At 48.0% G+C, this 53,051-nt stretch overlaps 2 protein-coding genes and 1 non-coding gene across 3 annotated transcripts; 2 read left to right on the forward strand and 1 right to left on the reverse strand.

Moving 5' to 3' along the window:
• Window positions 1-6,573: 6,573 nt before the first annotated feature.
• DKC1 (dyskerin pseudouridine synthase 1) lies at window positions 6,574-18,572 on the forward strand. Its single transcript, XM_006060860.4, has 15 exons — window positions 6,574-6,728; window positions 7,359-7,426; window positions 7,883-7,969; window positions 9,372-9,463; window positions 9,662-9,846; window positions 10,480-10,544; window positions 10,832-10,958; window positions 11,753-11,883; window positions 12,311-12,454; window positions 13,761-13,881; window positions 15,024-15,142; window positions 15,731-15,834; window positions 16,562-16,640; window positions 17,284-17,403; window positions 17,716-18,572. The coding sequence occupies exons 1-15, from the start codon at window positions 6,713-6,715 to the stop codon at window positions 17,776-17,778; spliced, it is 1,521 nt and encodes a 506-aa protein (XP_006060922.2). The 5' UTR covers window positions 6,574-6,712; the 3' UTR covers window positions 17,779-18,572.
• On the forward strand, window positions 12,001-12,132 carry LOC112582408. The gene has a single exon (XR_003106945.1). It is a non-coding gene; the product is annotated as a small nucleolar RNA SNORA36 family (small nucleolar RNA).
• Window positions 18,573-19,706: 1,134 nt separating the features above from the next.
• Window positions 19,707-52,654, reverse strand: MPP1 (MAGUK p55 scaffold protein 1). Its single transcript, XM_006060857.4, has 12 exons — window positions 52,397-52,654; window positions 37,033-37,176; window positions 36,578-36,656; window positions 35,600-35,685; window positions 29,891-29,959; window positions 28,103-28,299; window positions 25,710-25,816; window positions 24,873-24,953; window positions 24,011-24,091; window positions 22,699-22,901; window positions 22,372-22,446; window positions 19,707-20,362 (listed from the first exon to the last, which is right to left on the reverse strand). The coding sequence occupies exons 1-12, from the start codon at window positions 52,496-52,498 to the stop codon at window positions 20,186-20,188; spliced, it is 1,401 nt and encodes a 466-aa protein (XP_006060919.1). The 5' UTR covers window positions 52,499-52,654; the 3' UTR covers window positions 19,707-20,185.
• Between the last annotated feature and the right edge of the window lie 397 nt (window positions 52,655-53,051).

Raw genomic sequence — 53,051 nt, forward strand, 5'->3', positions numbered from 1 at the left:
TATTACAGGTAGGTGCTGCAGTCCATGGGGTTGAAGAGATGGACACGACTGAGCTGCTGAACAACAACTATATATATATGGGCTTTCCTGGTGGCTAAGATGGTAAGGAATCTGCCTGCACTGTGGGAGACTTGGGTTCAATCCGTTGGTCAGGAAGATCCCCTGGAGAAGGAAATGGCAACCCATTCCAGTATTCTGGCCTGGAGAATTCCAAGGACAGAGGAGCCTGGCGGGCTACAGTCCATAGGGTTGCAAAGAGTTGGACATGACTGAGTGACTAACACTTTCATTTTTCATCAGTTCAGTTCAGTCGCCCAGTCATGTCTGACTCTTTTCGACCCCATGAACTGCAGTACGCCAGGCCTCCCTGTCTATCACCAACTCCCAGGGCTTACTCATGACAGCATGATCAATCACCCCAGAGATCCTTGAGGGTGAACAATCTTAGTTCCAGCTTCCAGCCCTGCTGTGTGTTGTGTTACCTATCCTGTTTCTATGGGATTTAGTGCCACCACTTACACTCTGCTTCTCTGGGGTTCCATACCTCCCACTGAGAGCCCAAGCCTGTTTCCATGGCAAAACCTCCCACCTCCTTCCCGAGACTAGTTCTCCAGAATGTTCACCAAAGTATGTCTCAGTGTTTTGCTGAAAGGAATGTTACCCAAAGGGATGACATTAGTTAAGGGGCGAGGCAGTGGGTTGCACATGACAACTCATTCCAACATCGTCCTTCTCAAATCTTGGGATTGGAGACAACAAGGGATGGGAGGAGTAGGTTATAAGAACGGGCATCCCCTTGCTTGGTAACTGACTAGGTGATATCATTATAAGGTCTCCAAAGAAGGTAGAAGCAGCCTTATCAGACAGGGGAGGAGGAACCACTTCTGCTGGTAAGGGGGGATCTGGCAAGGTTTAGGGTTTGGCCACCTGATGCAAAGAGCTGACTCATTTGAAGAGATGCTGGAAAAGATTGAAGGTGGGAGGAGAAGGGGACGACAGAGAATGAGATGGTTGGATGGCATCACTGACTCAATGGACATGAGTTTCAGCAAGCTCCGGGAGTTGGTGATGGACAGGGAGGCCTGGTGTGTGGCAGTCCATAGGGTTGCAAAGAGTCAGACACGACTGAAAGACTGAACTGAACTGAAGGGTTCAGAAGTCACAGATTCATTCAACACATACTTCCAGAGCATCTTCTAGGAGATGCGTGGAGAGCCGTGGACAAAATAGACCAGACTTTCCTGGCTTCATAAGGCGAACATTCTGGTGAAGAGACAAACAATAAAAAAAGGTCCATTGAAGGCAGAGGGAACAGCAGATGGCAGAGCCCCAAGAGGAGCGCATGTGCTTGGGGAGTAGTCTTAACAGTTAGAGGCACTGTGGCCAGAGGGGTGAGTCTGGTTGTGAGCAGAAGCAAGTGGGCTCAGAAGAGGAAGTGATGGCAGACACTGACAGCTGTCATCAGCATTTTGACTCTTACTCTTAGAGAGATGGGTTATCCATTGGTTTGGGCTGCTGTAACAAATTACTCTGAACTGGGTGGCTTTATTCTTTAATAAATTAATCTTTAATTTAAAAAAAAAATTCACTTTGATTGGAGAGGAGAAGGAAATGGCCACCCACTCCAGTACTCTTGCCTGGAGAATCCCAATGGACAGAGAATCCTGGTGGGCTACAGTCTATGGGGTTGCAAAGAGTCAGACACGACTGAGTGACTAAGACTTTATTGGAGTAGAGTTGCTTTACAATGGTGTGTTGGTTTCTGCTGTACAGTGAAGTAATTCAGTTATACATATACATATCTCCACTCTTTTTTAGATTCTTTTCCTATGTAGGCCATTACAGACTATTGAATTCCCTATACTATACAACAGGTACTTGTTAGTTATCTATTTTATATATTATATATTTTTATTTATCTAGTTAACTATTATTAGTTATCTATTTTATATTTTATATATAGTAGTGTGTATATGTCAGTCCCAAACTCCCAATACATTCCTCCCCCTCCTTATCCCCTGGTTTATGTTTGACATCTGTGACTATTTCTGTTTTGAAAATGGGTTCATTTGTACTGGGTGGCTTTAAAGAACATTTATTCTCTTACTGATTTAGAGGCTGAAGTCTCAAATCACTCCAATCTCCGCCTCTATGTTTACACGGTCTTCTCTTCTGTCTGTGTCCTTTCTTCTCTTCGAAGGACACTTGTCATCGGATTTGGGGCCCACCTGAGTCATCCAGGATGACCTCATCCACAGATGCTTCACTGCAGGACCTCTGCAAACACCCTTTTTTCAAATAAGTTCATATTCATAGGGTTCAGGGGTTAGGATGTATCCTATGGGGGGCAATCTTCATCCCATTAGAGATGGGACGCAATCGAAGGGATTGGAGCAAAGGAGGAACATGGCCTGACTTATAGTCTCATGGTGTCTCCAGAGGCTGTGTTGAGAAGACAGTATAGTTGGAACAAGCAGAAAGAGGGAGGAACTACAGAGGAAGAAATCTAGGAGAGAGATAAGGATGGCATGAACTCCAATGACAGCATCGAGGGTGGGGTAAAACCATCAGGTTCTGGATCTGTTGAAAGCAAAGGTGCCAGACTTTGCTAACAGATCAGATGAGGAGTGTTGGAGAACCATTAGTGAATTCCTGAAATTTAGCTAAATATGTATCAATAAAGCATTATAAAATAATGGGGGGGTGTAATGGAATGCTGGTGGATTGGTTGACACTGTGGACTTTGTATTTATACAAAGTGTGTATGAACCATTAAGAACATGTAAAGAATATTTATTCTCTTACAGAGAATAAAACATTCTTATGTATAAAACATTAAGGCTTATGTATAAAACATTAAGTTAGAGTATTATTATGATTACCTTCAGTTCAGTTTAGTTCAGTCGCTCATTCGTGTCCGACTCTTTGCAACCCCATGAATCACAGCACGCCAGGCCTCCCTGTCCATCACCAACTCCCGGAGTTCACTCAGACTCACGTCCATCGAGTCAGTGATGCCATCCAGCCATCTCATCCTCTGTCGTCCCCTTCTCCTTCTGCCCCCAATCCCTCCTAGCATCAGAGTCTTTACCAATGAGTCAACTCTTCGCATGAGGTGGCCAAAGTACTGGAGCTTCAGCTTTAGCATCATTCCTTCCAAAGAAATCCCAGGGCTGATCTCCTCAGAATGGACTGGTTGGATCTCCTTGCAGTCCAAGGGACTCTCAAGAGTCTTCTCCAACACCATAGTTCAAAAGCATCAATTCTTCAGTGCTCAGCTTTCTTCACAATCCAACTCTCACATCCATACATGACCACTGGAAAAACCATAGCCTTGACTAGATGGACCTTTGTTGGCAAAGTAATGTCTCTGCTTTTGAATATGCTATCTAGGTTGGTCATAACTTTTCTTCCAAGGAGTACAACAAAATAAATTGTAGATAGAATAAAAGTTAAATGAGGAAAAACCAATTATATATGTGTATATATATGTGCATGCGCGCACACACACACACACATATATATATATATGAAAAATCCGGAAGTAGGTGATGGACAGGGAGACTTGGCGTGCTGCGATTCATGGGGTTGCAAAGAGTCGGACACGACTGAGCGACTGATGTGATCTGATGAAAAATCCAACCAATCCATCCTGGAGGAGATCAATCCTAAGTGTTCATTGGAAGGACTGATATTGAAGCTGAAACTCCAATACTTTGGCCACCTGATGTGAAGAGCTGATTCATTTGAAAAGACTCTGATGCTGGGAAAGATTGAAGGCGGGAGGAGAAGGAGAGAACAGAGGATGAGATGGTTGGATGGCATCACCAACTCAATGGACATGAGTTTGGGTAAACTCCGAGAGTTGGTGATGGACAGGGAGGCCTGGTGTGCTGCAGTTCATGGGGTCGCAAAGAGTCGGACATGACTGAGCAACAGTTCTGAACTGATGAAAAATGAAAGTGTACACCCGTGGTGGATTCATGTTGATGTATGGCAAAACCAATACAATATTTTAAAGTAATTAGCCTCTAATTAAAATAGATAAATTTTTTAAAAAAAGAAAAATGAAAGTGTTAGTCACTCAGTCATGTCCAACTCTTTGCAACGCTATGGACTGTAGCCCACCAGGCTCCTCTGTCCTTGGAATTCTCCAGGCCAGAATACTGGAGTGGGTTGCCATTTCCTCCTCCAGGGGATCTTCCTGAACAACGGATTGAACCAAGGTCTCCCACAATGCAGGCAGATTCCTTACCATCTGAGCAACAGCGAAGTTGTTGTTCAGTAGCCCAGTTGTGTCCGACTCTGCAACCCCATGGACTACAGCACACCAGGCCTCTCTGTCCCTCACCATCTCCCAAAGTTTGCCCAAGTTCATGTCCATTGCATTGGTTATGCCATCCAGCCATCTCATCCTCTGACACCCTCTTCTCCTTCTGCCCTCAATCTTTCCTAGCATCAGGGACTTTTCCAATGAGTCAGCTGTTTGCATCAGATGACCAAAATACTGGAGTTTCAGCTTCAGTATCAGTCCTTCCAAAGAGTATTCAAGGTTGCTGCTGCTGCTGCTGCTAAGTCGCTTCAGTCGTGTCTGACTCTGTGCGACCCCATAGACAGCAGCCCACCAGGCTCCCCCGTACCTGGAATTCTCCAGGCAAGAACAGTGGAGTGGGTTGCCATTTCCTTCTCCAATGCATGAAAGTGAAAAGTGAAAGTGAAGTCGCTCAGTCGTGTCCGACTCTTAGCAACCCCATGGACTGCAGCTGATTTCCCTTTAGACTGACTGGTTTGATCTCCTTGCTGTCCAAGGGACCCTCAGAAGTCTTCTCCAGCACCACAGTTTGAAGGCATCAATTCTTCAGCACTCCACTTTACCATCCAGCTCTCACAACCATATGTGACCACTGGGAAGACCATAGCCTTGACTATATGGACCTTTGCCAACAGAATAATGTCTCTGCTTTTCAACACTGTCTAGGTTTGTCATGGTTTTCCTGCCAAGGAGCAAACATCTTCTGATTTCATGGCTGCAGTCACCATCCACAGTGATTTTAGATACCAAAAAGAGGAAATCTGTCACTGTGTATATTTTAAGCCACAAATAAAATGGAAAAATTCCTAATCTTTGGATAGCACAGGAGGAAATGGAAGAAGAGCCATAGTTGTCTTCTTCTGTCAGTAGTAGCTTGTTAGAAAAGATGATGGTAAAAATTCCACTGACAACAGCAATAAAGAAATAACTCCAGATCAATCAAATCTATGGGGGCTAGGTGTAAGAATCCCCACTTGAGAGCGAGAAGAGAAGTGGATGAAAGGAAGAGGGAAAAGAGCTGGAACCTGGAGCCGCTAGTTGCTTGGCGGTCCAGTACCGCCACCACGAGTGACCTGTGAGTATTGATCACTTCACCTGGAGCCCAATTCAGTTCAGTCGCTCAGTCGTGTCCGACTCTTTACGACCCCATGGAAGTCTCCAGGCCAGAATACTGGAGTGGGTAGCTTTTCCCTTCTCCAGGGGATCTTCCCCACCCAGTGATCGAACTAAGGTACCCTGCATTGCAGGCGGATTCTTTACCAGCTGAGCCCCAAGGGAAGCTCAAGGAGACCCGTAGTGGAGCTGCAATCCAGCTGTGCTGTGACCGGAAAGCATCACCAGAAGACTTGGTACAGAAAAAAACCAACCAAACAAAAAAAAAACCAAAATATGTAATTCATAATATTGTGCATTGCTTATATGCTGAAACGATAATATTGCCGATCGTTGTGTTAAATACAGTCTGTTACTGAAACCGATGTAACCTATTTTTTTTTTTCAAGTGGATGTTGGAAATTTTAAAATTCCACAAGGGACTCGCACTCTGTTTCTATTGGGCAGTGCCGCTCTAGCAGGATGGAAATTAGAAGCTGCAAAGCTCTATGTGCCTCGACGTCTGTCTTCATTTCGGCATCAGGACGGATCCGACAGCCACCTTGAAGGGTTGGGGGGTGGGGAAGCTAAGAAAGCTGAGACACGTGCCCAGGTGCCCAGTTCAGTTCAGTTCAGTCGCTCAGTCGTGTCCGACTCTTTGCGACCCCATGAATCACAGCAGTCAGGCCTCCCTGTCCATCAACAACTCCCGGAGTTCACTCAGACTCACGTCCATCGAGTCGGTGATGCCATCCAGCCATCTCATCCTCTGTCGTCCCCTTCTCCTCCTGTCCCCAATCCCTCCCAGCATCAGAGTCTTTTCCAATGAGTCAACTCTTCGCATGAGGTGGCCAAAGTACTGGAGTTTCAGCTTTAGCATCATTCCTTCCAAAGAACAGCCAGGGCTGATCTCCTTTAGAATGGACTGGTGGGCCCAAGTTTCACGTAAAAAAAAAAAAACAAAAAACCGGTGAGAAAGACTAGACCTTCGCCCGGCCACGCCCACAGCTAAGCCCCGCCCAGGTGGGCTGCGCAGGCGCTCTCCGTCCGGGCCGCTGAAGGCTGGGCGAAGCCCAAGGCGCCCGCGCGGCGGTACCAGCGCGGGCCGCTGCGACCGCCAATGAGATGGTGCGGCCGGCAGGCGCGCGCTGGGGGCTCCGCGCCGCTTCGCCCCGCCTCTCTGCACGACACGCACGGGGCGGCGCACAGGTGGGCGGGGCTTAGCGGCGCAGCCTGACGGCGGCGGGAGCCTGCAGGCGCTTCCTCGGCGGCGGTGGCCCACGCGGCTCGCGAGCTCAGCGGGGCAACATGGCGGACGCGGAAGGTGAGGGCGGTTCTCCGGTGGTTGGCCGGCCGGGCCCGGGTCGCGACCTCCGACGGGGGCAGCCGGGGGTGGGGGGTGGCGGACATCGAGGTCAGAACTGTCCGCTGGCTCCAGCCGCCGCGCCTCCCGCCGACCTTGTCGCTTGGCCTTGGCTCCACGGGGTGAGGGCGAGAGATTGAGAGGCCCCCGCGGTGACGTGACCATGAGGCCCAGGCCTCCCGCCGACGGGGCCTGGGTCGCGCTCCCCCGTTCTGCCGCCGTGGTCAGCGCCGCACAAGGAAGGAAAGAGAAGGGGCCGAGGGGCTCGGGCGGGCGCGGAGCTCCTAGGCGAAAAAGAAGTTCTAGGGGCCCCAAGCCCTCGAGGACCGTCGGACGGTCCCTGACGGAACTTGCGGGCTGAGGGCCTTTCAGCCCCGCGCGGCCACGTGGTGAACCGGGCTGGAGGGGGACACGTGCGCCTGCTATCGCAAGCCCGCCCGGCCGCTCCGGGCACTGGCCTGACCCCCCTCGCTTTCCCCACGAGCCTATACCAGATGGCCGTTTTTCAGCTTCCCTGACGCGTCCTCTATTTTCAACTCGATCGCCTTGATTTTCGGGGAAAACTCCCAATTCTTGTGTGTGTTTTTTAAGTCCTTATTTTGCCGAAGAAACATAAGAAGAAAAAGGAGCGGAAGTCATTACCAGAGGAGGCTGTGGCGGTGAGTAGGAATATTTTTACTCTGCTCCGACTCAAAAGAAAGGTTTCTTAGAGGCCAGATTGCAGAAAAGAACTGTTTCTAAAGATTTTGAAGGAATGGGATGTCATCGCGTGCGGTCGTGAGATGGAAACTATAAAGCTCCATCCAGCCTAGGTCTCTGCTGTCAGGCACACTTTGCTAAATGGTGTTGCCCACAGTGACTGCTTTCCCTGAAATTGTCTTTCCTATCAGACCCACTATCCCTCTTTTCTCTTAAATTGGCTATTCCCATCTTGGTGCCACTTCTCTTATTTTTCTCAATTCTTCGTTTATTTTTTCTCTTTCCTATGGAGATCTCAGTGAACAGGCATAGACACCTTGTTTTTAATTGCACAGGCGTAGACTTTGGTGGTTGTAATAGAAGGGTTCAGATTCAAGTGGGGAGTCTTAACAAGTTGTGTTTCTGTCCTCTGGAAGGAAATACAACATGCTGAAGAATTTCTCATCAAACCTGAATCCAGAGTGGCTCAGTTGGACACGTCTCAGTGGCCCCTGTTGCTAAAGGTATGTGTTTTGCATCACCTCAACGTCTGGCTTTTACACTGTTGATTAAGAATGGATCCTGGACTTAGGCAAGGCTAGGTGAGGCTGCCTAAATCAGTGTTCCTCAAGGTAGTTCAGATGAAGACCCGAGTTGTTTTTTTTGTTTTTCTTAATTTCCAGTGTACCCAACACTTGTGGAATACAGGTAAATTTTGCAACAATGTGAGACTGCTATCAAATTTTATAAACAATTCTCAATTTCTGTACTTAGCTTCACTTTACAGACATTTACTGGTTTGTGGAGTAATACATGCTTTACAGCATAGGTTTCGATGCTAGACCCCTTTGGGTCAGGCACTGTGTGACCTTAGGCTAATCTTGACCTCTCTGAGGCTCCTGGCAGATAATACCTGCTCTTTCAGAAGGCCCACTGAGGGTTGCAGGAGATGATCCATGAAACGTGCCGAAGTGCCCAGCATGTGTCACGTACTCTAGAAGTTATTGACTATTGTGTTGGGTTTTTTATAAAGTAGTTCAGTAATGAATAGAGTTAAAATTTTGATACTGACATAATGGGTGCCAGCTATGAGATTAGGAGGTAAGTTTACTGAAAGACAGGATTCTCTGGTGGCTCAGACAGTAAAGTGTCTGCCCACTATGCGGGAGACCCGGGTTTGATCCTTGGGTCAGGAAGATCCCCTGAAGAAGGAAATGGCCACCCACTCCAGTATTCTTGCCTAGAAAATTTGAATCAACCACTAAATAGGAGATTAAATATGAGATTTGTTTATATAATTCAATGCAGTTGAATTTCTGCTTGGCCAGATGTGTCTGCCATTTAGATAGCATCTGGTTCTCTTATTTTTACCTGCCAGTAAATCATGTTGGCAATAGTCCTACCATCATGGAATGTAAAATCTAAAGGTGGGAGAAACATGCTGCTTGTTGGAAGTACCAACATGAAGCTAATGAACTTGCACTGAAGGGAGCGTTTTCAGACTGGTGGTGGAAGCTTGGAAAGAGCGAGGAGAAGCAAATATAAGGAGTGGAATGGGAGCGTCGAAGGCAGGAGTGAGCTGGTCAGGTGTTGCCAGTCATCCTCCAGCTGGCTACCTTTGGTCCCTGAAAAAAATCAAAACTAGTCTGTATTTTACGCATAAGCCTGTGCAGTGAAGCCACATTTGTTTGTAGGACCCCTGGAGGTCTTTCTGGAGGAGGGAGCAAATTTGTCTTCTTACTTGGGTAATTTCTCCAGCATGTGGTGGGGCTTAGCAGTCTGTCACAGCAGATAATGGAAATACAGGAGCAAGATCCAAAACAGGAACCCAAAGGGTCGCCTTATCATGGTTCGTAGTGGTCCTGACTTAATTTTCTACGTGTTAATGATTTATTGCTTATTTTGTGTTGTATCATTGCTTTCTAGAATTTTGATAAGCTAAATGTAAGGACAACACATTACACACCTCTTCCTTGTGGTTCAAATCCTCTGAAGAGGGAGATTGGGGACTACATCAGGTAAGTATGTTGGGAGCAAGCACTGTTCACACTTCTTTGCACAATGACCCTTTCACATCAGTTATTCAAGGAGGTGTGACATGCCCTCGATATATATGATAACCTGTGCCCATGGTCAACACTTGGTTTTTACTCTGCAAATTTAATTTTCATCCGAGGCCCAGAGATGATGATACAGTAATTTCTTTCCCAATCTAGGACAGGTTTTATTAACCTTGACAAGCCCTCCAACCCCTCTTCCCATGAGGTGGTAGCCTGGATCCGGCGAATACTTCGGGTCGAGAAGACGGGACACAGTGGAACCCTGGATCCCAAGGTGACTGGTTGTTTAATAGTGTGCATCGAACGAGCCACTCGCTTGGTGAAATCACAGCAGAGCGCAGGTAAATCAGAGTGGGAGGAAGGACGGGGCAACTTGAAGATGGGAAGGCTTTCTGTGTTTCCTTGCCCTTCTGCATGTGATTTTCAGAAGTGATTTCTTACGTTGGTAAAATCTTACAAACAAACAAAAAAAAAAAAACAGAAGCAAGGGATACTCTGGCTTGGTATGTGCCTTCTGTTTTCTGCCAGATCCTGATGAGGCTGCCTTGTTGGGAGTTCTGGGTGCTTTTGATAAACATGTGGAGCCAAGTGGATCTGCTTCTAGCCCTGAGGCAGAGCTGAGTCCAAGTCTGGCTGCAGGCCTGTCACTTCAGGCTCCTCGAAATACCCTGCAGCTTCTGCCTAAAATAATGCTTCCTTGTTGTCATCAGGGAAAATTCTATTTGGCCTTGCAAGGTGCCCTCCAGGCAGACTGTCCACAGGTGTTCTTGTCCTTCTCAGCATGTTGAGAATTGAACCTACGACATTAGGGTCTTTGTTCCTTTCCTACATCTGCACCCTGAAATCTGTCTTACTGCAAATTTGATAGAAATTTTCCTGCTTTCCGTGGCTGCACAAGATTACGAGTGATACAAGCATATAGGAAATAACAGCAAACTCGGCGGCCACACCTGACTACTCTTGTCATTTTACAGGCAAAGAGTATGTGGGGATTGTCCGGCTGCACAATGCTATCGAAGGGGGGACTCAGCTTTCCAGGGTGAGTCTGTCATTGGAGGGAACCCACCTGAGCCACTGGGCCAACCTGGGCAGGTGACTGCAGACGGCAGAGACACTTCTGCTCATGTCCCTTCTGAGGAGAGGCTTCTGATCAGTCCTGAGCCACCCGTGTGGAGTTGCAGAAGGAATCAAAAATTGAAAGGCCCTTTTAGTGATTGCAAGAGAACTTCTGTGTGTCACTTATGCCCTTAAACTCCTCAAATCTGCCCTTTGATCGTCTTTAAGAGTCCATGCAGTAAGAGCAATTTCGTTTGTGTTTCTTCCCAGGCCCTAGAAACCCTGACAGGTGCCTTATTCCAGCGACCCCCACTCATTGCTGCGGTAAAAAGGCAACTCCGAGTCAGAACCATCTACGAGAGCAAAATGATTGAGTATGACCCTGAAAGACGATTAGGTGGGTCCTCAGGCCTGTGGGGCGCCGAGCTGACACAGAGAACTCTGGTGTCAAATGAATTTTCCAGAATCAGAGTCTGGAAAAAGTAGCTGCCTTGAGCGTATGGGGTAGTTGTGGCCTGTGTCATCTCCAGTTTCGCTGCTGCAGGTAGAGAATAACTGGGTTTCTCACCTGGTCATGTGTTTACTTAAAGAAAGTGAAGTCGCTCAGTTGTGTCCAACTCTTTGCGACCCCATGGACTGTAGCCCACCAGGCTCCTCCATCCATGGAATTTTCTAGGCAAAGTACTGGAGTGGGTGGCCATTGCCTTCTCCAGGGGATCTTCCTGAGCCAGGGATCGAACCCAGGTCTCTCCCACATTGCAGGCAGACACTTTACCATCTGAGCCCCCACGGAAGCCCACCCTTTTATAATAAAAACTATTCAATGAGTTAAGCATAGAAGAATAATTCCTCAACCTGATACAGGTATCCATAAAGAAAGACTTAAAGCAAACATCATACTCAATACCTTTCTCCCTAAGGGATTCCCTGGTGGCTCAGACGGTAAAGTGTTCTGCCTGCAACATGGGAGACCCAGGTTCAATCCCTGGGTCTGGAAGATCCTCTGGAGAAGGAAATGGCCACCCACTCTAGTACTCTTGCCTAGAAAATTCTATGGATGGAGGAGCCTGGTGGGCTACAATCCATGGGGTCGCAGAGTTGGACACAACTGAGTGACTTCACTTTCTTTTCTTTCTTTCATGTGTTTACTTAGGAAAATATGTGCTACTTTTGTGTGTGCGTGTGTTTTAGGAATCTTCTGGGTGAGTTGTGAGGCTGGCACTTACATTCGGACGCTGTGTGTTCACCTTGGTTTGTTGTTGGGAGTTGGTGGTCAGATGCAGGAACTCCGGAGGGTTCGTTCTGGAGTCATGAGTGAAAAGGTATGTCATAGGTGGGAGTTTTTTGGTTTTTTGTTTTTTTTCCTTAAAGCCGGCTGATACTTAGATCTTCCAGTCCTTGGTGGAACTCTACCTACTTCCCATCTCAGAAAAGGCAGTTTCCAAAGTGTTGAGTTCAGTCCAGGGCAGCTTCCCTGTTCTGTTAATTAAACTTTGGGACATTAAAACACAGGCTGGGGTGTGTGTGGATGGAGACTGTTACTCTATTCGTTTGCTCCCTAGCCTACAGATATGCCTGCTTAGGTTTACTAGACCACCAGTTACAGAGGTGACTGAAAACAGACCAAAGATTAATGAGTTTGGACTAGCAGACGAGACAAAACTGATTCAGTGTTTGGAAGTGTGAGGTCCATTTCCTATTGGGAGTACAATGGCACTTGATTAATTTTCATGTGTGGCTACTTCCCAGGACCACATGGTGACGATGCATGACGTGCTTGATGCCCAATGGCTGTATGACAACCACAAGGATGAGAGTTACCTGCGGCGAGTTGTTTACCCTTTGGAAAAGCTGTTGACGTCTCATAAACGGCTAGTCATGAAAGACAGTGCAGTAAGTTCTGTTTGCACAAAATGGGAGCTCAGGAGAGGAGATGTGGTCCATGGCCTGAAAATTTCATTCTATTTAAAGAGATAAAATAGGATTTTGTGATCTTACAACCGCTATTTTCCTTGGGGTTTCTTTTCTTTTTCTCTGGTTTTGTATATTGGACACTGGATTAATTTATTTTTGTTAATGGAAGTATTTATGATTAACTTTATTAAGTGAAAACCAAATAAAAAGTAAAAGTTTAATATTGGGCCTAATTCCATTAAACATTTAGAGTAAGTAGCTTGGTTCAAGAAATAGACTGTTAGTGGTACATAAAATTTGCTCTTCCCGTAAACTGGTAGTTTTGCATGTGCCTAAGACACCTTGGGTTTTTTTTTAAACTATTGCTAGAAAAAGTTGTTTTGATGGGGATAAAAGATTGAGATCAGAGAGTTGGCTAGTTCTCCTTTCGGAATCTCCATTAAAAGCTTTGTTGAAATAAATCCCAATTTGAGGCCATAAAACCTAAAACATTGCGGAGATTATCAAGCCTTTTTTCTTAGTATGCATACTAAATAATCTCATAGAAAGTAATCATTTATATATTTAATAATTTGAGCTTGTTCATTCATACTCAGATCTTAAACTATATGCATGTTTGACTGTATAGATGTTAGAGTTTATAATAAAAGACAAAAAACTGAAGAGGCATACCACCATCTGCTCCTATAATGATAGAGAAAAAAGTACACAAGACAAACAACGAGAATGTGATTCCCTTTTGATAGGGTCAAATTAGTGGCTTCTGGGGGAATTTCAAGGGAGGGGAGAAATATGGCGAGTGAAGACAAGACCCTCAGGGTGGATTGGACACCTCAAGTGTGGGCAGACTCAGGGAGAGTTGGCCTTGACATGTATCTCTGGGTCCGTAAAGGACATGTCAAAACGTGTAGCATTGGTTCAGCATGCCTTGGCAGTGTTGCTTGTGCATTCCTTTGGCGATGTAATTATTACCTAGGAATATGACCTGGGAAGGTAGTTATTACCTAGCTCTGTTAGGGTGTTTTCCCTTCATGCTGAGAAATAGAGAACAGGTAAACTCTGGACAGGAGTAGCGACTTCAGCCCTGGTTACATTTCTGAATCAACCTGTGGTGGGTGGCGGCTGTGATCCAAGTTGCATGGCAGGCTGTGGATGCTGTTGGGCCTCTGGCACGGGTAGGGGGTGCTCGCTTGGCCCCCTGACCCACTCTGGCCCAGTGTGGGGTGGGGCAGAGGGCAGGGGCCGCCCTGTGACGGGGGCACTCACGGTGCTGCCATCCTGCCAGGTGAACGCCATCTGCTATGGGGCAAAGATCATGCTCCCAGGTGTCCTGCGCTACGAGGATGGCATTGAGGTCAATCAGGAGATCGTGGTCATCACCACCAAAGGGGAGGCAATCTGCATGGGTAAGAGGCAAGCAGCCCTTGTCCGCTCTGCACCATCACAGCCAGACTCCCTTGGAGGGGGTGCCCGAGGCCTGGCTTCCTCGGGGTGACCGAATAAATCCCTGTGTTCCTTGGGGTCTGTGGGGTGGTCACAGCACAAAGGTCCAGTTCGGACAGGCATGTGTGAGAAGGGGTCAGCGGGGTTTCCTCTTGTCCCGCCAGCTGCTGTTAGGAGCCTTGTCTCAGTGGTTTAGCTCTCCAGTGAGAGAAGAAATCATCAACAGATGGGGAATAAAGGTGGTAACTGTGGAGCCTTCAGTCTGCTCCCTCTCTGTGCAATGCTAACTTGCACAACTTTAGCTACTGTTGGATTGTCCCTGTCTGAGCTCCAAGCATGACATGTATGTCTTTGGGATTTGTTATCGAGGTGGCCCTTCCCCTCTGGCTACTGGCCACTCTGTGGCCACCTTGATTGTGCACAGCTGGAAAGGGATCCTGATGACACACTTTATTCCTGGTGTAAATAATACACATTAAAGAGCTTTGGATGTATTGGCCTGGCCAAAAAATGGATTTGGATTTTTCTGAGACATGTAACTGAAAAACGTGAACTTTTGGCCAGTTGAATACTTAAGAAGTCTCCTCTGAGGACGTCCAAAGCATAGGTTTTGATGAGTGTGATCAGTATCAGTATTTTTTTGCACTTGATAAGTGAACATGATTTCACAGGCTGTCTTCCCCTGATGGTGAATTTTCTCCATATGCAACTCTCCGCAGTGGAAACCTCAAGGCAGTAGAGCTTAAGAGTTTTATTTCAACAATGAGATTGTTTTCTAAAAAATCATCTATCTGTTTGGCTGTGTTGGGTGTTAGTGGCGGCACACAGGATCTTTCATTGTGCTATGTGGGCTTCTCTGGTTGTGCGTGGTCTCACTGCTTGTGGCACCCCTGAGTAGGTGCCCTGTGGCATGTGGGATCTGAGTTCCCCAACTTGGAATCGAACCTGTGTCCTGTGTATTGGAAGGTGAATTCTTCACCACTGGACCACCAGGGACGTCCAAGCTTACAAGTTTTCAAGAAGTTTGTAAAACTTGAATAAAACAGCGGCATTTGGCCTCACGGGTTATCAAGTCTTTCCTTTTATCTCTTTCCAACACCTGCAGCAATTGCATTGATGACCACAGCAGTGATCTCCACCTGCGACCACGGCATTGTAGCCAAGATCAAGAGAGTTATCATGGAGAGAGACACTTACCCTCGGAAATGGGGTTTAGGGCCAAAAGTAAGTAAGTGGGACTGGGCCTGTGCCCTGTGCAGCATTGTATTTTGCTTTGTTGAATACTCGAGCAGCTCTTGGTGTGTCACCACTGCCATGTCCTGGCATTGTGCCGGGCCCTGGGAAGTCGGTGCTGGTTAGAAATGTGCCTCACTTGGACCTGAGGATCTTTAGGCTAAGGGGATCGTAGATGGACCTCAGTCCACTTGCACTACGGGATGGTGACTTTCAGCATAGTTGAGGGCCCTGTGAAGGGGTGTGACAAGGCCCCTGGCACCTCAAGTCCACCATGAGGGCTTTGGCCTGGTCAGGGAATCGGGGCAAGGGATCTCTGCTTGAGCCACTCCAGTGGAAATACACGATGTGAGATATTGAGGTGAAGTGGGGAGGGAAGCATCTGGGGCCACTGCAATGGCAGGTGGTACAAATGAGACTGCAAAGGCTCCCAGGAATACAGCAAGCCCTTTGAAAGTCCCATGTCTGCACCCGTGGAAGAGAGGGTGAGTTCTGAGTGCTCTGCTATGTGTGTGTGTGGTTATGATACCTGCTTTGCATCGACACTGTTGTAATCTGGACACCCTGTCGGTCCTCTAGGCGAGTCAGAAGAAGCTGATGATCAAGCAGGGCCTTTTGGACAAGCACGGCAAGCCCACCGACAGCACACCTGCCACCTGGACGCAAGAGTACGTCGACTACAGGTGAGGGTGGCTGTTGGCCAGCCCCGCAGTGGATAGGGGGCCTGCCTCGGTTCCTTGATGGCAAGGGAGGAGGGAAGGGCATGGAGCTCCAAGTGCTGGATGCCGCCTCCTGTCCACTCTGGTGAGGACCTCAACTTAGTTCAGTTCAGTTCAGTTGTTCAGTCATGTCTGACTCTTTGCAGCCTCATGGACTGCAGCACGCCAGGCCTCCCTGTCCATCACCAACTCCCAGAGCTTGCTGAAACTCATGTCCGTTGAGTTGGTGATGCCATCCAACCATCTCATCCTCTGTTGTCCCCTTCTCCTCCCGACTTCAATCTTTCCCAGCATCAGGGTCTTTTCAAATGAGTCAGCTCTTCACATCAGGTGGCCAGATTGTTGGGAGTTTCAGCTTCAACATCAGTCCTTCCAATGAGTACGGAGCCAGTAATGGAGGAAATGTGCTCAGGGAAGGGCTGTTGGGACTCGCCTTGGGGGCTGGCACTGAACCCTGGCTGCCCCGGGCAGGTCAGGGCATTGGGCCCCACGCAGCCAATGGTTATCCCTTGCCAGCCTGGCTTGTGGGACTCTAGACAGAGTCAGGCTGCAAGTGGCAGTGGTGAGCTCTTCTGTCCAGCATCAGTATTCCTACAGTGGCTTTCGACTGGCCGGATATGCCTTTGTGCAGCCGGGCCTTTGAGGACAGCAGGTCCGTGACCCTTACCCTTTGCTTCTGCTCCTCTCGTAGCAATTCTGCCAAGAAAGACGTGCCACCCAAAGCAGTCAAAGCCACGCCGGTAGTTGCTGAGGTAGTGAAAACCCCAAAGGTGAGTGGTGTGCTGTGCTGGCTTTGCAACACTCCACCCAGCCGCACCAGCTGCTGGTGTGTTGTGTCTGTTGGGGGTTCTGTGGGCCTGGGGGTTAGACTGGCCTGGGCTGCCAGCTGAGCTCAGGCCACAGCTGTGGAACAGAGTGGGGTCAACGGGTGGCAGGAGCATGTTGGAATCGAGACGGGGATACTCGAGGCCAGGCAGAACTCAGCAGAAGGCCAGCGAACACCTGTGCACGTGGTGGCTTCAGGGCTGGGAGCCGCTGGCATCAGATGGCACAGTGGCTTGTCTGTTTCTGTGGGTGGCACCGAATTTCCTGAAAAGAGCCTGCCGTGAACCTGGCAGGTTGGGTTCCTGACCCACCTGCCCCCTCTGAGGGCTCCCTGGAGCACCCCAGGGAGGAGGCGGCCTTTCTGTGTTGCCCTGGCACTCTGGCTGTGCCCCCGGCTTCCTGGCTTTCAGGCATGACAGTCTCTGAATGCTTGCTAAACCAGGCCCCTTCAGGGGTTTTCACAAACTTCCTGTCGGGTCCCATCAGGATCCTCTTGGCGGGCTGGCTCCCCACCTTTTGTGACTCACTGAAAACGTTCTTGTCCACGTTGGTCTCGGATCTAATGTGCATCTGTGGTCTCCACCTTAGCGGAAGCGAGAGAGCGAGAGTGAGGACACATCCCCGGCGGCTCCACAGGTGGTCAAGAAGGAAAAGAAGAAGAAAAAGAAGGAGAAGGCCAAAGCTGCTGCGGAGAAGCCAGGAGCTGGGGTGTGTGCAGGCAGGCCCAGGACCCGGGCCCCCCTGGGTCCCTGAGGGGAAGGCATTGCCCACTGCCTGGGAGGGACGATGGGATGGGCCCAGGTTTCCTAGCATCGGCTCAGGATTCCGTGCGTGGTGGGTTGGGAGGCTGCGGAGCTGGGGTATGTGAAGGCGAAGGCATCGGTGAAAAACTCAGGACGGCAATGCGCAAGATTGATGTCACCCAGGACATCCGAGTCATGAGCATCACCTTCTAGTGACCCCGACGGGGTGGGACTGGGAAAGTGGCAGTGCTTACGAGATGCTTGCTCTTCCTCCCAGGACAGTGACAGCACCAAGAAGAAGAAGAAGAAGAAAATCAAAGCGGAAATAGTCTCCGAGTAGGGGCGGCCACGTGTGGCACAGCGTCCAGGTGGGAGGAGCCATCAAAGCCTTATTGTGAACCTGGAGCTCCGTTGGTCCTTGAGGGAGGGGACCCGAGGTCCCCAGAAGGGCGGAGAGGCCAGCACGTGGGAGCAGCCCACAGAGCCCTTGCCGACGCCTCCTGGCACGGCCGCCCCATCTCGTCCTGTTGTAAGGACCCTGGTGAAGGGGGTAGACTGGGCGTCGTCTGCTGCTCCGCCCAGGAGACTCACAGCACCTCCCCTGCAGACCCAGCGCTGCCCAGTGCCCACCCACGGCTGTTTCCTGGGGCCAGCTGATGATCCTGGGCCTCTCCCAGTTGGCTTCTCCACTTCCCTCATCCAAAAAGTTTCTAAACAGAAAAAGGCGGTTCCACAAAATGGTCTAGAGCAAGTGAAAAAAAAAAACAAAAACCAGAACTGAACCATGTTATTGAGGGAATAATTTTTTTTGCCAGTGTGCTGAGGACAGCAGTCTCATGTCAAGAGTTCCCTCAGTCACCTGGATTTCCTTTCCAGGTGGAGGCCTGGCTGAGGGCTCTGGCACGCTTGTCTTGTGCGCTCTTTCCATGCCCTCCCCTGTGTACACTTCACAGCTTGTACATATACACAACCACCTCAGGTGCCTGGCTCCACCTGGCTAGTTGTGTTTGTGAGCTCAGTACCCCCCCAAAAAAACCATTCCTCCAGGCTTTGTTTTACTCCTCCGTTCCTTTCCCTTCTGGGAGAAGGTTGTAATTTTTACTGATTAAATTTCCTTCTGAAGTTTTTTAAGTATTCCTGTTGGATTTTTCTTAATTGTTGATCTACAAGTTAGCAGAACAACAACAAAAAAAGACATGGCAGTTAAAAATGTAGAGATCTTTTATGTCCTAGTGGAAATGTGGTGCTTTTCCTGGATATGTGGTTACCTTTTTCTGTGTCTGGTAACATTTCCCTTGGGGCCTGGCATGGGATCAGATACTCTGGCATCTTCAAGACACGAGATAACCGAAGAATCTTCCCCAATTCGGTGATCTCCACAATCGCAGAGAGGAGAAAGGTTCTCCATGTTTGTGGCAGGCGGGATGTGGGGGACAAGGGGTCACTTAGGCAGCTGCAGACACATCTGGGCTCAGACAGCCACGCCAGGAGCTGCTGAAGCTTGTGTTGATGGCTAGAGAGGTGATTTGGAACCAAAAACAGTATGTGGAGTGGTGGGGAGGGGCATGTGAATGCAGCGAGGGTCAGGGCCACGTTCCCAATGATGGTTTCTGTTGGCCTCCACTGCCTTGGGACCCTTGAGAGCCACCTAGACACGCCATCCCAAGGCTGGCTTTCCCCTGCCCTACGCATGCCAGGACATAATGCCTCCAGAAGCGCCCATGGTGGGTTCCCATCCAGGGTAAGACACTTTCAGGTGCCTGTACATGGACACCAGCCTCATGTAAGTCTTGAGGGTACAGCTGCACCTGGGTTCCTGGGAGCCAATGGAGGAGTTTATTCTGGGGATGTCACCTTTACCCAGGCAGTCGGTATGGGTGTCCAGAATGCAAGAGAAAGCTAAAAGGGAGTAGCTTTCAGGAGGAAAAGAAAACATCTGGTAGGTGTATCAAAATCAAGTCCAAAGCAAGTGGAAGCAAAGCAGTTCAGAGCACGTTCCCCCCGCGCCCCGCCCCCCCCAGCCCCGGATCAGAAGGTAGAGTCAGTCCACTTACACTTTGGCTCCCAGCGCGTCTTTGTACACCACACACATGTGTTCATGTGCACATAGACACTGCCACCTGCACCCAGAAATCTGGTTGAGCCTGACCTCTAGGCTTAAGGCCGTCGCAAGCTTGAGAGAGACTTCAGAACACGGGAGAGGTATCTCCGCATCCCAGGGGCTTGGGGCGTGGCTGGGAACCAGAGAGTTAAAAGGCACAAGCTCACTGGCATTTTAACAGCAATACCTTTATTGCTTTTGAGGGTTTCCCTAGAGCAGACCCATCCTATTGCACAGCTGTTTGATTTGGCAGAGTAGAAAGTTGCAGTGACAAATGCTTTCTTCAAAGACACATGAAATGCCCGGTGTGACCAAAGGTAAAAGGGGTGCAGGCTTCAGAGGGTCAGGGGGTCCATTGCTTTTCCTCCCTATGGGCACCAGCTGTGATTAGCAGCTGCCTTGGCTGAGTGCTTCTGGCCCCCAGTGTGCAGGGATACTTTGGAAATCCTGCTCTGTCGGGAAATCAGCCCAGCCCTTCAGAAATGTGAACAAGACAAGACACCCACCGGCCTCATGAGGAGGAGAGTTGCAGAGAGCTAGAAGCTGACACAAAGCTAGCGAGCCTGTGGTCTTAAAAGAGCAAGGCGGGGTGGCCTTCCAAAGGCTGAACAGGGGCCCCCGGTCACTCCCCACTATGCTGCAAAGCTTAGTAAACCCAGGAAACAGGCACCCACTGGGGGGAACGGCACGCCTGGTCAAATGCTTCTTGCAATGTCTTCAGGGTTTCCTCAACGCTGTTATTGACCAGCGAGAGGTCAAAGTAGTGTGCATACTGGCTGCGGATGGCCTCCGAGTCCTTCTGCAGCTGCTGCAGGGCGTCCGTCTGTGGAGGAGAGAAGGGAGAGGCCCGTGGATGGAGCAGGCTGCGTGTGCTCTGCCCGGGAGGCCCAGGGCGGTTCAAGTGAAGGCCTTGATTGCCATGCCCACCACCCAACTTTGAATCACATGCTGAAAAGCCTAAGGGCTTCCCTGGTGGCTTAGATGGTAAAGAATCTGCCTGCAATGCAGGAGACTCTGGTTCAATCCCTGGATCAGGAAGATCCCCTTGAGAAGGAAATGACAACCCACTCCAGTATTCTTGCCTGGGAAATCCCATGGATGGAGGAGCCTGGTGAGCTACAGTCCATGGGATTGTAAAGAGTCGGACACGACTGGGCGACTTTCATTCATTGAAAAAAAAAACAAAAAGCCTAAAACCCTGAAGCCCTTGCCTGAGAATGTTAATTGGCTGGGGTGTGCAGAAGTGCTCCCTGAAGACGTCTCAGTAGCAATAAACATGAAAGTGAAAGGCAAAGTGCAAGTCACTCAGTTGTGTCCGAGTCTTGGCAACCCCATGGACTATACAGTCCATGGAATTCTCCAGGCCAGAATACTGGAGTGGGTAGCCTTTCCTTTCTCCAGGGGATCTTCCCAACCCAGGAATCGAACCCAGGTTTCCTGCATTGCGGGCAGATTCTTTTCCAGCTGAGCCACCAGGGAAGCCCAATAAACACTAAAAGGCCAAATTGAGGGGGGGTTGCAACTGATACTATTAAGGGCTAATGACCCTCACACAGAGTTCCCAGAAATTGATAAGGCCAGTGACCGAACAAAAATAAGCTCAGGAGCTGACCAGGTAGTTCAGAGAAAAACGGACAGACCTGGCCCTCGGGAGTCTAGACAAGATGCTTTACTGCTTCCAGTCAAACACCCAAGTTCAATGAGGTTCCACTTCACCATTCAACAGACTCCAAAGATAAAAGTGCAGGACATGCTCCTGAAACACGGGGGCAAGTCCCCTGCCACATCCAAAATTCCCAACACGACCCTGCCTGCAATCTCCCACAGACAGATTTGCACATGGGAGGCACACGCACAGAATCATTGATTGTTGTATTGATGCTATTAAAAGTTTTAAACCTAAACAGCCGTCAAGAAGGCAGTGAGGGAACTACAGTGAAGTCACTCACTCGTATCCAACTCTTTGCGACCCCATGGACTGTAGCCCACCAGGCTCCTCCATCCATGAAAGTTTCTAGGCAAGATTACTGGAGTGGGTGGCCATTGCCTTCTCCAAGGGATCTTCCTGACCCAGCGATTGAACCCTGGTCTCCCTCATTGCGGGCAGACGCTTTACCATTTGAGCCGGTAGGGAATCCCTAGGGAACTAAATAATTCTGCTAAATCCACACAACAGGAGACCACAGCTCCTGAGAAAGGCCCAGGAAGGTCTCCACAGATGCGTTCAGTGAAAAGCAAAGTGTCTGCAGCGGGGTTTGGAGCTCGTTGGCCCTAGGGACCCAGGAGGCTTCTCTACACGGTCACCCCTCCCCACAGCATGACCCCTGTGGGCCTAGGGCCACATATGTCCAGGGTCCCTGTCCCCCATATTTGCCCCTCTTAAGCCCACCATCCATCTCTGTGCTTCTGGAACAACGGCCTGGCTAGTGGGTTAACAACTCCCCATTGAACAGAAACTCCAATACTTTGGCCACCTGATGCGAAGAGCTGACTCACTGGAAAAGACCCTGATGCTGGGAAAGACTGAAGGCAGGAGGAGAAGGGGACAACAGAGGATGAGATGGTTAGATGGCATCACCGACTTGATGGACAGGAGTTTGGGTAGACCCCGGGAGTTGGTGATGGACAGGGAGGCTTGGCGTGCTGTGGTCCATGGGGTTGCCAAGAGTCAGACATGACTAAGCAACTGAACTGAACAGACTGGATGCATCTGCTCTGTCCTCTTGGCCTCAAGGGCAGGAAGACAGCAGCAGCCAAGATGTTGAGGTCTGCCAGCACCCTGCCAACATCTGTCGGGTCTCCCGCCCCCCTGCACAGACCCTACATTCCCACCTGAGTGCCTTGGTCAGTGGGTGCAATGAACACAATGAAAGGTGAAAGTTCTGCCGTCCGAACGATCTTCAGGGTCTGGGAAAAAAACGGAGTGGAGGGAGGGAGAAGAGAGGGGAAAAAGAGTCAGTGGTCACAGCAGACCCCTGGCAATCAGCATCTTAGGGCCTCACCAAGGCCAGGACTATCTCCGACATGGCTGGTCCAGCTCTTCCTCCTGGTGACCCCAGTGACAGCCCATGAAGCTGAGGTGCACATCCTGCAGGTCCCCCCGAGCTGTGCTCTTCAGCACCATGCTCTCATCTGCTCCGGCCTTCCCCGCTGACCCACCTGAGGCTCGATGTCCAGGATGGCAACCTTGTCCTGCTTGTGAATCTGGTGCACAGTCTCGAACTTGGTGCCAAACATGTTGCCCTGGTAGCTGCCAAACTCCAAGAACTCGTTGGCGGAGATGCTCCGTGTCATCTCCTCCGTGGAGATGAAGTGATATTCCTTGCCATCTTCTTCGCTCTTCCTGGCCGGCCGTGTCGTATCTGCACCCCGAGAACCCTGATCAATCCCTGAGCCACTCGGGGGCCCCCCTCCACAGCTCCCAGGGGCGCAGACCCTGGCGTCGCCACCACCACCCCAGCTGCCTTTAGTGCAGGGGCTTCTGATTCAGGGAGTCTTCTAAGGGCTTCCCTGGTGGTTCAGATGGTGAAGCATCTGCCCGCAAAATGGGAGTCCTGGGTTCGATCCCTGGGTCCGGAAGATCCCCTGGAGAAGGCAAGGGCCACCCACTCCAGTATTCTTGCTTAGAAAATTCCATGGCTGGAGAAACCGAGTGGGCTACAGTCCATGGGGGTCACCAAGAGTCAGATACGACTGAGCGACTTCACTTTCTTATTCAGGACACTCAGGGCCTGACTCAAGAAAATGAAGCAGGCTGGGAACACGTTTTAAGTGCTCCAGAGTGAGCGACCATCCTCCTGCCGTCATAAAGTTGCCTCTCTCTCCAACACCAACCCCAGGGACACAGAAGCTGGAAATCTTTGCAGAGCAGATCTGCAGAGACTTCACAGGCAGTCCAGTGGTTAAGACTCCACCCTCCAATGCAGGCTGGAGCACAGGTTTGAACCCTAGTCAGGGAACTAAGATCCCACGTGCCATGCAGTGTTGTGAAAAAATTTTAAAAATAAATAAATAAAACCGATCTGCAGGCTATATAGAGTCTGGATTTCTGGGAAGTGCACTGAAAGTCTCCCTTCTTTGACCCAACTTCTCCTTACCTTTTTCACCCACTCTCGCGAACTCAGTTTGCATTTTAAGTTATTGAATGACCCTAAGTGTCGCTTTGTCTCTTAGGCTGACCAACAGCATAACTACTTTGTTAGTTGCAGCAATTCTGGGGACAAATCTGTATCTTTCCAAATGATCTTTTCTTTTGATCATCAAATGTTTGGGGGAAAAAAATCACAAAGAAGGGACTTCCCTGGCCGTCTAGTGGTTAGGGCTCTATGTCTTTGCTGCCAAAGCGTGGGTTCAGTCCCAGCCAGGGAGATTGGGATATCCCCAGCTACGCGGCATGGCCAAGAAGGAAAAAAAAATCACAAAAAGACAGACCACTATGGAACCATGGCCCTCAGGCCCCTGAGCTACTCACACGGGGCAGGGTATGCAAACTTGTCCGGGTTCTGGCTGAGCAGGGCACTCTTGATGTGGCTGCGGCCCACCCCGCTGGCTCCTGCGTGGACAGAGGAGACAGGCATGCAGATCAATGCTTCCATTTCTTTCCCCAGAGACAAAGACAGGGCTAGAAAGAGGACTAACACATGGGTTTTCATCTCTCAGAGCCCACGATCAGTGACAGGTCAAAACAAAGAGCATGGGCTTCTGAAGGGCTTGGGTCAGGAGGATCAAGGGTTTCAAGGCCTGGTGTCCTGATGACAATTCAGAACACAGCTGTAATTTGCACATAGGAGCTGGCTACCACAGGGCATTTTCAGTTTCTTTCTGAAGGCTATTTGCCTTCTTAGACTCCCCCCAAATGAATGGACCAGGCTGTTTCTGCAAGTTTAAACAGATCCTCTAACCAACTAATCTTTTTCCTCTAGAGACAGGGAGGATTTGCTCCATTTCAAAGAGCTCTGAATCCTTTTCTGGAGAATGCCAAGCATAGGCCTAGAGCATCCCTACTGCTGGCCAGACAGATAAACCACCTAAAAGAATTAGTTGCTGAAAACTGTATCAGGTTTACCCTCTCTAGCAACGTGAACCAAGATGAGTCCTGGTAAGGACTCAGTAAACTCTTAAATCTGCTCCATATGGAGGCCCAAGACACCCAATTTCTCACTTCCATTTCTTCCTCACTGCCCCCTACTTTTTTTGGAGGAACAGAGTGGGGAGAAGGCATGGAGGTAGGTAACATCCTCCAGGCAGGGAGGCAATCGAGAGAGGGTACATCCTGCAGGCAGGGGAACACAAACAGAAATATCGTGTCCGGTAGCAAAGCAACAAGAAGATACCGATGAGAACCAGGGTCTTCCTCTTGAACGCAGGCAGCCGAACCACTTCCTCGTAGGAAACAACATCCAACTGGTCAAAAACTAGGGACAAAGAAAAGCAAGCCAAGGTCATCCCAGAGCTGGGCAAACCGGACAGGCTGAGATCAGCCAGACAGGCTCGTACACTGGTGGGGTCAACTGCGGGTGGGACTGACCCTTGGTGGTGGGTGCCCTTCCTTGGGGTCTATGTCTTGGTTTTCCCAATCCCCCTGCCATTGAAACTCAACATGGCTGTCAGTCAGTTCTTTGCACTCAAATTTTCTGTAAGCTTTTGGCCCCAGCTATCATCCCCACCACTGTCATCTCCCCAGTACCGCCTGTACTGGCCTTTGTCTCAGGGGATGTGTCATCCTGACTCTGATCCTGCTGCCTCCCATGTCACACAACTGCCCTCTGTGGCTCCATAGAGACTCCTGACTTGGCAGGTGCTTTCAGGTCCTGTGATTTGCTCCTTTCTTGAAAGTGCTCCCCGCAGGAAGGAGGCATTTAACAGACAGTAGCTCAGTCATGGATGATTTTTCCTTTCTTATCTACAACCTGCTTGTGCCCACAGCAGGTAAAGAACACAGTCAGAGTTAGTTCAGGAAAATAGGCCGCTGTCTGAGGTGGCTCAAACCCTGCACTGGGTCATACTGATGTCGGCTGATATATTGAGAAAGGTCTGGAAGGTGGTCAGGGTGGATCCTTGGGGGGAAAGCGTGATGAGCAGCCTTCCTCCCACATGCCATGACTGTGTGGAACCGGGTAGAGGGATGTGGTCACAGGAGACCAGGAACAGCGGCGAGTCAGGGAGCGTACTTGCGCTGTGCTTCGCCAGGTACTTGTCTTTGTACTTCTTCTTTTTCCCAAAGGGGCTGCAGCTAGGGGCCTCACTTGGAGCAGAATGGGCCCCACTCGCCACTCGCCTGGAGGGAAGAGACAACAGAGGACATTGGTGGCTTCTTGGTGCAAAAGCCCTGGGTCACTTGCCTGTGCGGTCCTTCTACACGAAACCCCTAGAACCATCTGCCTCCAGCCTTTTCCCTCAAGGCATTATTTACAATAGCCAAGACGTGGAAACAACCTACACGTCCACCAACAGATGAATGGATAAAGATGTAACATGTGCATATATGCGTGTGAGCATACACACAGAGGAATATTACTCAGCCATTAATAAAAAGAATGAAACTCTTCCAATTACAATAACATGGATGGGCCTGGAGAGTATTAGGCTTAGTGAAAACTCAGAGAAAAACAAAACTCTAAGTTATCACTTGTATGTGAAATCTAAAATATAAAACAAATGAATGAATAAGACAAAACGAACAGACTCACAGATACGGAGGACAAACTCGTGGTTACCACTGAGGAAAAAGAAGAGGGAGGGGCAATATAGGCGTAGAGGATTAAGAGGTATCAATACAAAAACTGCTATGCATAAAATAAATAAGCTACAAGGATGTATTATATAGTATAGGGATATACAGCCATTATTTTATAACTTTAAATGGAATATAGCAAATCCCCTGGCAATGCAGTGCTTAGAGGTCTGCATTTTCACTGTCAAGAGTGTGGGTTCAACGCATGGTTGAGCAACTAAGATCCTGCAAGCCACACGGTGCAGCCAGTGTTTCTTGTGGTTTTATACTTTCTAGTCTAACACTGGAGAGGGTGATGGCACCCCACTCCAGTACTCTTGCCTGGAAAATCCCATGGACGGAGGAGCCCGGTAGGCTGTAGTCCATGGCGTCACTGAGGGTCGGGCATGACTAAGCGACTTCACTTTCACTTTTCACTGTCATGCATTGGAGAAGGAAATGGCAACCCACTCCAGTATTCTTGCCTGGAGAATCCAAGGGATGGCGGAGCCTGGTGGGCTGCTATCTATGGGGTCGCACAGAGTTGGACATGACTGAAGCGACTTAGCAGCAGCAGTAGCAGCAGTCTAACACTTCGGTCTTTAATCCCTTTTCTTTTTGTAAATGGTGTGAAAAAATATTCTAATTGTATTTTGTAAAGTAAATGTAGTTGTCCAGTTTTCCTAGCACCACTTACTGAAGACACTGTCTTTCATCCTTTGTATATTCTTACCTCCTCTGTCATAGGTTAATTGATGTTAAGTACATGTGTTTATTTCTGGGCTCTCTGTTCCATTCCATTGGTCTGTGTGTCTGTTCTTGTGCCACTACTATGCTATTTTTTAAACTTTTTATTTTATATCAGGGTATAGCCAATTAACAATATTGTGATAGTTTCAGGTGGACAGCAAAGGGACTTAGCCATCTGTATATGTGTATCCATTCTCCCCCAAACTCCCCTCCTATCCAGCTGCCACATGACATTGAGCAGAGTTCAATGTGCTATACAGTAGGCCCTTGTTGGTTATCCATTTTAAATATAGTGGTGTAGGGCTATGCTCTTTTGACGACTGTAGCTTTGTAGTATACTCTGAAGTCAGGGAATGTGCTAACTCCAGCTTTGTTCTTTTTTCTTAAGATTGCGTTGGCAACTCAGGGTTTTTGTGTGTGTGTGTAGTTCCAAATAAGTTTCAGGATTGCTCTACATTGGTGAAAAATGTTACAGGTGTTTTGATAGGGATGGCAATCCGACTTGGGGACAGGGATAACCTTTTCTATGTACCACAAATGTGCATAATGGACACATCCTTAAAATTTGACTGTTTTCAGCAGGGCTCAGAGTCTGCCTATAATGTGGGAGACCCAGGTTCGATCCCTGGGTCAGAAAGATCCTCTGGAGAAGACAATGGCCACCCACTCCAGTCCTCTTGCCTGGAGAATCCCATGGATGGAGGAGCCTGGTGGGCTACAGTCCATGGGGTTGCAAAGAGTTGGACACGACTGAGCGACTTCACTTTCACTTTTTCTGCAGGACTCAGAAGATCATGGCTCTGAAGGGCGCTGGGGGAGGGGGGATTGAGTCCCAGTGACACGGCCTGCTTTGCAAGCTGAGGGAAAGCATTTGTGGCCACAGAGATCCGTGGATGCAGGGAGAACTAGTCAGGCTCCTTTAGCCATAAAATAGCCAGTCAAGCTCGTAAGGGCATCATTGCCCCTGCCCCCTGCCCATTGTGCTAGGAAAACTGCGAGGTTGGCCCCATTGAGCAACAGAAAGGATACACAGCATGACAGATTGTGGAAGCTGGGCAGTTCTCTGTGGTGGGAGTGGGTCCTCGTCCATCAATGGCTCACCATTCCTGCAGCTCAGGGGAGGGGATCAGGCCCGCTGACTCCTGGGATGAGCCTTCTACCCGGCCCTGCCACCAGTTGCTGTCATCCTTGTTGATGATCTGGATGACGTCCCCCGTGATGAACTTCAGTCCCGCCTCCTTGCAAGGGATTAGGTTGTCCTTTCTGGGATCATAGTCAAACTGTGCGCGCATGAACATCTGAAAAAGCAGATGAGGGACGCTGCATTAGTGGAAAGTTTGGCTGTAAATAAGCAGGGTCTGCACTGCATAGACAGCAGGGAGGCAAAGATGCTGTGTGGTTACTGGGACTCAGCTGTCCATCCTGGAGTACAAAGCAGCTACTTTTATCAACGTGCCCCAAGTCTTGCTGCTGATATCACATAAAATGAGATCATTTCAAATCAAAGCAAATCAAGCAAATAAAATGTGTTTGATTATCAAATAAAAACAAAACCTACTATGCTTGAAATTTAGTATTTCTTTATACACGGAAGCAAAAAAAGACTGGAAGAAGCTATTAGGTCAGAACTTAATACCAGCTATCTCGGAGAGGAAGATCAGGAGTGTAAATCCAACCCAAAGAAATAAAAAAAGCAGGAAGGAGCAGAAAGCAATGAAACAGAAAAATAGAGTTGAAAGGATCAAGAGAGGCGACACTGGTTCTCTGAAGATTCATGAAATTCAGGCCGACTAAAAAACGAGAGAAGACGCCACTTCCCAGAAGAGAGAAAATTGTAACACCACCAACACAATGGCCAAAAGGAAGGGGAAAAATGCCAGAGAACTCTCAGCGAGGATGCAGTGGAGCTGGAACTGGAAGCCGGGAATGGAAAATGGTACAGCTACCTTGGAAAACAATTGGGCAACATCACCACAGTTGAACATGCTCCACAACTCGTCAGAAATGCACTGAAACTCAGATACAATGAGGTTCATGGCAGCACTGTTTTTTGTTTTTTTGTAAGAACCAAAAAGCTGGAATTGCAGAAGGCCCTCAAGAGCATGTTCATATGAGAAGTGAATAAGAAGGAATCACATGTACACCCGTGGCTGATTCATGTGAATGTATGGCAAAAATCACCACAATATTGTAAAATAATTAGCCTCCAATTAAAATTTTAAAAAAATAAAAATAATTCAAACAAACAAACAAAAAAAGGAAGGAATCATCAGTTGCTACAGCACAGACTTCACACCCAGTGAACAAAACGAGACACTAAAGGATTCGTACTGTGTGAGTCAATTTACACAAATTCCCAAAAGGGGCAAAACTCATCTCTGGAGTCAGAAGTCAGGGTTGGCAGACTGGAAATGGGGATGGGGACTCTCAGGGTGCTGGTCACATGGGTGTGTTAAGTTTTCGAAAATTCATCTGGTTTTATACTTACGATTTGTGTACTTTGTTGTCTATGTGTTCATGTATACCAAAACTTCAATCTTAAAAAGTTTACTTGACAAGAAAATTATACCATCACACATTAAGTAACCTGGAACGGAAACTTCAGAGTGATTTTTGTCAAAGTTCATCTGCCAGGGCCCTGCACAAGCGATTTCCCTCCTAAGCCATGATGTGCTGTGTGTGAAGGGGGGTTGCAGAATCAGGAGATGGGCCTTTGCTCTCACGTGCAGGATATGCAGCAAAGGCCTGCCAGTCTGCAACATGTGTCAATTTGGCTCAGAGAGTACTAGGCAGCTCCACTGATTAGAATCACATCATTCAGTCAAATTCTGAGAACATCGTGGGTCTGAATCCTGCCATCATCGCAACAGAGAAAATGCTGCCACCTACTTGCAGTGCTGGAAGCCGATTTTGCTGGTTGGGAATTACTTTCAATGAGATCATTCCTTTGGTTTCTTTCTATTAAAAAAGAAACATGAAATAACTGTTAAGTAAAATGAACTTGGCTGACTGGAGGTCTCATGAAGTCATTTTCCCCTCCCAAAGGCCCATAAGGTTTCATTTTTTTTTCCCAGTAGCCATCTTTGCACTTTGAAATGTTGTGCCAGAACATTTTCTTAGAGACAGAAATGTCATGTGCCCCATAAACCAGCATAACAACATGAACCAAAGGCTAATGATTGTCCCTCCTCTTCACTGGTGACCCCAAAAGATCCCCAGAAGTACTTAAAATGAACCCCTACAATGAACACATATGTCCACACTTTTCTATACAATACAAACATGTACAGATATTTATACACATATTCATATTTATGCATTTTTGTTGTTTTTAACAAAATGGGATTATACTATAAGCATGACTCAACGACTTGCTTCCAGGTCAATATATGAAGACTTCACTCACTCTCTCTGATGGCTCAGTTACATCCCTTGTGTGATGGTGGCCTCAGCCACCATCCCCATTAGTGGGCGTGTCCACTGTCACCAGTTTTTGTTTTTTCTTCTACAACCTGTGCTTCCCTGGTGGCTCAGACAATAAAGCGCCTGCCCGTAATGTGGGAGACCCAAGTTCGATCCCTGGGTCGGGAAGATCCCCTGGAGAAGGCAATGGCCACCCATTCCAGTACTCTTGCCTAGAAAATTCCATGGATGGAGGAGCCGGGTGGGCTACAGTCCAGGGGCTCGCAAAGAGTTGGACACAACTCAGTGACTTCACTTTCTTTCTTTCTTACAACCTGCTGCCAGAGACCCCCTTCAACATATGTCCTTATATATTTGCATTGGATCTCTACAGACTAGAGCCCCATGAGAGAAATGCAGAATCAAATGGTAAAAATACTTTTAGAGCTATCCTCAACTTACTTTTCCATAGATGTTCCACTCTCACTAGGAGAAACTCTATAGGACCAACAACCGAGTTTTGTCCACAAAGATCAGATCAGAAAACAGAAGGATTCAAAGAGTCTTAAAAGATGTGTCCATCAACTGCAGTGTATGGACGTGACCTGGATCCTGATGTAAATACCCAAAGCACGTGCCCCAGACCCGTGTGGTAGTAATCGTCGTTGTTATTGGGCTGCCCAGTCGTGTGTGACTCTTTGTGACCCCATGGACCGCAGCATGCCAGGCCTCCCTGTCCATAACCAACTCCCGGAGTTTACTCAAACTCAGGTCCATCGAGTCGGGGATGCCATCCAACATCTCATCCTCTGTCGTCCCCTTCTCCCCCTGCCTTCAATCTTTCCCAGCATCAGGGACTTTTGTTCCCCTCTATCTTTTGGCCTTCCCCTCTGTAAACAACCCCTTCATTCAGCATCTTATCCACCTTTTGGAGTGGGTCACCTATCTCCTGCCAGGACCCTGGCTGGAGTGTCTCATGCTCACCAGCACGAGGAGCTGACTCATATCCTCACAGTGTACCCTGCACAGAACACGATCCTCTGCACTTGGCCTTAATCATTTCTTCTCAATAGAATGTGATGCACAGGTGTTTTTCTGAGCCCACAGCAAGGCTGTATCCCTTAGTCTTGAAACAACTGTTTCAAATATATGAACATTCAAAATTTACACTTATTGATTTGTGTAAATATAATCAACTAGGTAAAAGTTAATTTGTGTCATATGGCAAAAGATACTATATACAATACACTTGGAAACATAATGGGCTTCCCTTGTAGCTCAGTCCATAAAGAATCTGCCTGCAGTGCAGGAGACCTGAGTTCCATCCCTGGGTTGGGAAGATCCCCTGGAGAAGGACATGGCAACCCATTCCAGTATCCTTGCCTGGAAAATCTCACGGACAGAGGAGCCTGGTGGGCTGCAGTCCATGGGGTCGCAAAGAATCAGGCACGACTGAGCGACTAACACTGACTTACTTACTGGAAACATATTATTGTGCATATAATAGGCAGACAGTTAATAACCAATATTTCAAGAGCTTCTAAACTTTGTTATATGGGCTTCCCTGGTGGCTCAGATGGTAAAGAGTCTGCCTGCAATGCTGGAGACCCAGGTTCAATCCTTGGGTTAGGAAGATCCCCTGAAGAAGGAAATGGCAACCCACTCCAATATTCTTGCCTGGAGAATTCCATGGATGGAGGAGCCTGGTGGGTTACATTACATGGGATCACAAAGAGTTGGACAGGACTGAGTAACTAACAATCAGGCTCACTCAAACTCTGTTATAAATAGATAACCAACCCAATAGACAACAGGGCAAAAAGATACAAGAAGGAAAAGCATATAGCCAATGAGCTCTTGAAAAGTGCTCAACTTTGGCTCTGAGAATAAAATTAGAAAAATAAAGCAACCATGAAGTACTTTGCACCCGTCAGATTGGCAGAAATTTGAAAGGAATGTTAACATGTAATTCTGGCAACGTTCAGTTTTTTCATTTCTGGTTCAAACCACACTTGTTTTCGAGTTTCTATTCTCTGCTTCATTCCCATGCTAAGTGCCTGAGGGGTGCTTCCTACTAGCCATCGCCAATGACACCCAAATACTCCATGTGATTTTCCCTGCTTTGCTTGCAGGAATGGTCACCATTGTGCACAGGGCTGAAGAACCATGGTGAAGAATCTGGAAGGGCAAACACCCAGCACAACTGAATCTAGAGGGCACGTTCAATGTCTCATCTCAGTTCAGTTCAGTCGCTCAGTCATGTCCAAATCTTTGCGACCCCATGGAGTTCAGCAGGACAGGCTTTTCTGTCCATCACAAATTCCCAGAGCATGCTCAAACTCATGTCCATCAAGTCAGTGATGCTATCCAACCATCTTGTCCTCTGTAGTCCCGTTCTCCTCCTGCCTTCAATCTTTCCCAGCATCAGGGTCTTTTCAAATGAGTCAGTTCTTCACTTCAGGTGGCCCAAGTATTGGAGTTTCAGTATCAGTCCTTTCAATGAATATTCAGAACTGATTTCCTTTAGGATGGACTGGTTGGATCTCCTTGCAGTCCAAGGGACTTTCAAGAGTCTTCTCCAACACCACAGTTCAAAAGCATAAGTTCTTTGGTGCTCAGCTTTCTTTATGGGCCAACTCTCACATCCATACATGACTCCTGGAAAAACCATAGCCTTGACTAGATGAACCTTTGACGGCAAAGTGATGTCTCTGTTTTTAATATGCTGTCTAGGTTGGTGATAGCTTTTCTTCAAAGGAGCAAATGTCTTTGAATTTCATGGCTGCAGTCACCATCTACAGTGATTTTGGAGCCCCCCAAAACAAAGTCTGTCACTGTTTCCCCATGTATTTGGCATGAAGTTATGGGACTGGATGCCTTGATCTTAGTTTTTTGAACGGTGAGTTTTTTTTTTTTTTTTTTTTGAACAGTGAGTTTTAAGCCAGCTTTTTCACTCTCCTGTTTCACTTTCATCAAGAGGCTCTTTACTTCCTCTTCACTTTCTGCCATAAGGGTGGTGTCATCTGCATATCTGAGGTTCTTGATATTTCTCCTGGCAATCTTGATTCCAGCTTGTGTTTATCCAGCCTGGCATTTCTCATGATGTACTGTGCATGTAAATTAAATAAGCAGGGTGACAATATACAGCCTTGACGAACTTCTTTCCCAATTTGGAACCACTCTGTTGTTCCATGTCCAGTTCTAACTGTTGCTTCTTGACCTGCATTCAGATTTCTCAGGAGGCGTGGTCAGGTGGTCTGGTATTCCCATCTCTCGAAGAATTTTCCAGTTTGTTGTGATCTACACAGTCAAAGGCTTTGACAGCAGTAGATGTTTTTCTGGAACTCTCTTGCTTTTTCGATGATCCAACAGATGTTGGCAATGTGATATCTGGCTCCTCTGCCTCTTCTAAAACCAGCTTGAACATTTGGAAGTTCACGTATCAGGTATTGCTGAAGCCTGGCTTGGAGAATTTTGAGCATTACTTTGCTAGCATGTGAGATGAGTGCAATTGTGCAGCAGTTTTAACATTCTTTGGCATTGCCCTTCTTTGGGATTGGAATGAAAACTGACCTTTTCCAGTCCTGTGGCCACTGTTGAGTTTGCCAAATTTGCTGGCATATTGGGTGCAGCACTTTCACAGCATCATCTTTTAGGATCTGAAATAGCTTAACTGGAATTCTATCACCTCCAGTAGCTTTGTTCGTAGTGATGCTTCCTAAGGCCCTCTTGGCTTCGCATTCCAGGATGTCTGGCTACAGGTGAGTGATCACACCATCGTGGTTATCTGCATCGGAAGATCTTTTTGGGATAGCTCTTCTGTGTATTCTTGCCAGCTCTTCTTAATATCTTCTGCTTCTGTTAGGTCCATACCATTCCTGTCCTTTATTGTGCCCATCTTTGCATGAAATGTTCCCTTGGTATCTCTAAGTTTTTTGAAGAGATCTCTAGTCTTTCCCATTCTATTATTTTCCTCTATTTCTTTGCATTGATCACTGAGGACGGCTTTCTTATCTCTTCTTTCTATTCTTTGGAACTCTGCATTTAAATGGTATATCTTTCATTTTCACCTTTGCCTTTTGCCTCTATTCTTTTCTCAGCTATTTGTAAGGCCTCCTTAGACAACATTTTGCTTTTTTGCATTTCTTTTTCTTGGGGATGGTCTTGATCACTGCTTCCTATACAATGTCACAAACCTCTGTCCATAGTTCTTCAGGCACTCTATCAGATCTAATCCCTTGAATCTATTTGTCACTTCCACTGTATAATTGTAAGGGATTTGATTTAGATCATATCTGAAAGGTCTAGTGGTTTTCCCTACTTTCTCCAATTTAAGTCTGAATTTGGCAATAAGGAGTTCATGATCTGAGCCACAGTCAGCTCCCAGTCTAGTTTTTGCTGACTGTATAGAGCTTCTCCATCTCTGGCTACAAAGAATATAATCAATCTGATTTTGGTATTGACCATCTGGTGATGTCCATGTGTAGAGTCTTCTCCTGTGTTGTTGGAAGAGGGTGTTTGCTATGACCAGTGCATTCTCTTGGCAAAGCTCTGTTAGCCTTTGCCCTGCTTCATCCTGTACTCCAAGGCCAAATGCACCTGTTACTCTAGGTATCTCCTGACTTCCTACTTTTGCATTCCAGTCCCCTATAATGAAAAGGACATCTTTTTGGGTTTTAGTTCTAGAATGTCTTTTAGGTTTTCATAGAACCGTTCAACTTCAGCTTCTTAAGCCTTAGTGGTTGGGGCATAGACTTGGATTACTGTAATATTGACTGATTTGTCTTGGAAATGAACAGAGATCATTCTGTCTTTTTGACGTTTCATCTTTTAGTCCAATTCCTTTCCTCTCTGTAAGAAATCTATAACAGAATAGTGATTACTAGCATCTTCGTGTTATAGATGACTTAGAGAAGTGAATTTTGCTCCAAATCACAGGGCTGGAGTAAAGGAGAGTGTGATTCAGGGCTGCCATTAAAGACTGAGGACTTCTGGCACTCAGTACAGAGCTCTTTCTAGACACTCTGGGTCATCTGCCTTGTTTTGGAAGTTTACTAAATGAAAACAGAGGGTTGTCATTTCTTGAGTGATAAGAGGCCCTTCAATGAGGTATAAATACATTCACAGAAAAATGCGGTACGTGGACAGCAATTCCGATCCACAGTTCACCAAAACAAGGGCAGAGTGGATACCCACCATCGCCTTCTGCAGCTGATCTACCGAGTGATTAGTCACGTTTGTGCCATTGATTTCTAGGATCTCGTCCCCAACGTGAAGTGAGCCTACCATCAAAAGAAAACAGGTTTAGACAAGAGCTGTCAATGGGAGTCAAAACACTGCAGGAAAGAAACTGTGATTTGTAGCACGTGATACAATAGATTGTGTAAAAAAAACAAAGGGTTAGAAGTATTCGACCACAAGAGACCGGAATATTCTATTGATGGCCCTCTGGGTCCTATGAGGACTAGCAGTGGGAAGTTGACTATGTCGTCTGCCTTGGCTTCAGGACTCCAAGTGAAGAATAAAAGTACCTGATCCTCAAAATCTCCTGGAACTACAGTGCCCCTAATCTCTGGGGCCTCTGATAACAGCTATACAACACTCAAAGAAACCAGAAAATGAAGAACTTGGCACTCTGAAGTCACCAGCAAGCTTGATGTTTTTCTGCTGTTAAGCTAAAACCTCCAAACACTACCAAGTGATCAAGTTAATCACTGTTTAGAATCTGTGTGAATCTCTGTGAAGAGTGGTTATCTTACCTGCACTCCCCTAGATACAAAGAAAAGTGCTTTTACTAATGGATGCTTCTGCAAATTGATGGCTGCTTCCCATGAAGGAGATACAGCAGTTACTGAAATATGTGTTAATGTCTATTTGCTTAGTTGCTTTTTTTTTTCTGGCCGTGCTGTTTAGCTAATGGAATCTTAGTTCCCCGACCAGGGATTGAACTATGGCTCACAGCCGTGAGAATACCGAGTCCTAAATACTGATGTGCCAGGAAATTCCCTATTTTCTCAGTTTAACTGGTAGCCTCAGGAGGCAGAGATGGTCTCTTTGCTTCACTGCTATGTATTCAGAGGCGGATGAAAGGGGTTGCATATAGTAATTGCTCAAATGTTACCTAACAGGAAAAATAGTCATGTCATGAAGTATAGAAGAAGGCTGGACCTATACCTTGTCTGTGGACCATGCCCCCATGGAGAATTCTGGCCACCGTACATGACTGCTTCTCATTCAGCTTCAGTGTGATTCCCTGGAAGATAGACAAAGCCATAGCATGCTTGACTGTGAGCTATTTCTGAGCTGATCTTGTTTTGTTTGTTTCAGTTCTATCAGTTTATTGCTACCAACCCTCCACCCTCATGTGAACGTGCTCAGTCGTGTAACCCCATGGACTGCAGCCCGCCAGGCTCCTCTTTGTCCATGGACATTTCCAGGCAGGAATACTGGAGGTGGTTGCTGTTTCTGTCTCCAGGCTGAGCTGATCTTTAAGATATCTGAAAGTGATTTCTTGGGAGAAAGACTTCCTGTCTCCACCACCTGGGGCGTCAACCACTGGAAGGGGGCAGGAAGCCTGCTCTGGAGCGGGGGCGGGCGGGGGGGTGATGGTGGCGAAAAACAGGGGTTACCATGGGCTCCTCGGTGACCTTCTCGAACTGGATGAGCCGCACTTTCCGGGCCTCCTGGCCCTGAGTCTGGGCTGGGCTCCCCAGGGCAGCGGGCCCATTGGTGTACATGTCCTCCATCACAGCACTCAGCTGGGGTGACACAGGCTGGCAGGGCAAAAGAGCAGAGCATTGGATGAAGCAAGTAGCTGAGGCGACCCCTAGGATATCACTGCAGGTCTACAAACCCCAAAGCTACAGAAAGTGAAAGTGAAGTCGCTCAGTCGTGTCTGACTCTTTGCGACCCCATGGACTGTAGCCCACCAGGCTCCTCCATCCAGGGAATTTTCTAAACAAGAGTACTGGTGTGGGTGGCCATTCCCTTCTTCAGGGGATCTTCCTGACCTAGGGATCTAACCAGGGTCTCCCACATTGTGGGCAGGCATTTTACCATCTGAGCCACCAGGGAATCCCAAGCTACGTAAACCAATGCTTATCTTCTTAGGCTGGTAGCTGACTGCATTCAATTTGATGGGCCATGTTATTTATCCTATCATTTTGCCATTTCATACTGGATACTGAAAGAGGAACTCCCTAGGTCAGTAGGTGCCCAATATGCTACTGGAGATCAGTGGAGAAATAACTCCAGAAAGAATGAAGGGATTGAGCCAAAGCAAAAACAATACCCAGTTGTGGATGTGACTGGTGATAGAAGCAAGGTCAGATGCTGTAAAGAGCAATATTGCATAGGAACCTGGAATGTTAGGGCCATGAATCAAGGCAAATTGGAAGTGTTCAAACAGGAGATGGCAAGAGTGAACGTCGACATTCTAGGAATCAGCAAACTAAAATGGACTGGAATGGGTGAATTTAACTCAGATGACCATTATATCTACTACTGTGGGCAGGAATCCCTTAGAAGAAATGGAGTAGCCATCATGGTCAACAAAAGAGTCCAAAACGCAGTACTTGGATGCAATCTCAAAAACGACAAAATGATCTCTGTTCGTTTCCAAGGCAAACCATTCAATATCACAGGAATCCAAGTCTATTCCCCAACCAGTACTGCTGAAGAAGCTGAAGTTGAACGGTTCTAGGAAGACCTCCAAGACCTTTTAGAACTAACACCCAAAAAAGATGTCCTTTTCATTATAGGGGACTGGGATGCAAAAGTAGGAGGTCAAGAAACACCTGGGGTAATGGGAAAATTTGCCCTTGGAATATGGAATGAAGCAGGGCAAAGGCTAATAGAGTTTTGCAAGGAGAACACACTGGTCATAGCAAACACCCTGTTCCAACAACACAAGACAAGACTCTACACATGGACATCACCAGATGGTCAACACCAAAATCAGATTGATTATATTCTTTGCAGCCAGAGATGGAGAAGCTCTATACTGTTAGCAAAAAGAAGACTGGGAGCTGACTGTGGCTCAGATCATGAGCTCCTTATTGCCAAATTCAGACTTAAATTGAAGAAAGTAGGGAAAACCACTAGACCAGTCAGGTATGACCTAAATCAAATCCCTTATGATTATACACTGGAAGTGAGAAATAGACATAAGGGACTAGATCTGATAGAGTGCCTGATGAACTATGGATGGATGGAGGTTCATGACATTGTATAGGAGACAGGGATCAAGACCATCCCCAGGAAAAGAAATGCAAAAAGGCAAAATGGCTGTCCGAGGAGGCCTTACAAATAGCTGTGAAAAGAAGAGAAGCGAAAAGCAAAGGAGAAAAGGAAAGATATAAGCATCTGAATGCAGAATTCCAAAGAATAGCAAGAAGAGATAAGAAAGCCTTCCTCAGCGATCAATGCAAAGAAATAGAGGAAAACAACAGAATGGGAAAGACTAGAGACCTCTTCAAGAAAATTAGAGATACCAAGGGAACATTTCATGCAAAGATGGGCTCGATAAAGGACAGAAATGGTATGGATCTAACAGAAGCAGAAGATATTAAGAAGAGGTGGCAAGAATACAGAGAAGAACTGTACAAAAAAGATCTTCACAACCAAGATAATCACAATGGTATGATCACTCACCTAGAGCCAGACATCCTGGAATGTGAAGTCAAGTGGGCTTTAGAAAGCATCACTACGAACAAAGCTAGTGGAGGTGATGGAATTTCAGTTGAGCTATTTCAAATCCTGAAAGATGATGCTGTGAAAGTGCTGCACTCAATATGCCAGCAAATTTGGAAAACTCAGCAGTGGCCACAGGACCGGAAAAGGTCAGTTTTCATTCCAATCCCAAAGAAAGGCAATGCCAAAGAATGCTCAAACTACCGCACAATTGCACTCATCTCACACAATAGTAAAGTAATGCTCAAAATTCTACAAGCCAGGCTTCAGCAATATGTGAACCGTGAACTTCCAGATGTTCAAGCTGGTTTCAGAAAAGGCAGAGGAACCAGAGATCAAATTGTCAACATCTGCTGGATCATGGAAAAAGCAAGAGAGTTCCAGAAAAACATCTATTTCTGCTTTACTGACTATGCCAAAGCCTTTGATTGTGTGGATCACAATAAACTGTGGAAAATTCTTCAAGAGATCGAATACCAGACCACCTGTCCTGCCTCTTGAGAAACCTATATGCAGGTCAGCAAGCAACAGTTAGAACTGGACATGGAACAACAGACTGTTTCCAAATAGGAAAAGGAGTATGTCAAGGCTGTATACTGTCACCCTGCTTATTTAACTTATATGCAGAGTACATCATGAGAAACACTGGGCTGGAAGAAGTACAAGCTGGAATCAAGATTGCCAGGGGAAATATCAATAACCTCAGATATGCAGATGACACCACCCTTATGGCAGAAAGTGAAGAGGACCTAAAAAGCCTCTTGATGAAAGTGAAAGAGGAGAGTGAAAAGGTTGGCTTAAAGCTCAACATTCAGAAAACTAAGATCATAGCATCTGGTCCCATCTCTTCATGGGAAATAGATGGGCAAACAGTGGAAACAGTGTCAGACTTTATTTTTGGGGGCTCCAAAATCACTGCAGATGGTGATTGCAGCCATGAAATTAAAAGACACTTACTCCTTGGAAGGAAAGTTATGACCAACCTAGATAGCATATTCAAAAGCAGAGATGTTACTTTGCCAACAAAGGTCCGTCTAGTCAAGGCTATGGTTTTTCCAGTGGTCACGTATGGATGTGAGAGTTGGACTGTGAAGAAAGCTGAGTGCTGAAGAACTGATGCTTTTGAACTGTGGTGTTGGAGAAGACTCTTGAGAGTCCCTTGGACTGCAAGGAGATCCAACCAGTCCTTTCTAAAGGAGATCAGCCCTGGCTGTTCTTTGGAAGGAATGATGCTAAGGCTGAAACTCCAGTACTTTGGCCACCTCATGCGAAGAGTTGACTCATTGGAAAAGACTCTGATGCTGAGAGGGATTGGGGGCAGGAGGAAAAGGGGACGACAGGGGATGAGATGGCTGGATGGCATCACCGACTCGATGGACATGAGTTTGAGTGAACTCTGGGAGTTGGTGATAGACAGGGAGGCCTGGCATGCTGCGATTCATGGTGTCGCAAAGAGTCAGACATGACTGACTGAACTGAACTGTTATTTATCCAACGGGCCACCCCTCCCATTGGCCTGAGATGCCACGTGAACTGTGATTCGTTGACCTCAACCATGCAGACAGCACAGCCGCATGAATTACACTCTGGAAAGTCTCTGCATGATACATCTGAAGTTAATTTAAGGCCTCTGGCCTGGGCAGGAGGACAGACAGAAGGCTGGTCTTGGTAATCCATGGTGCCAGGTCAACCCCACATTGGCAGCAGGAATGTTCATCCCCACCTGACTTTCTAGACAAAACCAGACAGTTGGCAGTGCCAAACAGAAAAGGTGAGACAGCCAAGCTTTGAGAAAAGCAGCAGAGCACATTGTCAAAATCAGGGAGGAAGCAGAAGTGCCTTCTATCTGACACAAAAGAGCCAAATGACAACTAAAAAATATAAATACCTTGAAGCGAAGAAACTCCCCTGAGACAAGCAAAGGTTTAGTAGGCACACAGAGCGATAATCATAGATGCGGACAGTTGTCCCATCAAAACTAACACCTTCTCACCAAAAGACGATCAAGAGCTATGAAGGCATGGCACAGCCTGACTGTAAAAGCTGCAATACATACGTCTGACAGAGACTTATTTATACCCAGAACATGTGAAGAATTCTTATGACTCAATAACAGGATGGCAAGTGAGGAAAAGACAGAATGTTTGAACGGACACTTCATTTCAAAAGGCCACATGCACTACAAGAGCCTACAAGCACTGTAATCAGGGAAATACTGGGTGGGCCAAAAAGTTCTTTTGGGCTTTTTCATAAGATGCACTAGGGAGCTGATGGCGAAAAAGACAAGTTTAGCACACACTGACCCTAGGCCCTGTCAACCACACTTTGAAGTGTTCACCCAAAAGAAAAGACACAGGGTTGCACATGGATGTTCACAGCAGCTTTATTCACCCACAGGAGGTGGCAGAAACAAGAAAAGGACCATGTTGACAGGGGTCAACATGCATCAGTCTGAAAAGTGTGATGTTGAGTGAAAGAAGCTTTAGGCAAAAGAGTACACATTAGATGAGCCCATTTGTGAGGTTTTAGAACACGCCTAAACGACAATAACAACATTGAAGATGGTGGTTACCTCTGTTGGGATGGGAAGGGGTAGGCTGGGTAGAGTATGAGAGATACTTCTGGAGTGTTGATGCTCCAAACTGTGATCAGGGTTGGGTTAGCACAGGTGTATGTATTTGTTCAAACTCATCCAGTACATTTCACCAGATGGACCTTGGACCACAAAGTTAAAAAAAAAATCATATAGAAATACTGAATACTATTCCATAATATGCACGCTGAAGCCTTTAGGGGTGAACTGTTCTGATGCTTGCAGCTTTTTTAAAAAAAAAACAAGATTCATTCATTTCTTTTATGACTGTGCCGGGTCTTAGTTGCTGCTGTTGGGCTTTTCTCTAGATGTGGTGAGTGGCCTTCTCATACCAGTGGTTTGTCCTGTTGCAGGGCACAGGCTGTAGGCACAGGGTTCAGTTGTGGAACTTACTTTGAGGAAAAAAAAAAGGTGAATGAATGGTTTGTGGATAGACACGTGACAAAGCACACATGGCCACGTGTTAATGGTATAATCTAGGAGGTATGTCAAATGGAAGCTACTATCAAATTGTTTGTTCTTTGCAGTGGGTTTGAAAATTTGCAGATAAAACACTGGAAGGAATGGCATCAGGAGAGTGAAAAAAGGCCACAGAGCATGGAACTGGGACCCTCAGAAGCTGTCCTACTGTGGATGGACTTTGGAATTTTAAGAACAGTGTGGCTCTGACATCACATGCCAATGAGAATAAATGGATGGATCTCCTTAAAGCACTCCTCAGTCTCCTTTGCTGGTTCTTCCTCCTCTTTCTAACTGAACTGCTCTTGAAGTAGCCCAGGGCTTGGAGAAGGGCAAGGAGCACTCTGAAAATGTTCCCACCCACTCCAGGTCAAATATTCAATCAGGACGTTAGGGAAGGATTCCGCTGCACATGGACTGCGGCTGCGATCCAGCCACAGCGGGGGTGGGGGTGACCCTCAGAGACCACGGGGAGGGAAGATCTTCCCAATGGGTGGGACCAGGAGGGCACCTCATCAGCCAGTTGGTGGCAAAGGAGAAATGGGAAGATTCCCCAGGGAGGAACAGCTAGCCCCATCTATGTGTCTGTCTGTCTCTCCAGATCTATTGCAATCAGGGAAGTCCCAAGAAAGAGAAACTGCCCTGGGCAGCAGCTAGCACTTCTCCAGACTCACGTGACACGGCTTTCCACAGTGCTATGAAAGCAGAAGCTTCTAACAAGGGATTGTATTTAGCAAAGTAACTGATGAGACGTAACTGATGTAACTCATGTAACTGATGTAACTCATGACACCAGAGCTACAGGGCACTTCAAGGCCATCTACAGTAGATGAGTTACCTCTACCTCTGTGCAAAGTGTCCTAGCACACACAGATACCATGGAGCCATGAAAAGGAGGTTCAGGGGTTGATCTCAAAGAAATGTTGTTAAGTGAAAAAAAAAAGGAGGGGGGAGGAAAGGTATGCTGTGAAACAGATGAAAATCTTCATATCTGCTTGTAAACATGCCATCTCTCTCTGGAGGGACACGTGAACAACATGGAGGAACTGGGTGACAAGAGAAGGGGCTCAGAAGAAAACTGGATTCATTTCAGATTAATCTCTTAACAGGCATATAAAAGCCTTCTCTTGTGGCAAGATAGAATTTTCCTAAGTGAGTGTCATTTAGATTCAAGTTGGGAGCTTAAGGAATTGTGTGTAGTGTGGATCCTGTTTTTTTTTTTTTTTTTTGATATTCATTTATTTGATTGTGCTGGGTCTCAGTTGCAGCCTGTAGGATCTAGTTCTCAGAGCAGGGATTGAACCCACGGAAAAGTCTGAGCGTGGGAAAAGTCCCTGGGCCCTACTGAAAGGAGAGTCCAAGGCAGGAAGGTAAATAGAAACCCACACACACAAAAAAAGGAAGTCATGAGGATGAGAGATTTAAAAAATGTTCCGGCAGACAGCAGAGCCGAGAATGTGCACCCAGAAGAAACTAGCTGGGGAAGATTGCAGGAAGGAGGAAGCCGGTATCTCATCAACCAGAACTGGAGAACAGGCTGTCCCAGGCTGCACAAGGGGCTGAAAAAAGAAGAACTGAGTTGGGTGTCTGGTCATCCCGAAAAAGATCAGGGAGAAGCTGAATCAGTGAGAAACAGAATAAAGCTGTTGGGTTGGCCACCAGTCAGAATAATACAAAAGCCTCTACCAACGTTCCCTTTTTAGCATCGACCTACAGCAGGTTGCAAAACAATTGTAGGTAAAGAACAGACTGTAAATGTCAGAACCCTTACAACATCAAGGTCCACACACACACGACAGAAAAGAATGAAAGGAAGGGTCTCCGGATCCTGGGAGACCTGTGAGAAGGGAAGTCACCAAAGGAATGAATGGAGAATTTTTAGTTCTGCTGGATTTTGGCCACACGCTTGGGTTCCATTTAGTGACAGTCAGAAGGCTTGTCCTTGTGGAACCAAGAGGAGTCCCTTCTTGCTGCAACTAGAGAAAGCCTGCGCTTAGCCATGAAGACCCAGCAGAGACAAAAACAGAAAAACAAACCAGTGCTATTAAAAAAAAAAAAAGAAAGAAAATCATAAGGAAATATCACCACACAGCCATCAGAGCAGCTATGATCAAAACCAGTGACAAGACTAAATAGTCATAAGGATGGAAAGAAACTGAATCTCTTATCCATGGCTGGTGGTAATGTAAAATGGGACAGCCATTCAGGAAGAGAATCGGGTGTTTTCTTAGAAAACAAAATGAGTACTTTACAAGCGAGCAATGCTGGTAAAGAACCGCCTGCAATGTGGGAGGCCTGGGTTGGGAAGATCCCCTGGAGAAGGGAAAGGCTACCCACTCCAGTATTCTGGCCTGGAGAATTCCATGGACTGTATAGTCCATGGGGTCACGAAGAATCGGACACGACTGAGAGACTTTCACTGTATTCACTGTAATGGAACAAGACAAATGTGTGTGCAAATCCTGCTACATGAAGGTTTGTACCTGGGCTGGATGAAGCACAAGCTGTAATCAAGATTGTCGGGAGAAATATCAATAACCTCAGATATGCAGATGACACCACCCTTACGGCAGAAAGTGAAGAACTAAAGAGCCTCTTGATAAAAGTGAAAGAGGAGTGTGAAAAAGTTGGCTTAAAGCTCAACATTCAGAAAACTAAGATCATGGCATCTGGTCCCACCACTTCAAGGCAAATAGATGGGGAAACAGTGGAAACAGTGAGAGACTTTATTTGGGGGGGCTCCAAAATCACTGCAGATGGTGATTGCAGCCATGAAATTAAAAGACACTTACTGCTTCCCTGGTGACTCAGATGGTAAAGCGTTTGCCTACAATGCAGGAGACCCAGGTTCAATCCCTGGGTTGGGAAGATCTCCTGGAGAAGGAAATGGTAACCCACTCCGGTATTCTTGCCTGGAAAATCCCATGGACGGAGAAGCCTAATAGGCTACAGGCCATGGAGTCACAAAGAGTCAGACATGACTGAGTGACTTCACTTTCACTTTACTCCTTGGAAGGAAAGTTATGACCAACATAGACAGCATATTAAAAAGCAGAGACATTACTTTGTAAACAAAGATCCGTCTAGTCAAGGCTATGGTTTTTCCAGTGGTTATGTATGGATGTGAGAGTTGGACTATAAAGAAAGCTGAGCACTGAAGAACTGATGCTTTTGAACTGTGGTGTTGGAGAAGACTCTTGAGAGTCCCTTGGACTGCAAGGAGATCCACACAGTCCATCCTAAAGAAGATCAGCCCTGGGTGTTCATTGGAAGGTCTGATGTTGAAGCTGAAACTCCAATACTTTGGCCACCTGATGCAAAGAGCTGACTCATTTGAAAAGACCCTGATGCTGGGAAAGATTGAAGGTAGGAGGAGAAGGGGATGACAGAGGATGAGATGGTTGGATGGCATCACCGGCTCAATGGAGATGAGTTTGGGTAGACTCTGGGAGTTGGTGTTGGACAGGGAGGCCTGGTGTGCTGCAGTTCATGGGGTCGCAAAGAGTCAGACACGACTGAGTGACTGAACTGAACTGAAGGTTTGTACAGATTTACTCATAGTAACTCAAACCTGGAAACAACTAGGAGTATCTATCACAGGTGAGCAGCTCAACAGACTATGATCCATCCAGACTTTGGGACAATTCCCAGCAATAAAAATATTGCCAATGATTTGATTCCAGGTAAACTCCAATACTTTGGCCACCTCATGTGAAGAGTTGACTCATTGGAAAAGACTCTGATGCTGGGAGGGATTGGGGGCAGGAGGAGAAGGGGACGACAGAGGATGAGATGGCTGGATGGCGTCACTGACTCAATGGACATGAGTCTTAGTGAAATCCGGGAGTTGGTGATGGACAGGGAGGCCTGGTGAGCTGCGATTCATGGCATCGCAAAGAGTCGGACACAACTGAGCAACTGAACTGAACTGATATAACATTATTGGGATGACAAAATTACAGAGCTGGCAAACAGACTAGCGGTGGTGGTTATGTATCTTCACACATGTGACAAAATTGCCCAGAGCTACACTCACATGTCACAGCAATGTCAAGTCCATGGTTTTGACAATGTACTATTTTTGATCTCATAGGAGACAGAGTTGAAGTTATTGTAAAAAAGTAGCAAAACAGCTGGCAGGTAGCACTTGTTTGCACCCAAAGAGCTGTAACTAAGAGAGCACAGTAACCAATGGGGAGAGGAAACAACAAACCATGGAGAAAGTTGCAGGAATCTGGGGTTGGAAATTAACAGGCTACAGCACATGGTGACCTCAGAGCTTCTCAAAGCATTACCCACAGCGACCTGGAAGCATGTGGCATCAAGTTGGAAGAATTCTTTCTGTTAAAAAAGCACCTTATTTGTTTTTACCATGTTGCAGGTATTAAGAGATTTGAACGCACAGACTTAGGAGTTCAAGGATCACTGACTGCATGCCTGACTTGCCCTGATTCTGACTTACAAATCTTTGTTCACTAGTAATAGTGGGGCTGAGAATGCTCAAAATCAAACCTGCAGATTCATTCCATGGATCTCCCAGCAACTACCACTTGCTGCTGCTGCTGCTAAGTCGCTTCAGTCGTGTCCAACTCTATGTGACCCCAGAGACGGCAGCCCACCAGGCTCCCCCGTCCCTGGGATTCTCCAGGCAAGAACACTGGAGTGGCTTGCCATTTCCTTCTCCAATGCATGAAAGTGAAAAGTGAAAGTGAAGTCGCTTAGTCGTGTCTGACTCCTAGCGACCCCATGGACTGCAGCCTACCAGGCTCCTCCATCCATGGGATTTGCCAGGCAAGAGTACTGGAGTGGGGTGCCATTGCCTTCTCCAAACTACCACTTACGTGTCTTAAAACCCAGCAATGCTGGTAAAGAATCTGCCTGCAATGTGGGAGACTTGGGTTTGATCCATGTAACCAGGGATTCATCAGTAACCATAGCAGGTAAAGGTGGCCATAAAGTCTGGAAACACAGATCAGATTCTCTTATCATGTGCTATAAAGTACCATCAAGAAAGCATTTCTGATGATTCATCTGGGTTTGCAGACATGGCGGAGCCCTGTGTAACGTTCTCAACAAGGACAGAGTCGAAAGTCTGTCCACGGAAGACAGAGTGAACTTGGCAAGGGGGTGGATGCCTGCGTGATTGGGGGTCTCATCTCTTCATTCAGCTCCAGGACATGTCAGCCTTTAAATTAAGGACTCTGCAAAGCATGCCAGAGGTAGAACACAGTGAACCCAGAAAAGTTCAACACTTGCTATGCCAAACGCTGGGCTTTTCAATGTGCTTATCCATCAAGACAGTCCCCCTTCCTAATGACTCAGAGCCACTATCACACTCCCTCAGAAGCTGCCAGTGATGAGAGAGATACCCGGAATGCTCTGACCTGGCACCTGAAGAACCAACTCGCACCTGTGGGGTGCCCCCAAAGCACCACCTGATGCCCCTGCTCTGACCGCTCTTTGATGACACCTGGCACCCCCAGCCCACAGACAATCTGTGAGGAAGGGCTAGACAGACAGACAGATACGTACAGAGCAGGGGCCGCAGGCTGCAGTCAGTCCCCCGTCTCTCCTGTCCTGCCCCTCAACTGCTGGAACTTGGCGTGTTTCCACAGCTGGTAAGACACGCGCCTTCCAACGGGCAGCAGAGATTTTCCATGGTTTGTTCTGGGACTTACTGGCCCCACGCTGGACCACAATGTTGAGTCCTTCCCAGTGCCATGAGCACCCGTGCCGGGTGATTACAAAGTGATACAAGCAATGCTGAGCAAACAATATTGGGCAAAGGTGCTTGATTGCTTTCTGTGGGGTGCACTTTGCAACTTGGACACCAGTACCCCCCTGGCCAGGGAGGCCCCCAGCCACACCCGGGCAGGATGGGGAATGGCCGTCCCACGTGAGGAGGGTGCAGGGCCGCTCTCTGCTCCACAGCCTGTCAGGGGCCCATATTCACACAAACTGCTGGGGTGGCAAGGCCTGGCCTCTGAAACCCTCTTCAGAGGAAACATCTGTGGTGGGTTCAAAGGGCAGAGGCAGCAGTTCAGAGGAAGCTGGGATTAAAAAAGAGAGAGATGAAAAAACAAACTTAGCGGCAGGTGGTGGAGGTGGATGACTCAAGCAGGGCCCACCAAGTCACATTAAGAGCTGGTGACACGATACTGGATGCTTGGGGCTGGTGCACTGGGACGACCCAGAGGGATGGAATGGGGAGGGAGGAGGGAGGAGGGTTCAGGATGGGGAACACATGTATACCTGTGGCGGATTCATTTTGATAATTGGCAAAACTAATACAGTTATGTAAAGTTTAAAAATAAAATAAAAGAAAAAAAAAAGGAAAAAAAAAATAAGAGCTGGTGACAGTGACTGGAGGGAAAGAACCAACATCTGTTGGGCTGACGGGTAAGCCCTCTGCCCACTGTTTTCAGGTACCATGGGGCTTCCCTGAGAGCTCATTTGGGAAAGAAGCTGCCTGCAATGCAGGAGACCCGGGTTCGATTCCTGGGCCGGTAAGTTCCCTTGGAGAAGGGCTAGGCTACCCACTCCAGCATTCTTGGGCTTCCCTGGGGGCTCGGCTGGGAAAGAATCCGCCTGCAGTGCGGGAGACCTGGGTTCAATCCCTGGGTTGGGAAGACCCCCTGGAGAAGGGAAAGGCTGCTACCCACTCCAGGATCCTGTCCTGGAGAATTCCATGGACTGTACAGTCAATGGGGTCACCCAGAGTTGGACATGACTGAGCGACTTCAACAGACAGAAGGCCCAGGCCAAGCAGGCAAGTGACAGCCTACACCAGACACCAGCTGCTCAGTCCTCCTGGGCCAGGGCAGGCTCCACTTTGGGAAAGAACACAAGGAAAAAAAAACCCATGAGAAAACCCAAAAGGGCTCAAGGTACCAGAAAAAAGGGGAAACTGTTTCCCAACAAATACGAGAGCTGCAGAAAAGGGCTGGGAGGAGAGGAAAGCCTCAGAGGCAGGATTTTATGCAAGTCCTGGCTTCAGTCCTGATGAACCAGGTGCCTGGGATGCAGACAAACAAAGCACCTGCAGCAGGACTGGCAGGCTGGTGACTTCAGAGCACAAACGTGTACAATCGGCCCTGGGACATGATGGATGTGAGCTGCCACGGGTCCGCTAGCATGAGTATTTCTTGCACAGCCAACCCCGCAGCACCAAACAATTCAGTCCAGGGTCGGTGGCCTCTGCTGGTGGCTGGAGGCTTGTAATCGTGGATGAACCACAGGGACAGAGGAATGGATGCATATGGATGCGGCTCATTGTGAGGAGCCTCCATGTGAAGGAAAAAGGCAAAGTGAAGCCTCAGAAAATTCTATGTTACACCAAGCTGTACTCTGGTTCCCTAATTTGGAGCATGTCTTCCTGTTTCCCAGCCCTGGAGTCAGTTCTCCTCTTTTGAGCAACAGTTGAAAACTTGAGCAACTGGTGCTTAGGGGAAAAAAAAAAATCCCTGCCATCCATGAAACGTCACCTGATTTCATCTCCCCCACCCTAGGGGACCTCTGGTGAAATCTCCAGACCTCTGTGAGCCCTGAATGTCCCTGCCTGGAGCACTGTTGGCTGATGGCACCCTGGATATCTCCAGCCCCAAACCTGTGCAACAGCAGATGAGGCCGAATCTGCTGGCCAGGAGCTCTGCTGAGTGGATACTCAGCTGGAGCCAGACTTCATTCCTGGGCCATTAGGCCCAAGTGAACTTTCAGGGACTTGCAACCTATTTCTTCAGGTTATGGGAAAGGGGCAACTTCAAACAGGCCAGCAGAGAGAAGTAGGAATTTTACAACCCATTTTATGTGCTCTAAGGGACTGCCATAAAGAACAAGGTCACAGAGAGCTCATAAAATGTTTCTCCAAGGAAGGACACCTATAGTTAAATAGGGAAGGCAGCCTCCACTTCAAATGTACTGCAACACTGTGCTCTGATAAGACTTTTTCAGTATCAAATACGGACTACGATCAGAAGGGAAACTTTGGTTTTTGAGTCTTTAGAACTTTTACGGAAAGCAATCTTCCTCAATGAAGTGTTTGGCAACAGGAATTTCAGAATTGCTTTAAAGGCAACAGCTTCCTTGGAGGGAAGGTGAACCTCAGGAAATAAGGAATCATCCGGTTTGTGGGGTCAGGCCACCCCTCATGGAGTGGAGATTCTCCCTCCGAGGTCCACAGTTGGGCAGTTCCGGAAGCTTTTCATTCTGTGCTTTACCAATTTTTCTTATCCCATCCTCAAATCCTTTCATGCAAACAAACTACATAGGCAGGAGACTGTATCTGGTATTGCAGGATAAACTCATGGCTCCACAAAAACTGCTGCTTACTCAGAGTAGTGACAGAGCTTCTGTTCAAAACTGCACACAACGAACCTCCCCAGCCTTCCCACCAGGGTCAGAAAGATCTCCAAGGAGTCGGGACACTGAGTTACAGGTGACGCTCAGGTTGTGCAAAATGAAAGCAGGCACACAGAAAGGCCTACGTAAGCTGGAGTCCATTTGTAGGACAGCCTCAAAAAGGCAAAGTGATAGTGTTTTCCAAATGCTGCTGGGAAAAAACAAACAAACAAATGCTGCTGGAGCGGGGGTGGGGTTCCATGCTTCCAGGGATGGCAGGTGTGGGGGGGGGCAACCCTCAAGGACTGTGAGGTCACAGCTACAGGGTGGGATGTATGTGTCCAATGTCAATGAACTGCACAAATCGGTGAATTCTATGTATGCCAAGTAAATCTCAATAAAGTTGCCAAAAGAAAATTCAATAAAGAGAGTTTGGCAGGGGTGGGGACGGAGTTAAGGCTCAGCCAAGTGAGTTGACTGTTGGGAAGAAAAGCAAAAAATCACATTTCCAAGCTTATGGGGAATCAAGGAGTTTCAGAGCCTGATCCCCTCCTAGCGCACTTGCCGCTGCGCTGCCTAACCTGCAACTTTGTCTTCCCCACGTGATCATCCCGCTGCTCCTGGAAGCCTAGACTACTGCAATCCTGATTTGCAAAGATGGACAAGTGTGAATATGGCGCCCTGAGGGAAGCAGCAAGGTCAATGCAGATACAGAATGCAGCCTCCCCCTGATGCCTCCCAGTCCACAGTCCCCAGCCCGCACGCCAGTCTGCTGGGACCTGGGGGATCTGCAGTTTCATCGTATGCCCAAGTGGATGGGTGCGCTGCATAGCACGTCCACCTCTTCAGGCACTTAGTAATTTGGGAACCATGTCCGAGGCCCCACGGATCAGGCATTTTACCTGGAAAAAGTGAGTGTGCAAACAGCCCTGCCCTGAAAGATCTTGGTGGTCTAGAAAAAGATTCACACTCGTGAGTCCCCAGGCCAGCTAGTGTCTGCTGAGCCCTCTATCTCTGGGTGTCTCTGTGGACATCCTCTCTTGGAACCTGGCCAGCAGGCCGTGAGGAGGCCAGGAAACGTGGAAGGGCTGCCGGTGGGTGCTGGCTGATGGCTGACCACTGAGACCCAGCTTCGGCCTTCAGGTGAGTGAGTGGGCCTGGCATGCAGCCTTACCTTGAAGTAGCTCAGTCATACCAGACTCTTTGCGACCCATGGACTGTAGCCTACCAGGATCCTCCATCCAGGGCATTTTCCAGGAAAGGGTACTGGAGTGGGTGGCCATTTCCTTCTCCAGGAGATCTTCCCGACCCAGGAATCGAATCCCCGTCTAGACGCTTTACCCTCTGAGCCACCAGGGAAGCCCCAAGATAACAAGAGAATCAACTCTCCCTTATGGGCCATCTTTGAGGATAGAGGTGAGTTGCTATTTATGGGCCATCGCAGGAATCTGGGGGGGCGGGGGCGGGCAGAATTACTCCTGAGATGATGCCTGCCCACAGACACAGGCCACCTGGGTGCCCCCCAGCACCAGAGGCCCCCGCAGAAATGCCACGGCATGGTGACTGAGCACTTTGAGGCCAGCGTTGGCTCTTACCACCAACCCTTTCTGCTGACACAAGCACTTAAGCAGACCTCCTCTGGGCTCTGTTCCTGAAAGTCTTCTCCGTGACCCCGACTCCGTCCACGCAGAAGTTTCCCCCGACCTTTCATCAGCTCTCGGGGCCAGGGGCAGCGGCCTCTGCCGATTCCCGCCTAGAGGCGCCGCGGGTCCCAAGCCATGGCGCCCAGAAGTCCCGCACGAGCCCCGGGGGTCAGGGCCCCCACCCCGAGGGCAGGAGGGCGGGCGGCGAGGCCTAGAGTCGGGGACCGGCCCTCATCGCACGCCGTTGGGGGGACCTCGGGAGCCGCTCACCTCGGGCCGGTTGTGCTTCTGCAGCAAGTGCTCCAGGTAGAGATCGGAGAGCGCCGTGCGCATGCCGCCCCCGCCCTCGCCCTCGCTCGCCTTCAGCGTCATCTTGCGGGAGAGCCGGGCCGCCGGGGACGCGGGGGTCGCAGGGCCACGGGACCGGGCACAAGCTGGAGCGCGAGGGCCCCAGAGCCTGCGGCGCGCGGAGGCGGCGAAGGCTGCTGGGACTCGGCGCGCCTGGGCCGTCACCACCCCGCAGGAGGCGCGCCGGGCGTGCGGGGGTGGAGCCCCGCCCACGCCCCGCCCCTGAACACGCCCCCGCCTGGTCCCCCTCCCCCGAGGCCCCCAGGGGCCAGGCTCTGCGCACCTGGGCGCCCGGAATCTCCGACGATTAAAGCCACGAAAACAAACAAACAAACAAAAAAAAAGGAAGGCTTAGTGGCAGCAAGGAGACCAACATTCCAGAGCGGGATTCCTTAGCACCCTCACACCTTCGTGGCGTTCACCCCAGCAGCGAAGGCACGAAAGACTTGCTGAACAAAACAAACATTTCCTGTGCTTACAGAGTTCAGGGCTGTGCGCCATCTGTACACACATTTGCCTGATAAACACCTGGCTCCTTGACCCGAAGGGAATAACCTCACAGTATTACAAGCAGTAC

Source organism: Bubalus bubalis, chromosome X, assembly GCF_019923935.1.
Source record: "Bubalus bubalis isolate 160015118507 breed Murrah chromosome X, NDDB_SH_1, whole genome shotgun sequence".
Taxonomy (NCBI): Eukaryota; Metazoa; Chordata; class Mammalia; order Artiodactyla; family Bovidae; genus Bubalus; species Bubalus bubalis.

Bases quoted from the DNA above. Each gene is read 5' to 3' on its own strand.
- DKC1 (XM_006060860.4), top strand. The intron at 11,884-12,310 runs GTATGTCATAGG...GCTACTTCCCAG, and splicing joins CTGGAGTCATGAGTGAAAAG to GACCACATGGTGACGATGCA. The intron at 15,143-15,730 runs GTAAGTAAGTGG...TCGGTCCTCTAG, and splicing joins AATGGGGTTTAGGGCCAAAA to GCGAGTCAGAAGAAGCTGAT.
- MPP1 (XM_006060857.4), bottom strand. From the start codon at position 52,498: ATGACGCTGAAGGCGAGCGAGGGCGAGGGCGGGGGCGGCATGCGCACG. The intron at 37,177-52,396 runs GTGAGCGGCTCC...TTGCCCTGCCAG, and splicing joins AGAAGCACAACCGGCCCGAG to CCTGTGTCACCCCAGCTGAG. The intron at 24,954-25,709 runs GTACGCTCCCTG...CTTTGTCCCTAG, and splicing joins CCTGGCGAAGCACAGCGCAA to TTTTTGACCAGTTGGATGTT.